At 38.3% G+C, this 63515-nt stretch overlaps 4 protein-coding genes across 5 annotated transcripts; 1 reads left to right on the plus strand and 3 right to left on the minus strand.

Moving 5' to 3' along the window:
* The first annotated feature begins 12613 nt into the window (after window positions 1-12613).
* Window positions 12614-60047, plus strand: LOC111601388 (neuroligin 4-like). Of its 2 annotated transcripts, XM_023317930.2 has the most exons (12): window positions 12614-12848; window positions 20221-20649; window positions 20719-20936; window positions 21093-21242; window positions 21318-21751; window positions 22572-22922; window positions 25436-25863; window positions 26205-26323; window positions 28979-29302; window positions 36585-37718; window positions 50980-51418; window positions 59361-60047. In XM_023317930.2, the coding sequence occupies exons 2-11, from the start codon at window positions 20384-20386 to the stop codon at window positions 51375-51377; spliced, it is 3822 nt and encodes a 1273-aa protein (XP_023173698.2). In that variant the 5' UTR covers window positions 12614-12848; window positions 20221-20383; the 3' UTR covers window positions 51378-51418; window positions 59361-60047. The 2 variants fall into 2 exon arrangements, with proteins under 2 accessions (XP_023173698.2, XP_023173697.2); XM_023317929.2 differs by having other exon boundaries at window positions 21093-21751.
* Window positions 14787-16336, minus strand: LOC111601389 (uncharacterized oxidoreductase YjmC). Its single transcript, XM_023317931.2, has one exon. It carries the CDS (start codon window positions 16219-16221, stop codon window positions 14902-14904), a length of 1320 nt encoding a protein of 439 aa, XP_023173699.2. The 5' UTR covers window positions 16222-16336; the 3' UTR covers window positions 14787-14901.
* Window positions 16627-18276, minus strand: LOC111601425 (chymotrypsin-C-like). Its single transcript, XM_023318001.1, has 3 exons — window positions 17781-18276; window positions 17199-17718; window positions 16627-17125 (listed from the first exon to the last, which is right to left on the minus strand). Exons 1-3 carry the CDS (start codon window positions 18184-18186, stop codon window positions 16627-16629), a joined length of 1425 nt encoding a protein of 474 aa, XP_023173769.1. The 5' UTR covers window positions 18187-18276.
* On the minus strand, window positions 51785-52471 carry LOC111601390. The gene is made up of 2 exons (XM_023317932.2): window positions 52028-52471; window positions 51785-51900 (listed from the first exon to the last, which is right to left on the minus strand). The coding sequence occupies exons 1-2, from the start codon at window positions 52371-52373 to the stop codon at window positions 51800-51802; spliced, it is 447 nt and encodes a 148-aa protein (XP_023173700.2). The 5' UTR covers window positions 52374-52471; the 3' UTR covers window positions 51785-51799.
* Window positions 60048-63515: the final 3468 nt, after the last annotated feature.

Consider the following 63515-nt stretch of genomic DNA (forward strand, 5'->3'; position numbering starts at 1 on the left):
TATGCCCTTGCCTGACATTTGCTTTTAATTTCATTCAGTCTCAAGCCAGGCCAAAGCAAACAGGCGAGCTCCAGCCATGGCCGTGTGGATGGATTCAGAGAGATCCACTTCCCGCTGCATTTAAATCACCACAGCTGCAGCTGTATTTGTTTCTGTTATTGCGCGGTTGGTTTGCTTGATTACCTGGCTACGAGTGCATTTATTCCATCAGTCCTACTCTGATGATTCACTTTTACCACAAATCGAAAACAACTTTCTTGCGCTTCCTGCTTAATAATTTGATTAGCGCACTTGTTTCCATTTCAATTAACGCTAAAACTAATAAATCTGAAATGTTAACTTCGTCCGCAAATGTGTAATGAAACATGCTTCAAAGCCTTAACTTACATTCAATATGGGTAATACAGCAATTGTTAAATATTCTATTTCTTTTACCAAAGTCGAAGCAGTTGTTTTTATCCCAGATTTGCGAAAGACTTTGGATAACATATATAAAAACCCTTTTTACCTTTTATGCCTGAATATGAAAAATTGTTAGCTTTTCAGTACTTTCACTTGATTTTATTTCAGAAAGACTCCATTTACTTGTTTTTTGTGAAAATTGATTCACAATGACCTAAGGCCACTAAAAGAAACTAATATTATAAACTAAAAAATACACGTAACAACATATTTTTATTTAAAATAAATAAAATATCATATTTAAAAATATATTTATTTTCAGCTATCAATATTTAAACATTTTTTTTTAAAATTACTATTGCGAGATTTATTCACAAAGCTTTTCATATGCATGATGATTTAAACTGATTTAAAAATGTGGCCGATTAATGCAAAGAAAAGTGTGATGCCGTCTGCTGATGCAGTTTCACGAATGTGTGTATGGGTGTGTAAGTGTGTGTGCTTGCAATGGAGAGCTGATATGGGCAACTGTTTATATCAAATTCAAACCCTTGTCGATAAATTTGCATACACATAAAGCAGACTCTCTGTGTCTGAATTGAATATGCATTCTGAAAATGCAGCAGGCTCTCTTTCTGCCTCTGTGTGTGTGTGTGTATGTGTGTGAGCCCTTTGTACATTTCAACAATGTGGCACATAGGAGAAATGCATAAATCATCGTCCATATTCGTATGCGGCAGAAAGCATAAATGTTTAAGCTTGTTGTGTTCGGTTAGGTTTTTGCTTTGTTCTGTTTTATATTGTTCAGTTTATTTCTGCGCCAGCTGCAGAGCACATTGTGACCCACAATCATTTATAGCAATAAACAGTTAGATTTATTCGCAACTCAATACAATGTACGGAAGCTGCAGGCCAAATTGTTGCCTAAAGTTTCAATGAGCGAAATCTGTGCAGCATTTTAAAGAAATCAATAAAAGAGACTAATCAATGTAGCTGTAACATTTTTGTGGCTCATGCAAGTCCGTTGAGCACGCCCAGCGTACGACATGACACGCCCTGACCGCCGCCCAGGGCAGGTAACAAAGGACATCATTTAGAAGCCGCATCCGTAAAGTCTTCCGTTCTCGGATTTTGATGTAATACAAGTGCTGGACAGCTCATTGGTATGCAGCAGACCTGTCGTTGTAAAGCTGCTCCGACATTGTGTAAAGCACAAGCTTAGCCCTTTAACAACTACAGGGTGATCCAATGATAACTCAAATAGACTTAAATTCAGTGAATGTTTAAATAACATTAAGGCATTAAGGAACATAAATATTATTTTAATACATTTTTATTATAAGCGTTATTCTAATGTAAGTTTTAACACGTCAAGTTATACCCATTAAAAAGCAGTTATAAATTGTTAAATTAGTGATTTAATAATGCAGTTCTGCTTACTAAAAGTTACCGTAAAAATAAAAAATATTATTTACCACAAAGCTTACAACTTCATCCATAAATGCGGATTTTCCACAGCGCTTGCAACGTTACAAAATGACAGGTTTGGATTAGAAAGTTGATCATGTAATGCAAGCAATTTTCCAACATTTTTCTATAGTTAAAAAACGAATTTTCCTGAGATTAGCTAGAGTTTTCATTTGGAATATTTAAAATTGTAAAGTATAAATGCAATTTATGACACATATTTAGCAGTTGAAGTGAAATAATTTTTAATATTATACACCAAAAAAAGTTCTAAAAGTGCCAGCTTAACCAAAGTTATTTGCTACTAGGTTATGGAGTCAAGCTTCACTTATCTTTGGTCAAACAAATACAAGTTAGGTCTAACACACACACACACACAGAAGTACAAGAAGGTTGTAAGGCGGCACGCGCTTTAAGCATAAATTACCTCTGGCATATGCTGCCATGCTGCTACGTTACTATCTGCAGCTCCATAAAAAGTGGCACAAATATTTCCCCTCGTCAGCCCTTTTTAGCAAAACCTTTGCCGATCCATCGTCGCATGTCAGCAGCTGCCGTGTTTAATTTACGCCCCAACTTAAACACAGGTAAATCCTATACAGCGACCCACAGCGCAACCAACGTCCATACTGCATGCTGCATCAGGATAAATGGGACTCTCTCTCTGCCTTTACGCCTGTCTCTCCCTCTCTCTCTCACACTCGCACACAAAACACACTCTTTGGCATGTTATATGCATCAAATATCAACGCCATTATTTGTGCTGGGCCATAGATTCATGTTAGCTGTTGCCGTTGCTGATGTTGATATTGTTACTGTTATTATACTGTTGTAGCTCAAACGTTTGTGTCCGTAACGGTAAATAAGCGGATAACTGTCGCAATAACTGGGTTAATATACACATATGTGTGTTTGAATTCGCCCATGGTCTATGGAAATTCTCTTAGAGATTTTGATGGATTTTGTTGCGGATGGGAAGTGCGCAAAACTCATATTATTTATAGAAGGTCGTCATAGGCTGTTGCCTGCATCAAATAATCACTCGAGCCTTGAATAAATTATGAATTTTTACCTATCCGTCAAATCATTCATCACTGCTGATATCATTGAGATTTCAGCTCTACTCGAACTGGCTTAAGTTTACAATTTATTAAAATTTGATAAATTCAATTGCTGACAAAATCTAAATAATCGATCGATCTATGTTTTAGAATTGCATTCCTTTCAAAAACCTTAAATTCTCTTAACTTACAAATCAATGGAAAGAAGAAAGAATTGTTCAACATTTCCAAGTTTCCATTTACACTATCGATTTTTATCGATAATAAAGAAATAGGACAATTTATCGATGCGACTAACATTAATAAACTTGTACTGCGTAAGGTATACAAGAATATATATTTAAAACTTCAAGAGAGCGCTGCATTCACACAGACAGATGGACGTACAGACGTATCAAGAATATATATATATATATTATATTTATATTTCTAGCTATATTTATTGGAAGGCTGCAATTTTTCTGCTTTTGATTGATTTAAAATGATTCCGTACTATGCACAAACTATATCACAATGTTGAGGCACAATTGGACCAAGTTGAAATTGCAAATGAAAACAGCCAAAATGTAAGCCATGCAAACACGCAGAGACAGAGAGAGCGAGAGCGAGACAAATGTCAAGTGGTTCAAAATGCATAGCGTGGCCGACTGCCAGCTACACTGTGTGACTGGCACAAGACAAAGCAGACGAGTTCGCACGAAGCAGATGGAAAGATGGGAAAGCTCAGCTCACTTTGTAATAGAAGAAAATGTCAAGTTAGCAGCGGAGAATTGTGCTGAAGAGGCTCCTCCAGGCCCGTTGCAATCTTTAAGAGGGCAATTCCACTGAAGCCGGCAGCCAATAGCCGGGCCAGGCTGACAATGGCTGAACTGAACTAGAGATAAAAAGGGCGTCTTGTCACATTTAGTGCAGCTCTAGTTGCGACAGCCAAGACGCACAGCAAAAGACGCGACGCAAATTGAAAACGAAATTTAGCTCAAGTAAGGAAAAGCGACTGAAATGCAGGGTTTATCTTAGTTTTCTGTTCCTGTTTCAGTTCTGTGCATTTTTTATAAATATTTAAATAGCTTAAAGTGCAGCTTGGCATAAGTGTGTTTGTCTGTCTGCGTCTGCTGCTGGCTTGACCCTGTTTCTGTCGCAATTTGCACAGTTGGCGCAGGCAGCCCCTGCCCATTGAGTTCATTATTTTCATGCAGAGCTATTTCCAGATTTAGCTTCCATTGTCAGTCCCAATCAGTTAGCCTCAGATTCAATTGAAATCAAATTGAAGAGTTTAGCTCCAAACTTCGGTATTCCATTTCAGACCAATCAAATGTTCGACTGCCTCTGCCTCCGAATTAATTCAATGTCAGGCACATTTCACATCTCATTTCACATTGCATTTGCCTTGTCTTGGTTAAACTTACTATTTGAGCTCAAGCTAAGCATTTTACATGTGCCTACTTAAGACATTCGTATTCATACACATTTTATTATTTTTATTCTCATACTAATTCGAAAGACTTTCCAGATATCTAGCCTTTATAGAGTAGGAAATTCTCTAAGCACTCATCTTACTTTTAAATGCAGAACATTTAGTGTGCCTGGAAGCCATGTCTGCATATGAATTGGAATGTTTATGAGCTTAGCTTGTGTGTGTGTGGGGGGGCCTTGTTCACACGCAATGCCGGTTCTACATTTAGCCTGCTATAAATTTGCAGGCATAAAACACGCCCAGAAAATTAGGCGGAGAAAACTAACGAGAAACGCAGCCAAGGGGCAATAACGTAGAGGCGCGGCACAGTCGACTTGAATACCAAGCGATGAAACTGAATGAATGAAAATGATTCGGCAAACAAATTTCTAAAGCAGTCAAAACAATAAAGCTAAACAATAATTTCCGCTGCGCGTTGAAACTTCCGTTTCCTGTCAGGCGCTGGTATTAGTAACAAAACAACAGCTGCAGCAACAACAATAACAACAGCAACAGCAACAGCAACAACAGACATTAAAAGCCTGCTTAAGACAAAACAAAGCACAGTGTGTGTGTGTGTATGTGTTGTGGGTGTGTGCTTTTGACATTGTTTGTGTGTCTTTTTTTTTATTCTTTGACACCCAAAACAAAACCTCTGGGCTCTTAATGCCAAGTGTATTAATGTGTGTGTGTGTGTGTGTATGTGTAACAGAGGAAATTTTGGAGAGCAGTCTACGTATGAAGCAGAGCAAAAAGGTTGGGCAACTGCAGCAGATTGCATTCGGCTCCTTTGGTGTTTGATAATTTATCGCACTTATCTGGCGGCTTTGCTCATAATTTATGCATAAGCTTTTGTTGGCTGCCCCAAACACTCGACAGGCGTCGCCCAGCCACTTGCCATGTGGGCCACGCCTACTGGGCGCGTGCTAATTGTAGTCAGCTAGCGGCCGGAAGCGGAAATAAGTTCAAGTTGTGCATCGTGAACTGGCGCCGCGTTTCAACTGCGAACCTAATCTTGGCACACGCAACGAGGCCCAAACCGCTCAGATATGTTTGTAAGCAAACTGAGTTTCGTTTCAGGCGGAAGTTACAGGCTGCGACAATCATGTTTCCGCTTCGCAAAACTTTTGGCTAAGCTTTGACAGGCTTCAAATAGTAATATTAATATTCACAAGGCAGTTTCGTGGCTACGAATCCAGGCTGCTTACTGATTAAACTAAATTCTCCAATGATCGCCTTCTATGATACAGTCACGACTCGATATAAATCAAAATCTTTTTATTAGCAAAGATATATAATTGTTTAAAGAGCTGAAAAGTAAGCTTACATTCGACTGAAAAAAGTTGCTTGCGTTCAGCTACTTTATTCAGGTCACTACCCAATTTCAAATATATCACCTGAATACTTATGCGCTTTATTGACTTGCAATGCATTTGTTCAGCGAAATTAATTAATATAATAATAAAGTGTGACTTACGGTACAGTGAGTATATACTTAATTTATGTACAAATTAAAATTAATTAATCGATAATAATACTTGGAAATTTTTTATGTGCCTCGAGATTATTTAGTTTATTGGCAATTACGTATAATTGGGAGACTTAAAAGTTAATTACGTCCAATCAATTTTGAATAATAACTTGGGTAACTTTTAAGACACAAAAAAGTGACCAAAACAATTAAATTTATGTGACATCACAAAGTACAAAGCTCTCGAAGTAATTAAACTTTGCTGGAGCAGAAAGCAAACTGCGACGTGCTGCGGGAGCAGCCGATGCTTATGCATATATGTGGGAGAATTTCTGAACATTTTAATGCGATTTCAGGGACACACAGAACCTGCGGAAACATACCGGAAACAGGTAAGTTATGCAAAGATTATGAGCTCAACACACACAACGCCCAGAAAGAAAGAAAGGAAAGATTTTTTAACAAAAAGCCCATTTAAATAAATTGCAGTGCATTTTTTACATGAAAATTAAGAATATGAACAAGGGGCAGGGGTAAATGAGGCAACTGTTGACGGCCAAGTAACGCCGCAAAGACAAAAGAAATTGCAAGGATCAAGGACTACGCACTGAATAATTCATGAGCGTCGCCTCGCCCGGCTTGCCTCGTTGGCCCGAAAACGAAAGTGATGGCGTTCTATGCTAGTGTTAAATTTAATAAGCTATGTTAGGACAGGGCCAGAAATCACAAATTCAAAACTCCCTGTCCTACGTGCCAGTGTTTGTCTGCGACCAAGCAAATTTTGACAAATATCGCTGCCTACTCTCGGGCGGTCGCTTGGCTTAATCATTTAATAAAACTTTTATGCTGACGACGGCACGGCATCGACAGAAGCCCACATGGTCGTTCTTCTTGGCTGCGACTCTCACTCAACGCTACGCGCCACGCCTCATTCACAATTACTTTTGTTGCCATTTGCTTTTTTCCGTTCCGCTTCGGTCTTGTGGCAGGCGGAGGACATTTATTAGCCCCATTCAAACTGGTCCCGACATTGCGCAGCCTATATTCGACATCATCTTCTGTTCCGGCTGCTCTTCCATGTTTTAAATTATGTCAATTCCTTTAAGCATACCGCTGAGCATTTAGCGCAATATTGTATATTGTTTGGCAGCTGAACTGGCCTAAGAGGACTTGGAAAGGCGCCTCTTCGCCGCTGTATCTCATGTTCTGTTTTTCCATCTATCTAAATAAACGGCGCTATTTAAAAAATCAACTTTACTTCAGTTACATTTAACCTATTATAAATATATATAATATGTAGTATATCTTTAAGTAAATGTGGCAAAGGTATATCCTAGTCGGGCACATCCGACTGTAGCATTCTTCCTCCATTGGCATTGTGTGGATATTTGCGATTCTTGGAGTGCAGAAAATATGCAAATGTGACTGCCTTTTGCGGATGGTTGTCCAGGTACGCAGGCAGGACGTCAACTGGCTGGAAAGGGAATCTATCTGGTCATAACCAGAAATCACTCAACAGCAGCCACAAATTTGTATATGTCCCGAAAGCAAGACAGCAGCAAAACGGTTGAACGGCGACTAAGCAAGATATAAGCCGCTGGGCAGCATTCGCATTGCCTGTGCGGATGCAAGAGGGTTGGCAATGCAAACGAATATCTGAAATAGACTGAAAACGCCTTCGGCAGCGAATGGATGGCATGGAACACACGCATACGCACCGTGGTACCCCCGTTTAAGCATATGAAAATCATTCAACTGAAATTTGCATACGAATGCCATGCATATGCCGCCATGTTATTGTGTTAGTTTGCTAGTATATATGTGTGAGTGTGTGCATTTCAGTTGCAATTTCCGGATGCTATAACCGGAAGTGAAAGTACTCAAAAATTCGTGCAACCGTAAAAGAAGCAAAGTGCGCCAATAAGCAAATGCTCCAGCGGAAACGCCAGCCAATATTGGGCCCAGAACTCGTAGCGCTATTTGGTCACAACTACTCACATATTCGCCTATTTCGAGCTCCCACAGCCAAGGCTTGTCGCCTTCCACTTGGCTCCATTTGCATACGCAACATTCGCATTTGCTGCTGCTATAAATATTACACATGTCGGTATGTCGATGTGGCCAGAAGTATATATGTTTGTACACATATATTTATTTATGCTTGTGCGCCATTGCCGCATTATCGCCTGACTGGGGGGCTGAAACTGTTAGCGCTCGGTGCTGCCATCCCGTAAATCACAATTTTTATATTGATTTATTGCATATTTTAATAGTTGGGAAATGATTGTCGATAAATTTGTATATTATCTACAAATTCAATTACTTTTTTTCTAAAATCGGATCGTTTGAATTTACAGCACTCGCTAAGTATGACAATTCGTTTTTTTGCACAGTTTATTCAATTTCAAGCACATTTATTTAGTTTACCATTTGCAAATAATTAAATTGACTTTGCATTGTAATTTTGTACTTTTTCAACTGCGCCCAATAATGAAATTTAGGTGTGCTGTCTTTCACAGTGTGGCTAAGACGCAAAATCTTTCAGATAATATTTTTACAACTCTAAACGAGCTCTAAGCCTGCAACAGAGGAAAACGATCATGAATTGAATTGCATTTTTAGCTGCGCCATATTTATTGAGAGTCCCAAAAAAGTTTAACTGGAATAACTTGAATTTACTTTTAAGTCCTTCAACAACAAAAAGGTCAACAATAATGGTAACAATGGAATATGCATTTTAATAATTTTAAGCGTTTTTATTCAGGGTTCCGCTAGTGGCTCGTGCCAGTTGGCAATCAAATTTGGCCGCTTTGCCCGTCATTGGAAGGGAAAAACGAGCGCATTTTCCTTTCATTCATTAAGAAACAATTCAGTTTGCGACACGCGCTCTTAATTACACTTTTATGTGACAGCGACAACGGCGAAATATGCGTCTGATCCGCTCTTGCCAACAGCCCAGCATCTTTGCAAGCTGCCTCGCAATTGGCACTGGCAAATTCTTCAAGTTAAATATTTTACGAAGCTGCAATGACGCAGCGGGCGAATTGTATTGGCATAATGAACAATTAAAGTGCTGCTCGTGATTTGAGTCGCGGCCGTGCATTAAGTGCGCATTGTCTGTCGGCCGCTTACCAATTTATAGCAAATTGCAAAGTTTCGTGTCTGCCTGGGAGCCAAAAAATCGCTGTAGGCCAGCAAACAATTTGCGGCTGTAAACTTCAATTGCGCGTTAAATTTTCCATGTCGACATTTTGTGGCCGCCTTAGCTCGCAGAGCGCTGCTCATTCTGCCGCCCTGCCGGCTGGCCCATCTTATTAATGGCATTAATTAAAAATTTAATTTGTAGCAAACCCGTTTGGTTGTTAAATTCGCACTCTGATTTTCCCAGCAGTGATTGCTGTCTCGCTAACAGATTTTTGCGACATAAATCAACTGTCTGAGTGAGCTCCAGCTTGTAGTAGATGTGCCATTAAACATTAATCATAATCATTTTGCTATTCACGGCTGACCTTCAAAACTCGATTAACAAAAGAAAAACGGTAAGAAATATCAATCTGGTCTTAAGGTTAAAGAAATATGTGTTCCATGACCAAGTGACGGCAGCCTAGTTATCGTATTACTTATTATATTTAGATATAAGCACATTCAATACGAAAGCAGTTAGATTACAAGGACTAAGGCCAGACATCTATTTTTATTAATAATACTAAATTGTTGAAGTCACAAATGGCTAGGACTAAATTTTTGCATAGTAAATGGGCTGATAATTAAATGCAGAATAATTAAAGAAGCAATACATAATATCAATACAAAAATATCTATAAGGAAAAACTAATAAAATGCATAATAAAATACAACAAAATAAAATATTTAACACGAAAGTTCAATATTTGCAGAAAGTTAATAGAAAAAATGTTTTTGCTTATCTACGACATTACAAACATGCTTATATGAGAGAAAAAAGACTCAATTTCCTTCTAAGAAAAAAAATGTGGAATGGGACAAACATACACATGTATATGGCTCATGTAAGTAAGTAATTAATTATATTTTATTCCTTTGACACGAAAATATTTTGAATAGTATTAAACTGTATAAAATTTTTGTATCCCGCCTTAAGCACAACAGCTTGGAAGACTTTGCCAAATCGTGGTTTTAATCCTTGGTTTGAATAGGCCCATAAATTAAAGAAACACACACTCACACAACTCCATATAACTGTTTGGTAACATATTTATATGTGTCATCAAAAGTGGTTGCCTTTTCGTATGTGACTGTCAAAACATTTGAGGGCTTAAGAAAACCGGAAGGTCTTCGGCTTAGCTCATCCCTAAGTTAAAAAAAAAATAATTTTAATTATGTTTGCGTTTTAGACAGAGTCTTAATCAGTCAACTGAGACACGCAGCCACACATACTCATTTATGTAAGTTGACTTTAGGGTCCGCTTATAATAAAACCAACAGCTTTGTAGCTCAGGCACTGCGTATACGCATTATGGTATACATGACGTATGCGTAACAAATGTGATGCAACTGCGAATGCTGTGGAAATGTCGCATTGATATATTCTATACGATTATCTTCTGATTTTTTTACTTATTTATCTTATTTTCTTCGTGTGCTCTTCTTCTTGTTGTGTTTGGCTTTCAATTATGTGCTGTCCTTGGCAGTCCGCACAGTTTTTTTTCTGCTCACCATGTGCTACGTCTTTGACAGGACTTCAAAATGCCGCAACTGAGAATGCGGTCAAATCACACGCACGCTTAGCCACACTCGATTTGCTGGCATTGATTTAAGCTGCTGACTGACCAGGGGTGCTGGCTGGAAGCCAAGGCGGCTTCAAAGGACAGCCTTGTCTACTTAAATGTGCTTTAAAGTGGTTATTCGCTTGTTGTGCTTACAATTAATATGAACTCATCTACATCTTAATTACATCTTAATTACATATTTATAGTTCATCTTAATTACATATTTATAGTTCTATAAAATATACATTATTCTTGATTTCAAGAGAAAAATCTTAAATTAGCATTAAATTTGTTATAAATAGAGCATGAATGTTTAATATTCCACAGAATGCCATCTCATATAAATAATACCCATTATATAATTTTATATTTGTTATATTTATTGAGCTAATCTGTACGTACATATTTTAAATTTCATTTGTTTAATTAATCAGAAAAAATTCTTTATTTATACAAAGCAACGCAAGTGAGGGTCGTCAACCATTACCTGCCCCAACGGCAAATTTCTCACAATCTGTGACTGGCTGTGGCCAAGCGAGGCAAAGAAATTGTTGAGAGAAGGTCGTGAGGCGAAAGAGGCGATTAAATGAAAGGCGCAGCAGAAGCCGATGGCCGCACAGCTGTTTGACTATTGCTGAGTGGAGTGTAAGAGCAAAAGTTCTCTTTGCTGAATACGTTCCACTTCCAGTTATGCGTGCACTCCCTTGCGCTGCTTCCGATTTGCCGAGGCTTTCTCTCGCTCTCAGTTTCGCTGAAACATAGCCACATAGGAGCAGCTGCTTTTGCTGCTATTTGGCAGGCAACTCTGAAGCCGTTGCTAAAAGAATCCAACTTCAGTCGTTGGAATTCATTCGTGCGTCGTGGACACAACTGAGCCTCTGTGCACGTGGCCCGTTTCTCTGTATGAGTACTATTGCTTGTGAGTGTGCGTGTTGGTGTACGTGTATCTGTGCCTATGTGTAGTTTAAGGGCACAAGACGGCTAATACTAGCAAATCAAAAAAATAAGGCCAGCTACTCAACTAAAGTGTTCAAACGAATGGGCAAAAAGTTTTTCAGGCTTTTAGACTCGTCTGACTGCCGGTGCCATTGCCGTTACCGTTACCGTTACTCTTACCGTTTGCTTTTTCGTAACAAAGCCACAGCTTCCACCTTCTGCCGGCTCGCGATGTCTTCTCGCTGGCGCCCAATATAAATAAATAATCAGCCGATTGTCCACCCCTTCAAAAGTACTTCACACACACTCGCGCACCCCACTTTCCGGTCATTGACGTTTGCGTTTAATTAAAGCAATTGCATGCCCCTTCGTGTGTGTTTCTTTCCTGTGCCTCGCATGCAGCTTTAATCGCTGCTCAGACAATAACTTAACACGCCAACGGCAGCAGAATAGAAACGCGAACGGAGCAACAGCCGAAGCACGTGTTAGCCAAGAAGGCGCACATGTCAGCGCTCACAGACTAGAGATTGCTTTAAAGTTAATTCCTGAGGATATTCGCAACATTATTGAGCTTTTCAGATATCATATATTATATTTAAAATATACCAAAGTCAAATTTTCACATCGCACAACAATTTCAAATATATTTTAATTGATTTTTTTTATAATTTTGGGCTACCTGATATATTATTTAAAACAAAAATTGAATTTAAATTATCCATTCTCTGCTTAGTTTAATTGAAATTCTAATAAAAGCTGAAACAGTTTGTGATGTGTTGTCTAAACTAAAAACGAAGAATGAAAGAACAAATAACTGTTTACCAACAACTCGCCGAAAAGCCAAATAAAAGTTATGAAGAAAACCCTACGCCATAAAATATAATATTTCGTATCTCATCAAAAGCTAAGAAGTGAACGAAACGGTTTCATAATAGAAAACTTTGTTCATACATGTTTGCACAAGTGTGTGTGTGGTTATGTGCGAGTGTAAGAAAATAACTAAAACACAAGAATAAAATTTATATATATATATATTTATATATATAAGTACGAACAATCATAGAGGATACGCGAACTTCAAATCAAAGGATTTCCATCGTTGCTGTTGAAGGACAACGTCTAGTGCACGGACGGAAATTGATAAAATCGACCACGGCAGCTAGTCGAAGAGCTGTGGATTATTATCGAAAAGGCCAACAACGACGCCTGGCAGCAGTCATAAAATAAAAGCACTGGCGTCAGCAATGCCCATCAGGGCCAGAAACCCGATCCTTTCATATGCGTTCGTCTGGAGAAGGCATTAACACAAGGTAAATCAAGCAGACAGAACACAAAGCAAAGCAAACTGAACCCCAAATGCCCATTGGAATGCAAAGAGCTGTCGGAAACATATCGCAATGGATTTATGCTAGGCCCAACAGCGATTTTCCAATTTCCCGGCGAGTTTTGCGAATTTTGAATGCGATTCAAATTAAAAGCAATTTCAAGGTCAGGCCATCACTGTGGCTTTTGGCATAAGGTTTTACCTTTTTTCGTGGGAATATTGGTAATAAAAGCAAGCGTTTTATTATTATTTATTTAAAACAAAATAGAAAAAAGGAAATACAAATACAAATAAAATAAATCAAACAAAAAAAAAACAAAAAAAAAAGAGAGAAAGTAGATGGCAATTAACAAAAAGTTAAATGAATTTAACAAACTAAACACAGATCCCAAGTCATATACACGCAGAGGTATATATGCTAGCTGAAGTCTGCAGTCTATCCGTAGCTGAAGCTATACTCCTTTATTGACCCAAACACAAATGTAACGTAAGGTAGATGACTTTTCGGATATTTTATAAATTTTTGAAGTCTTTTAACATATTTAATTTAAAATCAATCTTCTATTATCACAGGTAATAAATTACGAACTCTCTTCAATATGTTCGCCTGTCAGACTTCACTGTGTGTCTTACTCCAACTTGCAATAAATTTATTTAGTAATAAAACCAATTCGAAAATAGTTCATTGTTGATTTGAATTCATAAGTTCACTTTAAGATCTTATGCACGATAAGCTTAAATTTAGTTTTAACAGTTTTAAATTCTTCTATGCAATTCAACAGCGATTTTTCCTTTTTTTTTATTCTTAAACTAAATATAAATTGACTTTATTAAATATTTTTTGTAATTTTGGAAAAACAAATGATTTTTTATTTTCATTTGGTTCCGCTTCGTTCTTAGCTGCCTTTTGCTGTAAGAGGGTAGAATATGTATTCGTAAAGCGCACGAGATAATCAGTACTTGACCATATCAATCAAGTGTTGTCTTATATCGCTTGCTGTCAACGGGCCAAAAATCAATTCAAGTAAGATAAATTAGTTAAAAGTGAGTGCCTAGGCGCCAAGGCTGTGCCGTGGAGACTCGTCTCGACTTTCACTTGTCATTGCCACAAATATTAAGCGATTATAATGCCATAAATCTAGGCAACGTCGACGGCTACGGCAACGACAGCGACAATAATCGCAGCAATATGAGTAGTCCAAATGCCGTCCTGTCAGACAGCCCAGTCACGTGCACAGCTTCATTGGGTGGGGGATGGAGGAGCGGATGGGCGAAGCCCAGGTGTGGCATCAGTGAGCGACTATCGATGACGCACATAATGCCATCTGTCAAAGGGAAAGTGTCATAATTTGCTGGAATGTCGAGACACGCTTACGCTTATCACTCATACGCCGCGTCAGCTGATGAGGCTGATAAGCTCCGCTTCTGTCGGTATCAAATTATTCATACTGCATATTACTTAGTTAATTTCGGTTATTCCTTTTTTTCTTTTTCGATTACAATTTATTTTTTATCGCCACAGCACATTTAAAGAAGGCAGGTGCTTCGCTTCCCTTGCTTAAAGTAGGCTCACCTGGTTTGGAGTCCCACCATTTCGCAAGTCGTTTTTTCCTTTGCGTGCTAAATTTAGAAGAGCACAAAGCACACTTATTTTTGAAGTATTCTCAATATAAATTGTCATTTCCTAGAATTAAAAGATCTCACAAAATATTTTATTATTATTGGAGTTAGATTCGTTAATAAATATAATAAGTAAAACCAGCACAGAACCCACAGAAAATATTTCATATTTTTAGAGTTTAGTTTTTGAATTCAAATTCAATAAAAATGCAAAATTTAATAAAAATTTTTAATTTATTCTAGTTTTCAATGCATTTAAAATTTAATATTTTACAGCTTCGCGAATTATTAAATGCTTTAAATTTGTATAGTTAAATTATATAATTAAAAAATGGTCCGTTAGAGCTAAACAGGGTAATTTAGTATTTTTCTGCAGTGATTTGATATTATTTCTCAAGCTTTCTGCAGACTTGGAAAATTTATTTAGTTATCGGGTTGAATCTGAGTGGCTCTATTTTAAAATAATCGCTTAGTTCCTGCAGGATGGAGAGTGTGCAAGGCAATAATGCCAGGCCACCTTGATTATCAACAAGTCTCATATGCTGCAATTCTTTATTGCCTGGCAACCAGAACGGCTGTGTAGGATCGCTCGATATGATATTGCGCAGCAGCTGATGAAAATCAGCGAGCCTATCCTCGAAGGACACAGAAAAGCGCATTGGATCAATCGCTATGTAGACCTGGCCCAGATCACTCGATTCGGTGTCCGAACTAAAGAGTCCGCGCCGTCTCAATTGCGTTGCGTATCGGGCCCCTGTCATGACCCCACACAGTATGTCGACCATGGCAGCCAATCCGAAGCCCTTATGCTCGGGCGTAAAGGGCCGCAGACGCTGAGCACGCAACGCTTCTGCGGCACAGTTGGTTGGCATGCCATGGGAATCAAGTGCCACATTGTTGGGTATGTGACGCAAATATCCATTGGAGTACTCCAGCGCCAGTTGCTCAATGGGATAGGCCGGCATGCCCACTTCCATGATGAATTGATCGCTTGTGCTGCCCACTGAACAGGCAATTGAGTTACGACCAAGCAACGGCTCAATTCCGCCGCTCGGCACCAGGACGGCTGGTCCGTTCGACATGCAGATGCCGATCATGCGATGGGTCAGCGCCTGGCAGGCGTACCACGATTCCAACCCAATAGCGTTTGAGCGGTGTGCTGCCACATAGCCTATACCCTGCTTCCGCGCCTTATCTATGGCCAAATTAATACAGAAGTTGGCCACCACCGGGCCGGGCGCATTCTGCCCGTCCACTAAAGCCACTGCATCGCGCTCACTCTGCACCTTTGGCTGCTTGCTTGGGTCTATCGTAAGGTTGAGCAAATCGACTGTAATGGCAGGCAGACTATGAATACCCAAGCTCCTCTTGCCCATATAGTCAGCAGCAATAAGAGCATCCGACATTTCGCTAGCCGCCTCATTTGGCACGCCCAAGGTCGCAAACACGTCATGCACGAAACGCTGCGCCTCCAGCACATCCACCAAGACTTCCTTATTTTCATATTTCACCGTGGATGCCTGCGGCTCCAGGTATCCCCCGCACAAAAGCAGCACATGCCTCAGATTCTCCCAGATATGGCCTGAACCAGCAGTGCTGCTTCCTGCAACAGCTGTCATGTTAGCGTTAGCGTCACTACAAGTTTGTCCACCATTTTGTTTGTTGTTGGCTGAGGCTTCAGGGCTGGGATGTGGCCGCAGTCTCCGCAGTGTACCTAGAAAATGCAGAACTTTACGCATTTCAGACAATTTAATCCAAGTTCGATTTCAATAATGATTAGAGCTGCGCTGTATACTTCAATTTAAGTGTAATGCCTTAAAAGAAATGCAAATATATGTGAATCGAATAATGCTTATATGGAATATTAGAAAATGTCCCTGTCAGTTGGTGCCTTCTTACTTGATCAAATATTTGCAAAGAGCGTCTGGAAACAAGCTTGGTCCTCCACTAGGGCCTACGCACAATGACAAGTCTCTAGCTCTTTTAGAGACTGACTGTAAGACAGGGAATCAATTCAGGGCATAGAATGAGAATCTTTAATGCTTACAAATTGTTTCACAATCGATGTAATTTATTTATTTTGTCAACACTTAAAAGGAGATATACATGGATAGATCAAATAACCTTAACGTTACTAGAGGTAATTAAGGATCCAGACATGTATCTAATACAATTTCGATTTCTTTATTAATAAAATACTTGTAAATGGAAAGGTCTGTGAATTCAACAACATTTGAGCATTCATCTGTATCTAATCCTTGTTTTGAATTGCTCGCCACGCCATACAAACATTTGGTCGAAAGCGCTTCGGAATACCTTCCATAACAGGGACCGACAAAGGCGCTGCCACTGTCACCTAAGCATAGCTTAACACCACGACCGATTTTTACTTTGAACATATCTGAACCCTCGGTGGTATTCTGTTCGATTTTGTTGGCAGTTGTTAAGGTCAGATTAACAGATGATGTGATATCCGAAGTGTTCCACGAGGTGACCTCTCCGGAAAGATTTAGCGGTATGTTTTTCTCATAATTAGCATTATAAGTCCAAGGCAGGCAAATCACTTTGGGCACATACGATCGTTTTTTTCGCCGCAATTTTAGCACAGCTATATCGCCAACAATGGGTTCTCTGTTATATCGTCTAAGAAAAAAATAAATTTAAGAGCCCGATTAGTATATTGAACAAAGCTTGATTCAAAGGAAACTACACATACTCATTGACTATTATAAGATCTACTAAATCCAGATTATAGTCGTTGTCCATTACAGTTTGATCACTTAGTGAATTACCCACTCGTATTAATGCTTCCGAAAGAATCTTATTGTCGACTGTATAAAGGCAATGAGCTGCGGTCAGCACCAAGTTGCTTTTTATGCGAACTCCGCTGCATGTACGCTTGAATATGGTTCCGTTCCGTGTGTAAAGCGGGACAGTCCACGGCGACTTCAGAGGATGAACTGTTGGTGCATTCTTACTTAGTAGGGTTGAATCTGTCTCATCTATGCCGCAAAGCTCTGTACAATAGTCCTTCAAAGCATATATATTAGTCCAAGTTCCATCTGGCTGACATTTCACATTCATTGAGTCCTGCAATCTTTGCGAACCGTATTTGCAATTCAAATTCACAATAGTGCCGACTGGTATCCGATCCTTACATTTAAAGTTCATTTCTGGAAGGGTACATATCGGCAGCACCATGTCGTGACAATCGATTTGGCCACCGTCGCATGTCTCTGTGTCAGCATAATAAGCATTATCAATTCTGCGATTATTCTCCCTACAAAAGCGTACTTACTCAGACAGGTTGGAGCGTGATAGGGGACTTTGTTCCGACTCCATTGCTTATCTTTGCATTCAATTTTTGATAACGTTAAATTACTCGGATACAGTACGGTATTACCCCTGCATGAAAACTGTACTGTCATGGAATTTATGGGCGGGTAGACTTCAGTTGCACAATTATAATGCCGGCACTGCTTGATTATTAGATTTTCGTCATATGTGTCGATGGCGCATCCATTGGTGCCGTTTGTATCCGCATTGAGATTCAATTTCTTTGCGGGACATAGCGTATCACCGATGTTCCATTTACCCGTTCTTAGGCAAACGTCCCATTCGGTACCCTTAATGTGTGTGCTGGTATCCCTGCACGCAAAGCGAACCGGTTGACTTGGATATACGAAACGGTGGGTCCTATTCATATGGAATATAGTATTACCAGCGAATCGCAGTCCCTTCTCTTTCGGTTCCACACACACTTTTGGAGTGTTCCATAACCAACCAACTTGATTTCTGCACATCTTTTCTATTTCATCGGAACCATCAATACAATCAAAGACGTTATCGCAACATTTACTTTTGCTTATATATACACCATTTGCGCATTGATACATGCCACTAATGCCCATGCTCATGCACAGATCTGGAGACTCATCTCGTCCATCCTCACAGTCAATCTTGCCATCGCACATATGTTCGATTGTTAGGCATTTTCCAGAATAACATTGAAAAGAGTCTCTGCAAAAAGATTGTTCACTTTTCTTAAGAGCTAGAATTCATTATAGAAACTTTCCAACAACGTAATTTGATTCATCAGCACTTAAAGGAAAATAATTTTTTTTAATTTTGATATTTGACTTTTTTATTATTGATATTTGATTTGGCTATTAAGCATAGATTAAATCGACAATCTAGAAACCTCAAATTATTTTTATTTACCCGTTGAAAAGGCAAAATCAAGGTATAATGATTTTCGGACGGACACACAGACAGACGGACAGGACTCAATGGAATCGGCTTGTCGTCCTGATCAAGAATATATATTTTTTATGGTGTCTGCCACGCCTCATTCTGCCTGTTACATACCTTTGCACAAAACCAATATGCCCTGATTTGACATTTTTAATGCTATCGGGTTATAATTACTTATATAAGACAATTTATTTTTCTCTGAGATGAATGTACATCCTCATTCCGCCCCAAATTATTATCGAGGGTGTTCAAAAGGTATTTGTACATAGATGTATGTATAAACTTCAAATAATAGTAGCAGTGTTGCGCAGTCCAGCTAAACTGATAAGAGTAATCTTTTTGAGCAGCGAATGCTACTTTTTTGTAAAACACATATTAAGAGCATATCTCGAACTGCACATCAAATGGATTCTACTTTATATCGTGTTGCTGCTATAACTCTCGTACATACTCAGCACAGTGGCCACGTTTTGAGTTCTCATGAATTTCGCAGTTGGCATGCTCATCCGACCGGTCGGCGCAGTCAATGATGTCGTTACACTCCTGGGTATTCATAATCATGGCACCGTATGCGCAGGAGAAATAACCTGTTGGTATATTCAAAGTTTTGCACACCATAAATGATTCGTCGCTGCCGTGTTTGCAATGGCGGGTGCCGTCACAGACCAAACTATTGTCGATTTTCAAACCATCTTCTTCGCATGTGAATTCGAACGAAGAGCAATAATATATTGACTCGATCAAAAGCAATATTACGAATATGCGACCGCACATTTTGATTTCGATGAACTAATTCACGCAACTGCCCGATTTCATCTGGCTTAAGCTCACTCTTATAACGTTATGGAAAGAAATTGCTCACCAAAGTTGCGATAAGGGGCAACTCGGACTTATTGCATTGTGCTAATCTGTGAAATTGTTTACTCGTATAGTGTATATACTGGAGCATGGCAAAGCGTTTTCAAGTTTGTGCCTCAACAGTCGGCTGCGACCTTATATCACTATATCACTCAATGTAGTGACTTATAGAAAGTCTCTTCTAATATAATATTGCCGGAAAGTAGAAATTTTGACTATGTAATCTTTGAGACATGCCATTTTTCGGAATATACTCTGTATGTATAGTGGGATAAAGGCTTCTAAAATTTGAATATTCATTTAATTTCAGTTTCTGTAGACCCCTCTTAAGATTTGCTCAAAGTTGTGTATCGTTATATAAATATAAATAATTTTTTAATTATTAATATTATCTGACGTGGTCCATATACACACAAACACACATTTACATATATATTTATATTATTTCAATTCCTTATATTCTCATCTCATATAGCCCAACCCAACTTATTCAAAGTAATACGTATATAGTGTATGATTGAATAATAAACACAACTTTGGTCAATTTAAATGTTTCAAATCAAATCAAATCAAATGAATATAATAAAATATTATATATATAAACACATATTTAATTAATATTTCAGACCGAGGAGAGCTTTTGAAAAATGAGTACGCTGCTCTTGGAATCAGACTATCAAGGCCACGCCTGTCAAGCACTCGACTATAGATAGTGTATTCCGCGCACAACTTTGAGAGCAGAATTGCAAGATTTTCAAGTTCGTTGAAGAGCAGTTAAACGCGTAGATTATGTGGAATTGCCAACAGCCTATACCGCAGCTGCGGCTGCTGCGGTTGGTGCTGCTGCTCTTGGCTTCATCAATTGGCTGGCTTGATTATGCCACAGCCTCCACGCACGATGTCTACAACGGAGCGCGCCCGGGACATCGCATTGTGCAAACTCGATATGGACGCTTGCATGGAATGATTCTGCCTTTGGATAACTTCCGCTTTCTGCGCTCAGTGGAAGTGTTCCTTGGTGTTCCCTATGCCACGCCTCCGATCAAACAAAACCGGTACGTGCCCTAAAAAGAGTAAATGAATTTTATTTAGGATGAGCTATAGTCGTCTCTTCTGCCTTGTAGCTTTAGTCCAACGCGTGCCCCAGCACCCTGGGATGGAATACGTATCTCAGATAAATACAGCCCCGTGTGTCCACAACGGTTGCCCAATATACAAAATGAAACCGCCGCCTTGGAGAAGATGCCAAAGGGACGCCTGGAGTACTTGAAGAGATTGTTGCCCTTTTTGGAAAATCAATCCGAAGATTGCTTATACCTGAATATATTTTCACCTGTTAATGGTAAGATTGGACGATAAATATCTCTCTTTTTTATACCCTCAACCCACTCTAATTCTAATAAAACTTTAATTTAAGTTTAATTTTAAAGTCAGATTTTAATATTTTTAAAAATTGCCTTTATTGCTATTGTGTGACTTTGTGTTTTTGTCTCAGCAGCTGGCGCTAATGAGAAGAAGCTACCTGTAATTGTGTTCATACACGGCGAGTCGTTTGAGTGGAGCAGCGGCAATCCTTACGATGGCAGTGTGCTGGCCAGCTATGGCGATGTGGTCGTCGTGACGCTTAATTACCGACTTGGAATACTGGGTAAGAAGGTGGCAAGTGGTCTGTGGCCTCGATGCATAATTGTGCGGAACTTCTCTGCTCGCTATCATCCGACAGGCTTCCTCAATGCGAATCCCAGTCCGCATGTTCACGCACGTGTTGCCAATTATGGCCTTATGGATCAGATGGCTGCGCTCCATTGGATACAGCAGAATATACAAAAGTTTGGAGGTGATCCGAATGTTGTTACCCTAGCAGGGCATGGAACGGGCGCCGCATGCATCAACTATCTGATGACCTCGCCCACAATGGTGCGAGGGCTTTTCCATCGCGCCATACTGATGTCTGGATCGGCGTATTCATCGTGGGCTCTCGTAGAGGACCCAGTCCTGTTCGCCATTAAGCTGGCCAAAGAGGTTAACTGCACCATACCCGAGGACTTGAACAGACATCATGAGCAGATCGTCGACTGCCTTCGGGATGTGCCGTTGGAGGATCTATATGGCGCCGATATACAGGCACCAAACTTTCTCACATCGTTTGGCCCATCCGTAAGTTCATCCAGTCAAGCCGTTGTTGCATATGGCAATTCAGAGTATATTGATTTTGTGAAAACATATGGAACAGGCAGAACATTTATATGTATGCTCATCACATTTCTTTATTACCGATAAGAATCGATAGAATTCGTTATCTTAGATTAGCTTGAATACCGTAGAAGATGGAAGCATTCGATTAACTGCTGCAGCAATGAATACAGAGATTTAGCATGTTTCGGATTTTGGATATCATTCTCTCTTAAAGTCTCAAAAATCATAATAGACTTGTTTTTTAGCATTGAGAAGAAAACTTATTCAACTATTAAGTCAACATAGTGAAGTTCATACTGCAACCCAAGCGCAGTCGCTGTACAAGTTACGCACTCCTTGCAAAGTTCAGGTATTTGCTAGTCGAGCAACCAATCAAAATTTTAAGCACTAATAGGTAAATAAAATAGGCTAGCGCTCAGAAAAGAATGGAATTGAAATGATTTTCGATTATCCTCAAGCAGGATAAAAATTCCTGTTTGCTCAGAGGACTCAAACTGCAAGTACTTCCACGTCAACTGCTCAAGTAGTTTCGTTGTTCGCTCCTTTGTGTTGTTTTGTGTGCTCAAGCTGACATTTTTTCACGCTGATTTTCGTTCGTCCATCTATTTCGATCATCTCCTCGCCTAAATGGACTTTATTACTTACTTCAGTAGCTTTGGGCTACTTCTGAAAGGTTTACTAAGTTTGCGTACAACAACAAGTGAATGCTCTCTTCTCTTCACATTTTTGGTTTGTTTCAATTTTTTCATCTATTTCCCTCTGGCTCGCAATTTTAATTTAGGTTGATGGCGTTGTCATACGACCCGGACATTCCAATCTCGATATTGATGATTTAATGACGCGCAACTCGAAGCGCTCTACGGGCGACGCTGGAGCCCAGTCTGGCAGTGGTAATGGCGGTGGATCCGGCGCTGGCTCCGCTTTTGGCGGGGGCTACTTTGGAGGAGGCGCTGCCACGGCCAACATTGGTGGCCATTATGATGTGCTCTTCGGCGTTGTTACGGGCGAATCCATTTGGCGCTTCAGCGCCCACGACATACAAAACGGCTTCGAGGGCGAGAGAAGAGATAAAATAATACGCACTTACGTGCGCAATGCTTACAACTACCATCTCAATGAGATATTCTATACGGTAAGTACGCTCTGCCTATAAATATTCTCGGCAAACTTCACCATTTGCCTTGCCAAAAGTGCCAGACCGGAACCGGCTGTGGCCCTGGGTCTAGGTCTGCGCTGCCCAAAAGCTGCGGTTTGCAGTCCGTCACATAAATCTTGTAATCAGATTGCAGCTTGCCAGTGGTTTTCGCTGCTTCTTGGAATCAGTTAGTGCAGCACCTTATCGCCAGTCTACTTATTTACTGTGTCGCTCTTTCCACTTAGGGTTGTTTCAGTCTTGGTATAACTTAGTTGCGCATTTTACCAAAAACTTTCCAGACTTCAGACTTTAGACCTAAACTTGGGCATGAAAAGTGAGACAAAAAGCAAATATTTCTTAAGCTGCCATTACTTTTTAACTGCTAATAACATTTGACTAACTATAATTTATTAGGAATAGCAAACCACTTACGTACGAGAGAATCATATATATATATATATATATATATATATATTTATTTATATACATATAAAGGTCAACATTATTGTTATTACTTAAGGTAAATACTTTTTATGCGCCAAACAAGGTTTTTATTCAAATTAACATCGCGTTCAATGGCCAACGTTAAAATAACACGAAAAACTCATGATGTTTGCGAAACAAAAACATTTTGCATAAATGGCAGCACCAAAAAAATAGGAAAGCGAAAGATGGAAGCAAACAAAAATAGACCGAAACAAAGAAAAAAAAGTCTATTTAAATGTTCGCTCGCTCGGTGTAACTGTAATTATAAGTGCCCATACGTAACACAGTGCGTATGGGTAACATTCGCAGCAACAAATGAACACAAACGAAGGCTGAATTTTACTTTGTCTAACTGCAGCTTTTCAACATATTATTCTATTTTTTGGTTTTTCTTGTTGTTTTTCGTTTCGCATTTCTCGTTTGTATTTATTTTATACGAGTTTTTGTTTTTTCCTTTTTTTTCTGTTTTGTAATGCGCAAGCGAGCGAAATGGAAGGCAGTTAACACGCCATTGCAGCCGAAACATTAACACGCTTTATTTGGCAAATGTGTAAGGCTGCTATAAATGTGTGTGTGTGTGTGTGTGAGGGTGTGCGCATTTGCAAGGACACTGTTGCTTGTGTACGTACATAGCTATGTATCTATATGTAGATACATATATATGTGCCACGCACACCTACTTAAAAGCATACAGGCTACACTTAACCCAAATCACAGTCGCAGCAAAAGCAGCATCAGTGAAAGCAGCAGCAGCCAACGACAACAGTCAGCTCACCACCTCATCCTTAGGTACATCATCAGCGCCAGTCGACGTTGTCACCATTTGCCATATTAAAACCAAGTATACGTGTGCATCTGTATGTATATGTGTGTGTCTGTTTGTATGTCTGCACTTAAAGCCCACACACACACACACACAGATACACATGCAGACATCAAGGAGCCGTAAATTGCCAACGCATATATCACGATTATAGCACATACCATACATTCGTATTTATTTTACTTCATTATACCCGTGCGCTGCCAACGGCAAATGTCAAGCTCGCTGCAATTCAGCACTGAGGTTTATAATGCATTCAGTAATGGCATATATGCTATGTATAGACCACGTCAAGCACTTCCCTCGAAGGGCTAAGAAACGAATCTACAGAAATTATATACTTTCGCATATGTATTTGTCAGCAAGATGAATTAACAGCAATCGGTGAACAAAATAAATGTGAATGCGAAGCTTTCTGTATCTTATATGCTATATAAAGTGTTCTTAATGCTTTGCTAAAAACTTTAAAATATGATAGAAACAATGAAGTATCTCACTATTGAACTGAAATTTAAACAAATATTTAAAGTTCATTGTTTAATTCTGTTCGTTATTTGAATAATTTTCCATATAAGCGAATGCGAAACGAAACGTAAACAAATGCATAGATTTATTTGAATAAATACGAAATAGTTGTGTCAATTCGAAGCCTTAAATTATACATGACATCGATTTTGCATATGCATTGTGTGATCCATTTTAAAACCCACACACATGGTGGCAAAAACAATAATAGCCACAGAAAACAACAGCAGCAGCAAAAATCCGGCTGTAATCCTGCCAGGATTTCACTTGCTGTACAAGCACAAATATGCATGTATTAAGCCAGCATAGTTTGCAGAAATACTCTAACTGGGGCGTAGTTGTGCCTGCTATAAGATTTTGAGCCACAAATGAAAATGTTCAGAAAACTTCATTGAAAGCAAAAAGCAAATTGCTCGAATTACGTTACATTACATCATGTCAATTATTCTTTTTTTTTTATATTTTTAAATATACTAATTGTCAGAAGACAATCGCCTACAAAAAACAAAGTCTAAAGAAAACTAAAAAAAAAAAAAAACAATTTAAAAAAGAAGTCAAAATAAAATGAACTGAGTAACTGTGGCAATTGAGTTGAGCAAATGGTGATTGAGTTGTTTCAATAGCTTGCACTTATTTTATAATAATAATAACTCATAAATTGTTACACTGCGCACAGATTGTCAACGAGTACACGGACTGGGATCGCACTTCGCAGCATCCGATTAACACGCGCGATACGGCTGTTGCCGCGTTATCCGATGCCCAGTTCGTGGCGCCCATAGTGCGCACTGGAGACATATTGGCGGCCAATTCGCCACCGCCAGTGAGCTCGGCGGCGCCCAGCGGAGCGGCGAGTGCGGGCGCTGCGACCTTGGCGGCCTCCACGCAGCCCGCGGGCCGCTGTTACTTCTATGTCTTCGACTATCAGACCAAAGACGGCGACTATCCCCAGCGCATGGGCACAGTGCATGGCGAAGACTTGCCTTACATATTTGGTGCACCGCTCGTCGATGGCTTCAGCCACTTTCCGCAAAACTACACCAAGTCGGAGACGGCGCTGTCAGAGGCCGTCATGATATACTGGACGAATTTCGCGCGCACCGGGTAAGCTAAGTAGTTGCAGTTGCCTTCCCCATTACCTTCCCTAGCCCCAAGTACTTGGCCACTTACCGTAATTCAAGTCATCCAAGCGACAGAGCTGCTGCTATTCTAAACACTTCTTCTTCGTGTGCATCACTTAGTACTGATTGTCAGTGAGAAAGGAAAGGAAAGTGCTTCCTTGGACAGCTGAGCAACAGCTTTCCGGCACCTGCTGCCTGACTACATACCTGGCTTAAACACTTTTCCCCTAGACAACCCAATGCCCGGAATGAGCAAAGAAAATTCTTTGCCAAATATTCAACTAAATTGTGCTTCATTTTCCTGTTTCTCTTTTCCCCTTTCAGCAACCCGAACGAACATCATCGGCAGGACTCTGTGCTGCCCGTTTCCAAGGAACGCAATCGTTTTCGCAGCATCACATGGGAGAACTATGATCCTTTGCATCAAAAGTATTTGGAAATAGGTGAGGCAACAAATATTTTTTCTGCCTAGAAATCGTTTCGAGAAAATTGAAAAGCATATTTCTTAGGCAAAAAAATTGAATTTGATAGCTTTTCTACAATTTTATGTTTATTTGAATTTGTTACGTTATATATAATTTATATAATTTTTGTATTCAATTTATACAAAAGTTAATTAAATATATAAAAAAGAGACTAGTGAAGGTGGACAACTATGCAGAGAGTTTGCAGATTTTCATATATATAACTTAATTGATCGAGGTGTGAGCAGGCTGCAAGCATATAGCATAAGTCGTGTAAAGTGTTGCACTTTTCAAAGACTATATAAAGCTGACAAATATACTACGCCATCAAAGACTTGAGACTACAACAAGTCTCACGTCACATATAGCATGTCTTGTAATTTGTTTCACTTTTCAAAGACTATATAAAGCTGACAAATATACTACGCCATCAAAGACTTGAGACTACAAGTCTCACGTCTCATCTGGCTTGCCTTTTCATAAACTCAATCCACCCTTTATTGTTTCTTTATGGTGATAGGGTATTAAAGTGACGCAAACAACATACAATGTATGAGTAGCATAAAAAATTATTTAACAGTAAAATGGAATTCTCGGAATGGCTTGATAAAAGCGACAAATTGCAAGATACTTTAAAATGTTCGTTTCGGCAACGCGAATCAAATTTAATTTAAATTTTAAAAAAGCCAAAAACAGCTCGCACATACAAACAAGCTGCAGGGTCTGTTGCGACATGAGAGTGGTGTCAAGAGTGGCTAAAATTCAGCATCACAATTGCGTGGGACGGAACACAGCTAAGCAAGGCTATATGGGAGTGGCAGTTGAACGTCACCTGCTCGAGATAACACAAGCATAGAAGCTGCTATCGGATCAAATGACAGCCGTGAGCACTACCTGTCGTCTGCCATGCGCCCTACTATTTTTATAAAATTTGCTTTTAGCTCATATATAGAAATATGACTAACTACAAGCATTTTCCTGAAGTTTTTAATAAAATTAATCAAAGCGGATTTTCTACACCGTTGATATGCCCGTTTGGCTCTTTTGTAGGGCGCCAGAGATTGTCGAGCAGACAAGGCTTTACGTATGCTAAAAAATGTTGCCATCGCGTCATATTAAATGTGCGCAAGTGTTATTTAGTTCACATTTCTCACACCGCTGGCGTGTCCATCAACACCAACAGCCCAGACAGCCATTCAAATTTTATGAACGTGTAGAGGAATCGTAATGAAATTTGAAAGCCCTTTATCCAGATGCTATCTGTATTACTGCGGGAAGAGAGAGCAGAAAATAAGACTTCGATTTTAGCTGAAATGAAATTTATATGGAAATCAGTTGCAGAGACACGTGTATTTTAGCTCATATAAAATGCTCTTTGATTGCGTCATAAGTCTGCCTGCTCGTCACCTGTATACACGCCCTGCTGCGTCTGCGAAAATTTAACTTGATTTCTGTTTGGTTTTAATTGAAAGCGCAAGACGAAAGCGGCATCTCAAGCACTCACTCATATCTACTCCCACGCCCACGCTCACGCCCATGCTCTGGAGCGTTCTTCACAAATTTGTTTTGAACGCTCTGCAATTCTGGCACACACAATAAGCACAAAGGATGTAGTGGCGAGAGATTTGAGAAAACCCACGCATCATTGTGAATTTTGATTTGAAATATTAAAAAACCGACATCGCAATCGAAATCGAAATCGAATTATGTGAATACGCAGCGAACAGCTGCACGAGCACAAAATGTTACGCACACAGCAGCGGCAGCAGCAGCAGCTCACACACACACACAAATCATTGAAGTCAAAGTTGAAAGTTCTGTTGCGTAAATTATGCATTCTCCAAGTGTATGCAGCATTTATTCAAAGACTTCTATAGGCGACACGTCAACTGCAGTGAAGCGAATCGATTTGTGAGAGTTGTTATGTTTCTTAACCTTTTTGCACATACAGAAAGTGGTACAAATATCCTTTCAATATCTTTTGTATGATAACACATTTTACTTTGCTCGTTTAACATTAGACATCAATGTAGGACAAAGTTTATACATTTTTATAAATATATACAACGATAGCAAGTGAGTTTCTTAAAGTGTTGCCGTTGCTCTCTGAAGTTCCAGTTGAATAGCACGCTTTTCGGCTTTTAAGTAGTTTTATCAAAGAGCTAAGCCTTGTAAATAGGCAAGACCCTAGAAGTATTTCATATCATTTGATTGCTTAATAAACAAACTGGCACGGAAGCCATAGAACAGACCCAGCAAAAAGAAAATCGAAAGGCGAATAGGTAAGACAACCCCAAACAAACGCCAGCGTGTGACCCAACTGAAGGCATCAAAAATTAAGCAGCTCAGTCAGTTAAATAAACAAGACATCAAACTAGACAAGCAGGTGAATGCGGATGAGAGGTGTCCTCAATACCGAAGTGGCTCAGCTTGTTGGCATGCAAATGTCTTGAAAGTGCCCTCAGCTCAGCAACAGTTGCTGAGGGGACGAAGTAGTTGACGCCGACTGGAATTTGTATGCATGAATGCCGCCCATGACATAGAAATAAAAATGTGTTTATTAACGCTTTTGTTTCCGCTTGTTCTTTTCTTTTTCTATTTATGGCCAACACGCAAATCGCAACCATCTTGAAGGCATGAAGCCACGCATTAAGAATCACTTTCGGGCTCACCAACTCTCGATTTGGCTGCGTCTGATACCCGAGCTGCATCGTGCTGGAATGGAAGATGTTATAGCCAGGCACAATCTATTTCGCAATCACGACGATATGGAATTGTACGAGGGACCCGTTAAGCCAGATCCATTTGGTCTCTCAGCGGGCGCAGGCACTGGCACATCATCATCCTCCGCCTCCTCCTCGTCCTCCTCGTCGCGCCTGCTACTTATCGATGAGCAATTGATGATGAAGAAAGGACGCGGCCTGAATGCCTCGACCTATTTGAATGGCATATTGGGGGGTAAGTAACAATGTCCTCTGCAATACAAATAACCATGACATCTGCTGCGTAACTTCAGCCTTTTGTAATTGTCAATGGCAAGTAAACGGCCAAACGGTCGGATAGGTTATCTCAGCAGCTCCAGACAATCAGTCAGACAGACTTGAAGAGAGAGCGCTGTGCTTGCCAGACGCCTTTAAGCAGCGAATTATATTCAAGTCAAGTCTGGCATGTGAAAGCTTGTAGCCGGAGGCGCTATTCGTTAGCCAGGGTATCTGGACAGAATTTATATTTCTTTTGACTTTGAGAGCTCCTGATCCAGGCTTTAAGCTCACAGATTGTAAAATCAAAATGAAAATTCTTAGCGCAAAAAGTTCATCTAGTCTTAATTTTTTTTGGATTTCTTCAAATTAATTTTTTAGAATTTAAGCTAAAATTTGTTTTGAATTTCGCACAGGGTATTTCTCAATCCATCACAATTATCCTGACTCAGACTATTGCTGATTGCTTTGTATTTGCTGTAGTTGGCATTTAATAAGTAAATTTGACAAAGGTTTGCAAGGAAAACAGCCTAAAGGCCTGCATCAGTTGATGTTTCAATATATTTTTTCAGTTTGCTACCTGACATAACCAAAGTCCGCAGAATATTGCGTAGCTCAAATGAAATCAGTTGAAGCAACGTGAAATAATTGAACTTTGATCTCCGAAACTTCAATTTGATGATTTTCAATTTAGCTATTTATTGAAAATTATCAAATCAAACCCATGTATTCTCTGGAACTCAGTGTTAACTACATATTAAAGTAAAGATAATATATCAGATATTAAAACGTAAGTTTATCTATTATTGGCGCAGCAAGTAGAGTTATGAAATCTAAGTAGGGCTGCGGTTGGAAAAATACTTTTAAAAATTTTACTTATTTTTTTTAGATATAAACGTAAATTTGTAACTGAATAAAGGCTTTATTAAGTATTAAAATTCCATAAATAAATTCGAAATACTTGAATCAAGTCATGCATTTAAAGCTTTGACGTTTGCTTATCGGATATTGCTTTTGCTTAGGGATTCAATTTGTTTTAGCAATATTATTATCTGCCTGAACTGTAGCATTTACGTAAATAAAATGGCAATGCTAGAGATGTACGCACATATGAGAGCCTAATAACTAGTAGAGGAAACAAATCAAATATTACGTATACGCCATGTGAGACCTGGCAAAGGGTTGTGGGAAGTCGTGTCAAAGGCGAAATTCAAGGGAAAATCGTTGGCTAAAATGCTTGGTATTTTCTTTTTCGGGCATTCACTCTGACTTAAGCACACTGAGTGCGTTCAAAATCAACACTTTCCTCGAGGCCGGGGAGAGTTGAGAGGCTTGGGGATTTGTTTACTTGAAGGGAGTTTGGGACAAGTGAGGCAGTGTTTACTTCAGTTTTGTGGTCCCTCAAGTTAAATTGCAAATTGCAAAGTTGGCATTTTGTGTATGTGAGCCTGAACCATGACGTTTTCATTTGTGTGACCAACTGACCCAGCGCTCGACCCCCAGCTGTGCCTTTGCTTATTGAAATTGCGCCCGGACGGGCTGCTTTCGGCTTTTGAATTTATATTGTGTCGAGTGCTGACTTTTGAAAATGCACTCAACTGTAATCTGTATTAAGTATGTGAATACTCGAGCCTCGCTCTGTTTATGTCCTAGCCGAGTATCTCAATGCTCATATGTGCTATTGTGCGAATCGCACTCAACAAAGGCTCAACAACTTTCTGGCTTACACTGCTTTTGGGGTTTGGTCTTTGTGCTGGTCTGATGATGCGTCTGCGACAAACTCAAACTACTTATGCATAATTTTTATTTACTTTCCGCCCAAGCTAAGCTCGTTGAAAGTGCTTAGCTAAAAGATACCCTGAGCCCGACTCCAAGCTACGGTTACGTCCATTCTAGTCAACAACATACATTTATAAAGATCGGAACGGAATAAATTATTTAGCTCTATTTTAGTGCATTTCAGTGGGTTCAGGGTATAAAAACTCATTAAGCCAGTTTATATAAAACTCGTTGGGAAACTTATTCAACACTTACCCTAAATTAACAGCAAACTTTGTTGATGGTCTTTGCGTTTTTCATATACTGGCTGTCCATACAGCAGCTCGAGCAGCCGTGGTGCTTGGAGATGCAAGTCGAATGCAACTCAAACAAGCTTCCCATGTTGCAAGTAGCCGGGAACGACTTCGGCTCTGGCTCCGGCCCGGGCTCTGATTTCTGCCTCGCCTTCGTCTCTGACCGTCGCTCGCTTATCATAAAGCTAAGACTAAAGACAGTCAATTTTAAGTGAAATTCTTGCTGCTCGCTGTTCGCTTAAGTCGGTTAATGCAATATGCATTAGTTGACAGAGTTGTTGGCATGGGGCGTGGCAACTGTGTGGGTTCGCTCGGGAGCTCACTTGCCATCAAGTTGTGTAAATTAAAAGTTATTGGAGTGTTGGCTTAGCTGCTGTACAAATTACTTGTGGGTACCTTGGGAAGTGCATGAGCTCTTTGACGTCAATAAAAACATAGCAATCAGAGTAACAGCTCGCAAACGAAATATATAATTACTTTCTTAATGCCTTTTCTTTCTTAATCTGACTTTATTGCAAAAGAACTCAAAAGTCAGCTCTTCCAAATATATATAAGAATGCTCATCAAATCGAGAAAAAAGAATTTCAACTCCTTATTTCTAGTCTTCATTCAAATTTAATTTTAAGAACTCTCTGTTTAGAACTCTCTAAAGCCTTATACTTTTGTCTTAAAGTCAAGGCAGCACCCATATAGACAAAATATCTACACAGAACAAACAGCCGAGACGCACACAAATGACTTGTGGCTAGCGGCTGACGTGGGTGCGGCTGCATGAGCTGTGGGGATGTGCGAGGAACAGTTAGAATACACAAAATGTTCTTTTCAATTAGTGCGAGAGGAAGAAATACTGCAAAACTAAATCCACCCCATCAAAATAAACTCACCAAAAACCATTGAGAGGGTTGAGGAAAACTGTTTGCGAACGTAGCAGTAAAAGATGATAAAATGCCTGAAATGCGACAAACAGCTGTCAGCTTGACAGCGGAGGACGCAGCGCCTGGCGGCCAGGCTAAAAGCCAGCCTAGGCCACAGAGCACGACTGCACCAATGCTATAGATAAAGAATAAGAGAGGGAGAGAGAGGGAGATAGGGCGTGTGGGGAATAACGATAGTGACAGTGTCCTGGTGTCATATGGACTCGGCACACTATGACATGGCTTTCATTTGCGCTGAGCTTGCCAACTGTGCGCCTTGGTTCCTCACTGCCTTTGTCGTTATCATTGTTTTTGTTTTTGTCACCTCGACGTCGTGACTTTGGCCCAGAGACAAATGCAAACGAGCTAAAGTTGAAGCGAAAATGAAAAACCGAAATGGAAATAAAAACACGCGCAGCAGAATGCAACTAAAAACCAAAATAATCACAAAGAAAACTCTTTGTAAACAAAAAGAAAAGCGGCAATTCACTGCAGCAAAAACAGTTCCACAGCTGAAGTTGAAGTCTGACGTTAAAGCATGAAAAATGTGTTGAATTGCCCAGCTGGACGTTTTCTTTTCACTTCCTCTTAATACTCTGCACTCATTGATAATGGATTTCAATTCTATAAGCCATGGCCAAAATGAAAATAAACGAAATATGGATGAAGAACAAGATATATAATAAATCTTTTGTTAGAGCAACATTTTGTTTTTGATCATAATCTATGTTTGGGAAGACTTCATTTATTAACCTCCAATCAATTGAGACTATATCAAACTATCGTTAGCTTCTCATTTTGCCTTAGAGTCTATAAAGCTCGACATTCATAATTTATTTTTAGAATTTCTAGCATATGTCAATGACAGCGGGGCGCTGTGTATAGAGTATTTCCTAGTCGTGTCCTGCTCACTTCAGCACCGTTGCAGGTTTTCTACTTGAAATATTTTTACTTTTTCTCATTGTTATCTTTGTGCTATTCAAGTTGTTCACGTGGGCGTGGCTTTAAAAAAATTGCTTGCAATTGTTTATTACATGACTTCTGACAGGCGTACGTGTTGCATCCATTCAAAATTACAAATATTTAGATGTAGCTGAATCATTTTCCTTAATTTCCCTTTAATTTCCTAATCTGCATTCTCTCCTCTAAGCATATCAAATAACTATGGAATATGGAACACGTGAAAAGCTTATCTGTAAAAGTTTCCTGCAAAGCTGGCCAAAAAAACAAGCAATGCCGTAGGTTGTTTGGCTTTACATTTGCATACGAGCTGATATATTGTCTTAGCCAACTTTCAGCTGGCGTCCGGTGATGAAATGCCAAACTATAAGCTAGATTAGGTTGACACAAATTGAAATAACGGCTCGCAGCTGGATGCCTGTTTCTTAAGGTAATCGCTTCTTAAGTGTTTGGATATTTGTGGCCCCTTTTGTGGGGCTGCGCAGGGGCGGGCCTCAGCTGCCAACGCAGATATTTAATTTAAGCAAGGTCATTTAATTGAGGCTACGAAGCATTGCAAACATTTTGCATGCCAAGCATTTCATTTAACAGGGTTGGGATTGCGAATAGGAGAAGGTAACCGTAGGGCCACTTGCAGCCTAAGTTGATTTTATGGTTGGTTTTTTGTCATTTCACTAATTAAAGGCACATTAGACACTGGCACTGGCACTGGCACTGGTACTGGCTCTCGACCGGGCCAAGGCAATCTCTATTTGGGGCTTCGGGCTTTTGGTTATCTGACTCAAGCTGCGTCGACCGTGCGTCCTCGTACATAATTATCTAGGGTCCTTGAGAGCATGCGGGCGCCGGTTGTTGTCCTCTGTGCGACTTTAACTCAAGCCCTCAGCCCCTGCCATAAAACGAAAGCTAAAATTAAAATAAAAATTAAAATTAAAAGGAATTAAAATAGAAAATTTTGCCATGGCAGAAAGAACGTATTTCAACTTGAAAATAAATGCAAAATGGAGCGTTTGATAAAAAGCTTAGTTAAGGACCGTTTAGAAATGCTCAACCAAGTTACGATAGGTCGGCTGTGCTCTGGTTATTTTTTTATTTTTGTTTTTTTTTCCCATGGCTTTCTGGCAGGGGCCGCAACTTATCTGGTTAGGCCATTTAGTCATGGAACTCATGCAGGGGCCGAAAGTGTTTACTCCTTAAGTCTGTCAAGTGACAGGTTGAGTGTCCACAAATTGCCATTGGCGCTGCGAATAGACCAGTTAGGGTTAGAATTGCCGTTCGGCAAACTAACAGAATGCCTATAAACGGCATTTGCAAGAATCTGTGGCTATCGCGTCGCAAACTGTGTGTATTTAAATATATGTACTATTTATATTCATTTACATATATACTAATTAGGAATTGTCGCAAATTTTTTGATGACGAGGTTTGGACACATGCCTCTAAATTTTGTTTCTCACCTAATATAGAAGACCAAAACATCTTAATGGTCAAACGGCTGCTTTTTGATGTATATGTGATATATATATATATTTATATATTTATTTTCACTGAATTCAATTAAGGATTAATTAGTTTACCACTGAACACGCGGCCATTCGATACATGTTCATTTTTATTTTCAAGAATATCGTGCCTTTATATATTATTTTAATATAATAGTAATTGTGTTATTTATATTATTATTTTAAATGATAATGAAATAATAAATTGTATTGCATTAAGCTTCGCCTTCTTCAGTTCAAATTAAATTCCCAAAAATATAATTTCAATTAAATTTAAAAAATAATCAAAATGTTAAAAGAGATAAGTTAAAAGGTATGAAATAAATTCACAGATGCTGACTTTTCTGATTGGTTGCAAAATCGGATTAGTTGATTTTACGAAATCTCGACCACAGAAATTTATTGAATTGAATAGCATTGTGAAATGGAAATTCAAAAGCTCTTGAAAAGCCACTTGGCAGCTGTGAAGAATCACATGAAATATTGAGAAAGTGAACAGCAATATGACAATGCTTATTATGCCACTTTGGTTTGTTGCCTAAATATTTATGCAAATACGTGCTCAAGTCTTTAATCTCGTGCAGAACTTTGCCGAATTGTTTGATATGCAGAAAATTGAAGAGCAAAACTTTTCAGACAGACGACATCTCGACACTCACTCATACACTCACAGCGACGACAATGTATGTCGTCTTGGCTTAAAACAATGCCAAGCACTTGAGGCACATCAAGAAGACAATCAGACACAAAGCAACAAAGAAATCAACAAAGCGACAGAGACTCGAGCACATTGTCAAATAGATTTTGAAGGAAGTGAACTTCAAAAGCATTGAAGCACATCTCTTTTATCTCAGGTGTTTGCATTTCAATTTAAAACTTACCTGCCTGCCATAAAAGTAACACGAGCGTGCTAGCAGCAAATGAAGATCCAAAAGTTTGTTCTGCATACAAAAAACTACAAATAAAATATTTACTTAAAGAAACATAGCTTGAGATTGCTGTTGTGCTGCTGAGGGGCAGACTAGTAGATACCCTGCACAAAAAGCATTATGCAGCTCAGACAAAAGATTAACAACTGAGAGAGCTCTAGTCGAGACAGCTTGACGGTGATATTCGTTCTACTCTTATTTTATACATTAACTGCATTAGCTCTGTTAATGGGTTTTAGCATGAGAAATTAGTTGTTGAATAGCTCATCTTCTAAACGGACTTTCATAAGCTAATTTATATGTTTGCCAAAGCACAAGAGTCTAGTGCTTGAAATACGTTTTAATAAAAGTGCAAAAACATGAAATAATCGGGGATATATATACTTTATGGGCTCTGTTTATAAATTTTTGTTATATAAATTTTCTCAAAACAATTTACCTTGAGTTTTCATTTAAAAGAAAAAGTAATTAGTCAGATGGCAGATGGATATACAGATAAGACTATAAATATATTAAAACACAATGCATAAAAAGTGCAGACATCTAGCTTCAGGGCCAATTCCAAAGAACATTGTAAGTCTCTTAAGTTAGTTTGTAGCGCATAGTTGGATAAGCATCAAATTTCAATATGCAGCTACGCATAATGCGGGCTATGTACTTTGATTCACATTTGATAGAAACAAGCATACGCACTGTATGCGTAATATGCCAAGGGAACTAGATTTCGTGTACGCTGCGCGCCATAGTCTGGCTAATTTGTAATTGTCTTTCTGCATGCGACAAACAAGAAGCAAGAGCAACATATTAATATGCAACAATGGTACGCAATTACTCATGCCTTCTCTCTCTCTCTCTTTCTGGCGCTTGCCATCTCTCTTTCTGCAGTTACGACCGTGGAGCCGAACAATATGTATACAACGTGTATACCAATTGGCGGCAACTATACTGGCAATGGAGGTGGCGTGTATGCTCCGACAACACTGGCAAACGGGTCGACGGAGACCGTGGCTTCCGGCTTCGAGGCAGCCGGCTATGCGGCATATTCCACGGCGCTGAGCGTAACGATTGCCATCGGATGCAGCCTGCTCATATTGAATGTGCTGATATTTGCGGGCGTGTACTATCAGCGGGACAAGACGCGGCTGGAGGTGAAGACACTGCAGAAGCAGTATCAGCAGCGCAGCATGCATCAGCAGGTACCATATCCGCCGGAGCCCATAAAGCATGCTCATTACCACTTGGGCCACTCGCAGAGCGCCAATGTGATTGTTGACGTCGAGAGCCACGGTCAGGATCAGACCGGTCAGGCGGCCATGCTGCTACAGGCAGCCGCCGCCGCTGCCGCAGCAGCTAACGAGGCATCGAAGCCACCACCGCCACATATATGCGCCAACACGGGCTTGCAAGCGCAGCAGCAGCAGCAGCAGCAACAGCAAACACAGCAAGCGGGCGGCAGTGGAAGTATGCTTAATAATATGGCCATGGATGGCACTAAGCCCACGGATAACTTGGCCAATGTCACCTATAGCACCAGCACCAAACAGCAACAGCAACAACAACAGCAACATCAACAGCAACAGCAACAGCAGCAGCAGCAGCAACAGCATCAACAGCAGCGCGAGCATATGCAAATCAAGAGCATGGGCAGCGGAGGCACACAGACATTTGGACGTGGCAATGGCACAGTTGGCGGTGCAGGTGGCGGCGGTGGTGGTGCTGCTGGCAACAATAGCAGTGTGCCTGCCACAGCAGTGGGTGTCGGTGGTGGCGCCTCTGTTGTTGTGTCAGGCAGCAGCGTTAGCTACAATCCCGGCCTAATGACTTTGCCCAAGGCAAGCCAATTGCATCATTCCGGAGCTCTCAATTATGCACGCAGCAACACGGCCGCCTTGAATTTGGCAGGCGGCGGCACCGCCCTGGTGGATAGCCGCGGCAACGTCCTCCTAACCAGCGCCGGTGGCGCCAATAGCGATTGCATGACACTGCCACGCAATCTCAATCGTCACAATCCAACGACAGGTGAGTTAAGCACAAAACATTCTTGAAGCCAGCAACGAATTTAAGCCGCAAATGCAATTGGACGAATTGGTTTCTGATGCAGTCAAGCCAGAAGATGAAAGTGTTTCGTCGTTTTTCTCATTTTTGTTCTTCTTCTCGAATGCTACGTGCAGCATTCACTGCGAAAATGCAAACAGCAACAAGAGTGCACGAGGTGAGAGCATATGGCATCCAAACAATATTGCACCAAGGTAGCAATCAGTATATAATACGATAAAACTTCATTACATAATGAAGTGCTTTTCATTTTTATTTCATTTGCCCTGCTCTCCGCGTCTTCTTGCTGTTGGCTGAAAAGCGCACAGCTTGCATTTTGTTTTCGATTAAAAAACCACATCCTTAAATTGAATGAAAGCACAAAATGTATGTGAGAGAGAGATTGAGGATGGGAGGGAGGTAGGGAAAGATGAGTGTGTTCTGAACTAAATGATTGAATAAGCTTAAGGTTTCAAGGAAGAACTGGAACATTTCATGTGTGTAACAGCATTAAACGCATTTTCGAAATCAAATATAAATAATTGAAACCAAAATTATAAAAGCAGATTAAGTTCGTTTACAGACAAATGGCTGAGAGTAAAGCAACGAAATGAATAGTATAAAAATTAAGTTTATAATACGAGTTTGTTTGAGAGATCAAAATTATTCAGCTTACAGACTAAAGGCTGGTCCATAAAAAATATAATGATAAAATCTTGCGAATGGGACATATATATATTTTGAAGAGTTCAGATACAAGATTTTCTATCTTTGTCACTCATTTATAGATAGATATAGTATATTTATGGCGCATCGTTAATATTATATGACAAGATACTGCAGAACAGAGTCTACTTTCCTAGTTTCCCAATTCAACATCGTCTCGTCTGCTGCAGGCTCATTTCTCGTATTGAGTGCTAAAAATATTAGCCGAGTGGGTTTGCGTCTTATCTACAGGATTTTCATTTCTGGCTTGTATTCTCTAATGCTTACTGCTTGAGAAAGTGAAACAAAGATAGCTGCTGCGCAAGATACTCTCGCATGTTGCTAAGTGCGAGCGAGATGGCTATTGAGGCCACTTTGACTGAGTCTTTGTGATTGCCAGTCGACAAAGAGATTGTTCGTCAGGAAAAGCACATTGTGAAAGACAGTTCGAATTCATGTTTGGGTACAAAATACAAAAAAGAACAAAATTATAATGAATGAACTTAACACTAGTATATATATATCTTATATATATATCTTACATATTTCAAGTCAATACGCAGTCTTTAGAATTGGAATTTCCTGTCTCTTTCGCACAGCATATTCCAGCTTTTGCATTAGAAATAGCGATAAGTTTAAGAATCAGTCTTTAAGGAAAAAGGCAACCTCAGCGCTCAATCTAACACTTAGAAATGACTCGCATAATAAATATGAATGTATTTCTGTTACATATACCTACGTTTATAAATATGCTATTGGAAACACAGCTGGTAGTCTGCTGGCTGCTTGTTAGGTTGCTCAACAAAACAAAAAAGGAAGATATATTTGAAAAATGAATGACGGGGCAACATTGCCAAGGAACGCCAGCTACACATAAATTTCCTGCAAAATCACCCCAAGCAAACAAAAAAATATTGCTCAATCAAACCAAAAATGACCTTCGTGCTGGGTCTGACAAGACCATAAACTGAACCCCTGGCTATGCACAAATATGTCCGCGCGAAAATTGAAATTGTACTAATCAGCCACAGAGCTCACTCCGAGAGGCTGAAGCCAAAGATATTCTTGCGTTCTTCATGGGTAGCCAAATATCAAACGGCGCAAAAAGCAAAACTACAGCCAAAAAGCCAAAAAAGAGAAGAAGCCCAAGGCAGAAAAAACATTTACGCATCGCTGAAGTTCAACGCACTTGCGACTTTTGACCACAGTTTTGCTGGCAGACAGCAAACGAGCCGTTCAAAGACCATAGCCCATCCGTATGTCCGGCTTTGGCTCTGGTCGTGGAACCAGCTTTAGTTTGGCATCCGTTCAGTCCAATCCAATTCCCTGCTTAGTTGTTGGCCACGACGAAAATTGTTGTACAAATTATGCTCCACTGATTGCCAAGGCTTTCACGGAAATTATACTCTGTAGTGTTAGCAGGCTAACGGGTATATTAGCTCATCATAACATCTTTTATTATTTGCTATGAAGTCTTAGCAATACAGAACGACTTTTAGCATCATTTGAATGGTGCCCACAAAAGTATGCTATAAAAATGTTTACAATTTTTTAAACTGGAACATCTATTTTCTTATTTTTTATCGTTATTTTTTTTTTTCTAATAGCAGTTAGCAAGATTTTCAAAGAAATTATACTCTGTATTGCGAGCAGGCTAACTGGTATATTAGCTCATCATAATATCTTTTATCATTTGCTATTAGAACGACTTTTTACTATTGCCCACAAAAGTATGCTATAAAAATTTATTTTAAAAATTCTTAAATAGGAAAATCTGTTTTCGTTTCTTATAACCATCGGAAATCAAGGGAATTAGAATAGCATAAAAAGTTATTGAAACAAGGCAAATAATATATAGAAATATTATTAAGGTTAGGTCTACCGTAGAAACTCAACTGAGGAGCAGATCGTAAACAAATTTTACTTTAAATTTATGCATATTTGAGATGCACTTTTCATTATTTAAATATCAGCTCTGCCTTACTTACAAATATAAAACTGAAATAACACAAATATTTATGGCTATCATGATACAGCTTACAGGTAAACAAACAGCCGACAGTCGACAGACGATAGCTGCTGTGTCTTTGTTTGATGGCCTGTTAAATGAAGAATGGTGGATTGCAGTTGCGGCAACTTATTGACGGTTTTGCTCAGAGGCAACACGCCATGGCGGTCGTGACGGCACTTCAAAAAATATGCCCGCAACAATAAATTTCCAGCTGAGCTGTCGTGACATCTGATAAATTTGATTGGTCCGATAAATGGCTAGGTCTGCATTCCACTATCGCAGCTTGGCATGAGCTTACGTTTAGATTTTCAATTTCGATCGAGCGCCCATTTGCTGATATGCTTTTTATATAGTTTTCTCCCAGATATCGAGTCATGAAACGTTTACAGTTCAAGTTATTACTGTGCGCATAAAAAACAATAAAAAGCCGCATAAAACGGTTGTAAGTTTAATGCGCGGCCCTTGCATAATAAAATTGAAGCCAGCAATAAGGCCATGGCCCCAAGGGGCCAGCGGGGTCAAGGGGCCCAGCTCTGTGCAGCGTATTATGTTGTTTTTATTGTGGCACCCGCAGAGGACGACCCGCCCAGAAGTCGGACGGCGCGCTGGGCATCTGCCGTTGACATTTTTAGTCATAAATAAAATTCCAGCAATCGATTGCAACAAATAACAAAAACGTAGCACAGGTGAGGGCCAAGCAGGCAATTCGCAATTCTTTTTATCGACTGTTTATGAAATGCTCATGCGATAAGCAAAACAACACATTTTTTACAGCGGGCGAACTAACACGCGCGCGTGTGTGTCTGTGTAGTGGCTTGCTGTGACTGTGTCTGCTTCACGGTAATCAAATTACCGCCAACAGGGGCGAGATTCCGTGCACTGTGGCAGAAAATGTTATTAAATCCACACAGAGATTGAATCGTTTAAGTGCGAATCAAAAAACAGAGCAAATAGAAATGATTCGTTTTTCCGCTGGCTTGCGCACAATTTAAATAACAGATAAGTGCAAAAAAGCCAATTCATTTCTGTTTGTGACAAACCTATATATAGTCTAAATGTGAAAACACGGAAATAATAGTTTTGTTTAAGTGTAAACAATAGGCAGAAAAAGGCGGAGCATACATCATTAAGTTATATATATTAGTGATCAAGGCGTCTAGTCGCTCTAGCAATGTCCGTCTGTCTGCCTGTCTTTCTGGCCCCCAGCCTCTTTCTGGTTGTAGTTTGAATACTCTAAATGCTGAAAGTTTCCAGTTTACTGAGTTGGCTTCTATATTAAATACACAAATTTTGGCTACCTGCCCCTTTGGGCACAAACTTTAAATAGTAGAGACTTTGGTTAGTACACAAATATGTATACTAATTTTAAGCTGAAAATGTAATTAGGAAAGTTTATTTTGAACAAATGTTGTACAAAAATTAATTTCCCACAGAAATGCAGCTGCTTCATTGAGCGCGCAGTAAGCGAGGCGTAGAATAAGCAGAACTCAAGCAATCTCCAGGCAAGAGTTGTCTTGCTTGAACCCATTGAAATGAGAATTTAGGAAATAAAAGCTTCGTTAAAAATACAACAGCCAGAAGCCAGGATACGTGGCATAGCCCACAATGTGTATATATTCTTGGTCTGGATCAACAGTCAAGTCGATGTAAGACTTCAAATGTTACACATAAATCCATCAATTGCACGCGCTTATCAAGTTTGATTTAAAAATCGATAACTATTTCCCCTCCAATATAATCTATTAAAATCGTTATTGAATTTCAGCTGTCAAATTCTTCTACCTTGTACATCTTAGCAGCTTTAGTCTATTTTATACAATTTTTATTTTATTTCAATATTGTTTAAGCTTCTAAAATTGATGAAATGAAATTGCCAATATAGACAATAGTTGAAAAAGTTTTATTCTAAAAAGCAACGCATTCAATAGAGTCTCTAACTTATTGCTTGAAATGTCACTGAAATCCTTTAAATCTCACAGAAATTTTTTAATATAAAAGTGTGCTCTCCATGAGTAAGAAGCCTGCCTGGATACACATAAATCAAAATACATCATAAAATAAATCACAATTGCTAATGAATTGTGTTGGAATGTCAGCCTCTACTTTAGCTAAGATATGCCACCTCACGAACAATCAATGAAGTGGCAAGACAATGCCTTTAGTCGAGGATGCTCAGCTGTGATTCCTAGCGAAGGCAACAAACGTGACATTTGAATGTGTTTAAGCACATATACATATATTTTATATATATATATATATATATATATATATATATATATATTATATATATATATGAATGGTATCTCCTAACTACGGATTTCTTATGCGATAAACCTATAAGAATATATTGAGTCAAAAAATTATATATTTTATTATATATTATAAGTTTTTTATATTCAAGTTTAGCAAAATGATTCGAAAAGTAAAAGTAGCCAACAAATTTCATTTGAAATGATATCGATATTTTTATATTCAAATTTTAATTGTCAGCAGATAAAATCGGGCAATCTAGATCATAGTTTATATACTTGAATTTATAATATATTAATAATTATAATGTAATGTATTATTTATATATATTTAAAACTTCTTTAAAATCAATGCGATACGATAATATGTATATAGTATTTTCAGTAATTTTGTATTTAAATTCTTCTGATTTCTCTGATTTCTGTGATTTCTCTGATTTACATTGCCTGCTTACAACTGCTGACGCAGTCGAGTACCCTCATCTTTCCAGCATTTCCAGTTGTGTAAAAATGCAGAAATTTGCGTATTGCGTACAGGGCAAAGGGCAAAGAATTTGTCGCTTTTCAGCTACTTGAGCAGGTTTATGCACTTCGATCTTCTGCTCTAATTGCTGTTCAATGAGCGCTGGGAAAGCGTAAAAATGTCAAAAGGCACTGCGACAACCTGAGCTAAATTGCAAAGAAACATAATCAGCAGGTTTTCCACTCGTGTTCACTTGTTGTTGTCGCTGTCAAAGCTGATTTAATTTTACGCGCCTCTGCCAAAGAGCGTTGCGCCTTAGCGGAAGCGGAAGTGTTTTATAGTGGTTGAGTGGTTGGGTGGGTACAGATTTCAGGCGGTGGTGCTGCTGTTAGCCGATGCTGAGCAGTAGATGGTGCCTATAGCCAGTGCCACTGCCATTATCGTTGGCGTTGGCACAAGGCATCAGGTGCTGGCGTTGTCGGATGTGGCGAGTGCCACTCGCACTGCGTTAACATTTTCAGCGCGCTCTGCATTATTTATAATTATTGCGAATTTTCATATAATTATGCGTGGGCGCATGCCGCGGCAATGCCCGCCAGCTGTTCGCCATCGGCATGGCTCGGCATTCCAGTCAGTTATTTATTTAAGCAGCACATTTTTCTTCTCTGCGCAGACCATAAATATTAAACTCAACTACAGCTTGTGTCTGCGTGAAAATCCTCGCGTAATTAATGCTTGTCCCGAGATTTCGGCCCGTCTTGACTCGATTGGATTTTTTTTGTTTGTTTTTTTTTTTTTGACTCTGTGCACTCAAGTGGCGCATTAATATTTGTTGTCGTCGTTGCTATCTAAAGCCCTTGGATTATATAAAACGCTTACGTTGTTTAACGCCAGTTTAATGCCTCATTAGGCTTAGTGGCTTGACTTAAACTAGCCCGTTTCAAACCATCTTTCAAGCGTAAAGCATTTATACAGATTATATCTATAATTTTGCAACTCTGCCTTTATAATTGCGTTGCCATATCACAAATATTAATCTCTCTCTTCTCTCACTCTCTCTCTCACATCAGTAATTCCTTGATCAACTACCATAGAGCAGCATTATATTTCAGTCTTATAATAAACCATAACAGCATACCTTTTCTCCGAGATATATCTATGGTCTAGAGTAGAGTATTCAAACTGCTCAGATTGTAAATGAATTTTTTTAATATTTTTATAAAATAAATATGACGACTACCAAAAATGTCTAAGTCACAAACTTAAATCGTAAAAATTTAATATATTTTAGTAAAGACAGCTAAATGTTTTTTTCTGCAAGCAATTGGTATTCACGAAAGAAAGTTGATTACAGACTTAAAACTAAGCCAAAAAGTTGATTTCAGCCGTCAGCTATCTGTCTATAAATCAATCGATGAAATAGCACAGCCTGTCATTCGGTCTATAATCATTTCGGAGCAAAGCCATCTCATATTTTGTACGCATTTTTGCAACACTTTTCAATTGATATGTTGGAGACGTGGTCGTCAAATGGCCAAAACTTTGCATACAATTCGCAGTAAATTCAAAAGAGCCCGTCAAACGAGAAGCCGCAAAAAAAGCCGCTAGCAAAAATCAAGCAAATTGAGTAAAACAATGAAGCGTAAACGATTTTTGCTGACATGTGTGGGCAGACAGACGGATGTGTGTGTGTGTGTGTGTGTGGGACCAAAAGCGTGTGGAGGTGCGGAACGAATGAATATAATAAAAATAAAGCAGCAAACAAAAGGCAAACGCGACTCGCCTACTAAGCCCGACACGAGTAAGTACAAGCAAGTGCACAAGCATACGAAAGAGAGCGAGAGAGAAAGACAGAGTGACAGAAAGGGAGACGACGAGAGACCCAGATGTGACGTGATTGTCATCCACATTGTCAACCACCACCAGCATCGCCAGCATGAGGACATAAACAGCTTCATACAAATGTTATTATTGAAATTTCAACAGACGATACACAGCACGCATACATAGAAAGCATTTATCACGCATACGCAGCGTGCGCCATGCAGAAAGACAAAAATAAATGATGAAAAATCTATTTGCAAGCCAGCCGCATGTCGCATAGTCAGAGCCCGCAGCCTCTCTTCCAGCCGCGCTCAGCCTTACATTTATGCCACCGCCGTCAACATATGCTTGCCCTCTGTCTCAGCCTAAAAGCAAAGACGACCCTAGCGCTCAGCCCCCAGCTACACAGCGCATTATTCGATCTGTTCGCCGCATTGTGGCTTCTGATTCCGCAGTTTTGTGTTTTCCTTTCGCTTTCCTTAGTTTTACTATTTGGTCTTCGCTTTGATGATTTTAGCAAAAACGACTGACGGAGCTGCGGGCATACAAATGTCACTCTGCCTACATGTAGTTACGCCACTCGTTTGCTGAGGGATGTTAGTTTTGGGCCCCATTTCTTGGCGGCCCCGCTTCATTGTCTCGTTGCCTACCCGTCGCATTGCCTTTGTTACTGTGCATTGCGCAGCTAGTTAGATAAAACAATATTATTTTACTGCCTCGACACAAGAAATGCTCACACTGCGTTGCCGCATCCTTAGTGGTCAACTGTGGCTCTGCTGGCTTGTCCATTGTCGAGTAAGACGGACAATTTGATGTAATAAAGGGCCTGGCTTTAGGGATGTGCCTGGTTGGGCAGCACAGACTTGTTCGTTTCAAATGCTTGAATTTAATTTTCCATTCCCAACTTTACTACTCTAATTTGCTATACAAACAGTATCGTGCACCATTGTAGGCATACCAAAATAGCTTGGCTTGAAATTGAAGAAAAGGTTTTTACTTTGACTCTGATCTTTGTTGAATTGCTTAATATTGAAGAAGAGTTTATAGATTTTAAATTTATCCACAGAACTTTTAAAAGTATTCAAAATCTAAAATATACAAAAAAATACCTGTGAATTACAGAAATCCATTCAATATATTAAAGGTTTCGTGCTGTTGCTAGTTTTCAGCTTTTGTGGCTTAAGTAATCGCTGCATTCACAAAGGGTCCTGATCAGTAGTACATAAATTTTAAGGGATCTGTCCCTCCGCCTATTGCCTGTTACATGCATAAAACCATAATATCTATTAAAAAAATAGAACTAATTAATAAGAGAGTTTAAAATAAAAACTTTAAGCAAAATGAGAGCGAATTTTATTTCAATTTAAACTTTTTTAAATTTGAACAATTTAATAAAAACAAATTACTTCAATAACAAAGCTAATATTACTCAAAAAACATATATCTCTACTTATATATTAATGATAAAAACTATTCCAGCTTGCTCATTAAATCCGAACTGATCCAATGGTTATTTTTACAAAAGTTAACCGTTTTTGGTTATATTTAAGGGAAGCTGATTAAAAACTTATGCAGCTGTCGACGCATCAAATATTCCATAAAACTCAAACGGCAAGTAGGCTTAAACAACTTTAACCCAAGTGGAGCAACGTAGCCCGGCGGCTAATCCAGCTAATGAATTTTTCAATTCGCTCTCCGTTCGGACACTCAGGCAGCATATACATACATAAATCTACATGGGCCACTCATAAATATTTCATTGATGCGCTTCGCTGCTCGGTTTGTTGATTGTGTTGCTGCTGCTGCTGCTGTTGTTGTTGTTGTTGTTGTTGTTGTTGTTGTTGTTGTTGTTGTAGTTGTTGTCGCTGCTACTTATAAGTGAAATATGTCCAGTTGGGCGTGCAGACTTCCATTTCCTTCGCACTTCCTTGCAAAAATGTTCTCGTATATTACTTTTCCTTTTATTTTTAATATGCTCATTCAATTTGCTCTCGCCTGTGTATCTGTCGGTTGCTGGCTTGGCTGGCTCATCGTGTAGTTTATTGATGACATGACAAACAAGGTACGATTTCCGTGCACTCAAAAAGTTCGAGAGCCATTTTTCTTCGCTTGACGCCCAGCTCTCAAACTTTGTTCTTTGGCGTTTGTGTTTGTATGCACATTAACTTCATTTTGTAATCACGCGCACCATAAATCCAATTTAATTGTGCTGCTTACTTGCTTGCACACACGTACACACACAGACAGAAAGTTGCCAGATACATGCGCTTGGCTTGACAAGGTTCACGCTGCGTATACTTAATATTTGTTCGCTCGTGCGCTCAATGCCCAGCTCACAGCTAAATAGACGCACATAAATTTTCCACGTTATCCGTTTGATTTCTTCGAATTGCATTTTGAAAAATAGATTTCTTATACTGCTCTCGTTTGCTGCCGTCGAGCTGCTCGTGCCACCGGGCCCATCTTCAAGCTTCACCTTCTCTGACTGATTTACTACGCACAATTTTCTGCCCACTGGCAGCAAGTTTCTAAGCGTATGTTGTGCGCTGTGTTCGGTTGCTGTATCTCTGCACGGCAGGTCCAGCAGTCACTTGCTGTGATTTATGTTTGATTGAGCAGCTTTAAATTGTATGCTAATCGGGCCTGACACAGAGCCATTTGTATAGCTGGCGCTCCAATTGAATTTAAATGGTCCGCTCATTCGGCACTTTGACTGAACGATTGATAACCTGAATGTCATTAGCCGTTTATGTGTGCGGTCTAAATAACTGCATATCATCTATCAACAATCAAGTCAACCTATAATGGCACTCAACAATCGATTAACGCTCTCAATTTACTTTCAATTTGATTTAAGGTCAATATTTTCATTGCATACGCATTTAGTCTTTAATTCTAAAGTAAGGTTCGGCATTTTTGGATGTAAATAACGGTGTATGTGGTTGTAATTTGAGCCTCCTATGTGAAACCTGCAGAACATTTTCATTTGTTTAAGTCGTGCCACTTTTGTAGACATTTCCTTTTGGCTCGATGCCAAGCCTGGGTATGTGAGAGAGGCAGAAATATCAATAGTAATAAAAAATAATAGCAGCACTATTGTCTATTAAAGTAATAATTAAATAGCAATATTTAATTATATGAGTCTACGAACATGAACACTTACTAAACAAACTATTTATTTGAAAAAAAAAAAAATTTTAAATTCGATAAAAATGTATTTAATTCAGACAAAATCCAGTGCTTTCACTTTAAAAAGATGTTTATTTTTAATTGAATGGAAAATACTTCACTTAAGGGGACAAATATAGTGCCCTCACACATGGTTGATTGCCGATCTAACTGAAAATATTTTCTTTCTGAACCACTTAATTTGCTCATGCTGCTCAGGCGACACAAAGCCTGTGAGCTCGAGTGCTGTTGGTCATTAAGCGCAGCTGTTCGGAGTCCTCTTCACTATAGTTAGCCATAAATTGCAGGACCTGGCCCCCTCTGCTAAGCATTGCGTGTACTTTTTTGATAACTCCAACAGAGTTAAAAGGCAAAAAAAGATATAAGCGAATTCACTGGGGACAGCTCATTAATGCGAAACACACACTCGCATGCGTTCCTCTGAGCACTCACAATGCACAATTGGCTGCACTTGTGCTGGGCCACTTAGTCGTGGGCAGAGCTGGAAGGCCGCTGTGCGTCTGGTTAATGTCCCGTGGTCCACGGCTTCAAATCCCTGCGCAGTGGTCAAGTGAGTCGGCAGCGTCACGTCACACAAATTGAAGTTGAGCGTTGCGTGCAGCCCTGTTTTTGTCGCGTTATGAATGCGGTGTATCCGGCCTTGTCATTTCATACTAATCAACATCCGTTGAATGGTTTTTGCCAAAATTTGAGTACATTATTTCGGACGGGGCAGCTGTCAAATTCGAATTTTTGCTGGGCCAGCCGAAAGCGCAATATATTTTCAATTCTATTATAGCCATTTGTTACAGCATTTGCATTCTAATTGCATGCGGGTCGAGCTCTGTGCACTGGTACAACAATGCGTGTAAGTGACGCGCATGTAAATTATATTTGCTTCGCTGCGGATCGCTTTTTGGGCAACAAAATGTAACAAAATGCAGGGAAATTGTAAATTTATTGCATGCCACGCATACGTACAGACACACACACACACTTCCACAAACAATCACTCACACGCACGCATGTTAGGCCTTCATTGCGCATATTACGCATACGCACCGTTGTTAATTTCATATTCTGAATTGATGGCAACTCCCGCCGGGCCCCAAAATGAAATTGTGCTCGTGCCCGCACTCCGCACACGAGTACTTCCTTTGACCATCCACTCTATTATGCATTTTAGGCAGCAGCACGTGTTTCTGCTTTAGTGTACTCGTGTGTGTGTGGGCGTAGATTTTGCAAAATGGCCACTGCTTAAAATAAGCCGCTGCCAGCTTTGATCTCAGCCTAAGCTACCATCCACTTTGGCCACCTTTTCTAGCCTCAGCTTAAGTATCCATTGGCTTTAATTGAACTGCTCCCTAAGGCACGCCCATTGAGGCTTTATTCGTCCTTGGAGAGACACGCAAAAATATGTTTGAAACTAAACAGCTCACTGAGATGCATAATGTAAGCAAGCCCACAGTGTTCTAAATTTTACTGTGTGTCAACTGGCAGTGATAGCCTTAACATTTTATTTGTAGTCAGTCAGTTCTAAAATACCCCAAATCAAAGAATTTATTGACTTTGATATAATTGAGGGACAAGAATATTTTCAGATAATAATATGAAATTCAAGCTATAAACATGTCACCTAATGCACAGTTATTATAAATTAAATACATAGTACATGTATGTGTATATATAATATATATTAAAGTTAGTCTAAAGTAACTCTTAAATTGAATTAGAACCTACTTTAGTCGATTCTGAAACTTAGGTATAAAGAATTGATATGTGTGCTTGAAAAATATTAAAAATTTCTTATTAAATTTAAAAAAATAAAACAAAAAATATATAAAATTCGAAACAAAGACTTAATTCAGAAATGTCTTTAAAATATTAAAAAAAATATATATAATAATTTAACACCAAGCTGAGCTGAAAGGAAATGATTTTGAACTTATTTAAAAGCAAAAGTAAATATATTGTAAGTAAAGATAGAGGTAGAGATACCCAAGTATAATTATATAAGTGGAAATATATAAATATATAAATGAAGCCAACAAATTTGAGTTTTACATTAAATTATTATTATTTTATAAGCAGCTTAAGCACACTTTAAATGAAGAGTCATTTAATTACTTATCCATGACAACTAATTAGTTCAGTAATTTAGCTTCAGCAAATTCATGCAGCAACATGACTGTCTGTCGTTTATGATTATTAATCGACAGGGCGTTTCATATTGCTAGACATTTTCGCAAGCACAGCAATAAAACTGCATTCTATTTACAGTGCAAGCAAACAAATTAACTAACACACACACACACACCCACACACACAGACAATTCATATTGTGTAGGAGCATGCATGGCTGATGGAAGGGGAAGGGGGAAGGCGACGGTTTAGTGTCACATTATTTGACATGCGGTCGCAGGGCAGGAGCGAACATCAAAATATTAGCAGCGTCAATAACTGCAGACATTTGCCATTTTTGAGCGATGAGTGGAACGACGGAGACGGCGGAGGCGAGCAACTGGCTGGCAATTGAATAGCATAAAAAGCGCAGCAGAGCCAATGATGATGTCGATGGCAATGAGGCAATGATGACAACGATGACGATGTGTGTTTAATGTTTAACGTTGTTTTTGTTGCTCTTGCTGTTGTTGTTTACAATTTGACTCGCGTTGTGGTGCGGGCGCTACCGCTGCTGCTCTTGCTGTTGCTGTTGCCGTTGCTGGTAGCTTCGCTGCTCGTCAACAAACATTTGCTCGATAATATGCCGACATATGCATAACGACATAAGTAGCTTACAAGTTCCCTGCTCTATCTTCATTCCAGAACTACAACAATATCAACAACAACAGCAGCAGCAGGTTGGTAAACATCAGCCAAATGGGGCTGTGCTAACGGGCATGCAGCCGCACTATATACGTGGTCCACGCCCACCGATGCGTACTGCCTCCTCATCGACAACTACCACCACCAACAGCAGCATCAACTCTGGCATGGGCGCAACCGGGCCCGGGGGCAATATGCTGCTCGATCAGACGCCGTCAGGCGGCAGCAGCAGCAGCGGCGTCAGCAGCGCGCCCAGCTCCTCCAAGGGGCACATACACGCCCACTCGCATGGCCACATGTCGAACGCCCATGCTGAAAGCTTAGCCATGACTGCGTCCCAGCAGCAACAGCAGCAGCAGCAAGTGCCACAGGCAGCCATTGATGAGATGCGCGTCTGATAGGTGTCGGTCTTTGAGTTGGACTTATAGTCATCAACGGGGTAAGTTGAGCTTAGGCAACAGCTGGCCTAATTACCACAACTAGCGCCAGGCCAGTACACACGAAGCCTTTAGGCTGACCAGCTTAAATAACTTACATAAGATTATGGTTATTCTGAGAGGTCTAGAGTAGAAATTAAACTAAAAGGCTTCTAGAAGGTTTCTTGCATTCAAAACAGATTGAAAATAATTTTTGATAGATATAAATTAAATACTAAAAAAACGTTTATTTACTTATACCAAAGGCTTAAAATTTTGCAAATAGAAGTTGATAAGAATTCACTATTTATCAGAAAAGAACCATGAATAAATTTCATTCCACATTCCATATACTAGCTGAACTGCGCGTCTCTCCGAGGAGCGATAGTATATCTAAAATTCTTCTATAATAACTTAAGTCTATTCTCATGGAATCCCACTCCCACTCTCGATCGTGTCATCGTTACGATCATCCGTAAATTCCAGGGCGTTACCATATTTATGTCTGCAGAAAAGCCAGCAAACGTTTTTGTACATTTAATAATTTAGTTTCGTAATTTAATTTCATGAATCGAAAACATTATTCTTTATGCGATTTCAATTAAGCTTCTGCTTTTTAAAGTTCAATTTACCATCATCTTCGCACTTTCGTTTCATTGGAAATTTAAGTGGCTCGTCGTCGCTGTCATATTGGATGTCCTTTGGATCAAATTCATTTTGCTTAAAGTCATACGAGATTTCACCTGTCGAACGCACTCGCCCGTACTCGTAGAGGTAATACCTGTCGCAAGCCTCACATATGATGCCAAAACGTAGCCCAACGTCCAGAGCTTTGCGCAGCTGAAGTTCGTTGTATTTGCGCCTCCAATTGCAATTCATATTTCTGAGCGCCCTTGCCACTATATGATGCCAAGCAGTGGGTGGACTTAGCTCCTTCATTGCTTGGACCAAATAATACCCATATGTGAAATTGTTCATGTTTGACTTTGATTTCTAACCAAATATAAAGACTTAAAAAGCCAACTTTTCTTCAGTGTGAATATTTTCAGATTTCACTTCAGTTCAGAGTACAATGATTTTGTGAAAATGTATGTATTAGGCAGAGGAAGGTGTATCAGTAGACGAGTATATATATTCATGATCAAGACGACGAGTTGTGTCAATCTAGCCTCGATCTCGTTGCTTGCAGCGCTTCGCAAAGTTCAGGGTATCTCCTAGTCAAGCAGTCCTCACAAGAACATTCTTGTTATTTTCCATATTTCTCATCATTTAAAATTTTTTTTAATATATATTTTTTAAATATATTTTATGTATATATTCAGTTCGAAACAATAGAATTCTTTAAGTATTTATTTAAGTATGCCCAAGCTGCGTTTCATAGTCATTTATATAATTCCTTAAAATACCAACTTGCACCGAGAAATGTGACAAAAATGTTAAGCCCTTATGGTTGGCAAATTGACAAGGTTGACATGAAGGTGAAATAATAAAATGTCGACAGTGCTGATTAAATATAACAAACGGCATGGCATAAATGTGGCTGTATGAAATGCTGTTGATATTTATTTAATAAAAATGAAAGTAAAAATAAAATAAAAATAAAAGAGACGAATTGAAATTCCCGAAGAGTTCCCTTGCTCAAATGTCACAGCTGCTGACATGGAAAAATTTGCACAGCGACAAAAATAAAAAAAAAAAAATAGAAACAAGCAGGAAATTCGCAATAAAGCCGTGAGAATGAAAGACAAGTTGACAGCCTAGTCGCATGAACTTTGACATTTCAACAAAACAACCAAAGCAAGGACCAATGTTTTTTTCAGTTCCTTATTTTTAATATACAACTGGGCGAGAAATTAATTATGCAAAGCGAAGCAAAATAAACTTTAAAATAATTTGTAGCTGGACTTCTATGTTAATATGTCAATTTTTGACATGCATTCAAAAGTCATCAACATCCACCTGCCATAAAATGGATATTAAATTTATGGTTGGCGGAGTCTTATAATTATCTGAAAGATGTATTTCGCTCAAGCTTCAAATTGCTGAAGACCTTAACAAAAGCTGACTTTAAATAGCTAAATAAAGTCAATTTATTTGAATGCAAGACGTTCAAAATGTCAAGACTGCATTAGTTTTTACGTGAAAAGTAAAATTTTTAAAAATATAGCTTTCTATGTAGCTTATTAGCTATTTTGTCTAAAGGGTTTGACGAGTTCATGAAAAAAAACTTGAATGCTGAATAAATGAATAAAAATTACTTTGAAATTTGATTGCCGACGGTAAAGAAGACATTCGACCGATCAAATCAGCCAGATGTACAGTAGTCTATAGGCATTTGTCAACCCAGCTACCCAGATACCCTAACCGCATGCCGCGCTGTCCACTTAAGTTTAGCATAGTCAGGAAAAGTGGTTGTTGGGCATGCGGATGCTCAAGTTTGTGCGCTGCCCATTAATTCAGCTGGCATACAATTAAATTTGCATTTCATTCAGCACTTTTTCCCCACATTTTACTTACACCTGGCCAAAAGTAGCTGGTCCACGCGGCAGCAGCAGCAACTCCACCTTCCTAACTTTTAGCTGATTAACATTTGCGCTCTTCTCTCTTGCTCTTGTGCTCGGGGAAATGCAATTTTCGTGCCAAAGAAAAAAGCAACAGCAGCAAGTGGCAACCTTTATGTAAATTTACACCCACCATATATGGCGGGTACACACACACGCACACACTGGTTGTGCACACTTGTGTACGAGCAGCGGAAACTTTGGAGCGCCTCTGCCGAAGTGTATATGTGCTAAGAGCACAATAAACATTAATTTTCCTTATTTCTTACACTTTGTTTCAGCTCTTCCTGCTGCCAGCTGTGCATATTTTGGCACTTGTTTAAATAATGGTCGCTACACAAAGAGCTGCTTGCCCGATAAACAAAGAAACAAAGCAAAAATAAGCAAAATAGTTGGAAAATCATTTTTTTTAGCGAACTGCAAAGATTTCAAATTGAGTGAAGAAAAAAAGGGATTTTAAATTGAGAATAGAAGTTAAATTTAAGTGTTTTCGTCGAATCTGGTTATATTCTTCTTAAATCCTTGGCACTCCATAAAGTTCATTTATCCCCACATCAATGACCGAATTGATTTAAGTATCTAAATATCTATCTATTTTTAGGAAATAATGTTGGAGTCCTTAAAACGTATGGCATATAGTAGCTGAAGCCTTTGGGCTTATTTTTTATCACAATATTTATTTAAGAAAAACTCTTTAAACTCTATAAGAACAAAATCCTTTATAAATTATAAATTAACTATACCTAAATATGAAATAATTTTTACTTTGAGCTTGTTGTTGATGAAACCATTCAAAATTTATCAGGAAGAAATTCTATTTACTTTTAATTATTCTTTCAATAACCTTAGTTTTATAGTTAGTTAGTTTTATTCTTAGTTTTATATAGAAAATACATAATAAAAATCAAATTTCAATTAGGTCGCACCATTTTTTTCATTTGATACTGAAATTTTAAGTTTACTCTTATACCTCGCATATAGAGACATTTGCACCAAAGCCAAGCTATACTTTTTATATATAATATACTATGAAAGAGTGTATTTCTTAAGTTCCTTTAATGTAGCTTTTTAACTAGGCACCTTACAGAATCTTTTCAATATCAAAATAAATCAATTAAAACTTACGTTTATTTGGTCATATTTTTATATATTATTTATAATATATTTACTATTCCAAGTCAGAATATTTTTGTTTTAATTTATAGCAGCCAAAACTTTTGCCCAACAATTCCTTTTTCCGTTTTCCTACAATTAGAATTATATTACCATAAAAATCATTCACACTTAAAGTCACACTCAAGACAATGAAATTAAACTAAACTTCAATTGATTTATCTTTGACATATAACTTACACCTGATAGCTCTTTCCACATCATATTCAATTTAGTAGACTATTTTCAATATTTGCAATCAATTTAAAGCAAATTTGGAAGTAAATATCAAATAACATGAAATTCATACTTCAGCCTTCAGCTTTGCTGATTGAGCTGAGTGTCGCCATTAGCTGAAATTTCTCATTCGACTTGCTGTACTTACGTACATTTACTTAAATGAAATGAATAGTTAATATATATATATATATATATTTATATATGAGTAGAAGTGTGCAGAATTCATGATTAGAATGAGAATTTAAATATCTTTAAACTAAAATTTATAGCTTTACACAATCCAATTAATTATCTAACTGCATAGATTATCGTCTTCAAAGAATGTCGATACACTAAGTCATACAAATGGCACTGCTCTAATACTTTAGCTAAATTTAAATTGATGTGCATAAGTTATTATTCTATAGCACATAAATCATTTATTCTCATTCATATCGTTGGGCAGAAGTTACTAAATTATATATTTAATAACACACAGAGGTTTCGGCCAAAGTTTATTCGATACTTGCAGAATTGTGGTGAAAACTTTGAGTAATTAAATTAAATATATATGTATACATAGATATATATATACATACATATACCTATGTGTGAGATGAACGAATTTTGTAATTAGTGCAAAAGTTTGCAAAGCCTGTTACCAACACGCTAGGCATTAAGAGAGTTAAGCGAAACACTTTAGACATTACATATAACTGGACTTACCTTAACTGCTATTCACAGTAGAAACTACATAAATAACTGTTTATTAAATAATTGTAATTGAAACACAATATAGTAAAGCATATTAAATGTGTTCATATATTTCTACTACAAATATAAATATATATTAGATTTTAAATACAAAAAATTTTAATATATAGAAATATACTGTATAATAATATTTTTTGGTATTTATGCATATTTGTTATTATATTATGCATATAATTCTACTACTCTACATTCTTTGGATATTCTGCTTGAGTGTGACAACGATTGATATACACAGAGTTATATCTGTCAGTATGTCAGACTCTCTTATACTATAAAATAGTATAAATTTATTGTCGATTTATTGCCTTCCTTAACTCCTCCCCTCTAGAATTTTCACAATAATTCGCAAATAGTAATATAAATTTGATCAAAAAAATGTTGAAACATTGTAAATTTCTACAATTTCCTTTAATTTATTTGGGCTACGGTGTTTTCATTCACTCTTTTGCAGCAGTACTAAATGATTGCATCAGCTCCAAGCTATACCATCTATGGTAATCAAACATAATTAATTTGATTTACCAATTTGGTTTCAATTAATCTAATTCCTTGACAACTGCAAAAGCGTGACATGATTTAGCCAAAGAGTTTATTATGTTTCACACTTGGAACAGCTTTAAGCTGTGCCCATGTTTCTTAGTCTATGCTCATTATTCTTTTCACAAGATATGCAAAGTGGCTGCAAACACGCGTGTAATACGTTAATGATGGTCCACACACTCTCGCACACACGCTCGCACAAATGCATACCCTGAATATTTTCTTTCGCGTTCCTCAACAATGCACACATTGTAGCTAAGATTTGCATTACGGGCATTGCTCAGTTTTGCTGAGTCTGAAGTCAAGTCTGAGCGCACCAACGAACGCCTACATAGTTTAGTACCACCCCTCATTCCTCCCTCTCCACTACCCCTGCTGGCAATCTGCGGCAAATTGTGCGCTCAGCTATACGGCAGCAGGCCACACCCCAAGGGAGTTGGGGATATCTAAAAGATGCGAGGAGCAGTCGGCAAATGCCATCCAGTAGCAGCAGCGGCAACAGCAGCAACAGCATGCGGACAAAACAAAAGGCATCCGCGCGCGTTCTGTAGCTGCACTTTACTTTGCACTTTTCGCTTTCTTTGCATAAATTCTCGCGACCAGGCACAAACTGAGTTTACTGTAGTGCAAAAATGAGCACGCACAAAAAAATTGGCGAGCGAAGGAAAGGTGGGAGCAGGGAGAGTGGTTAGGAATGGGCGTTGGGGGACAAACTAGATAGATGCATTGCTGTACAAGATTTTCCGTTGAATTTTAAACCAAACACAAAAGCATAATGGAAAACGCCAACAGAGCGCAATGAAGTATGCGATGCAAAGCAGCGCCAAATGGACTAGTTTGCAGATACAGATACACAGACACACACACTCACACACGCGTACATACATACAGATACAAATGCAAGAACAAAGAGTTTCAGGGCCAGGCACAAATGAACAGAGTGATGTGATGCTGACTGCGACTGTGGTTCAGCGGCCGCATCTATGCGTGGGTGTGGGTGTGGTTGTGGGTATGGGCGTGGCAATGGCAGCTCTCAAGGCAACTTGTTCATAAACATAGCTCGTAAACTTTGATGGTTAGCTAACAACAACAGCAGCAGCAACAGCCACACACATAACTGATTCTGCAGCTAAAAAGAAACTAAAGGTCATCGCAGATAGCGCTCCAAGAGCTGTGCTTATTTAGTAGCTACTTTGCATACGACCGTGCTAAGTGGCCCCAGCGTTTCATAACTTGCAAATAGTTGATTTCGAGTTAAAATTTTGGACCAGAAATTTGCTTGACACGAATTGAGCTTCGTAGATAAATAAATGAGTTGATTCTGATCCCTCCTCAGTTGGCATTTGAAGCTACATTTCACTTTCTACTACTTAATTCTATTATTCATTTGTTTGCCAACAAAAACTAGAACCAAAATATATATGTCAAGCGATATTTTTATTTTATGCCTAAATAAAATTCATTTGGTGCAAGCCCAATTCCTAAATTTCTATTGCACTTTAATGTACTGCCAAGCCATATTTAATAGAAGCCAATAGAAACCGAATATTATTGGTATTTAAATAATACAGAATAAACATAAATAAAAGTAAATAAACAAAAAATATAAAAATAAACAATAGTATTAATAATAATAATAACTAAATTGAATCAAATTGAAAAATAAATATAAAATTACAGAAAATAAATTACATAATTAAACCATAAAGCAATAGCTAAAGGGCAACAGTATTCAATTAAAATAATACTAAAATAATAGAGAGAGAGAGGGTGGGAAAGAAAGAGAACGCGAAAAAGGTGGTGTCAGCAATACAGATTTATGTGATTTACTTTTTAAATCTATCCTCTAAGACGAGATAATTTCCGAATTCAAATGATTTTAGATTTATAAAAACTTAAACAATAATTAAGTCTCATTGTTGGCTACAAAATATCACAAATTTAACTAATTTTTCAACTGTGAGTGACCTTCATTCATTGATTATCTATTTATTAAAACATAAATTTTGAAGTTCAATTGCATATCGATCAAATTGCAATAATTTTTATTATTTTTATAATAGTCAATATAAGTATAGTTAAAGTCATAAATTACACAATATTTAGTATTTTAATTATTGAGAAAAATTAAAAAATATTTTGGCTTTAGCTTTCTACGATTGTATAATTATTTCGCCATGTAGTTTTTATTTTGTTATGCAAATATAATTAATTAGCCGCAGTTTTGATGACCCTTATCAAAATTCATTTGCCCGAGCTGCAATCGTAATACATAAATATTTTTTGTTTTTTTTTTTGCTTAACTCGTTCGTAATTAACTTTTTCATGGAGCCAAACAGAATATGAAGAGCTGCTGAAGGGTTCTCAATTTTACTGTGAGCATGCAAATATACAAAGGCAAAGTCGTTTTCGAGCCTTTGCACATTGCAAATTAGGGAAAAGGGTATACTAGCTTGGCTCTCTTGTTGAACTTGAGCTGTGTGAGAACAAAAAATATTTGTGCTCTAACTTCAAAGACATCGCAAAATTATTATATTCTTAAAATTATCTATTTTATTTGCCTTATGCAGGAGGCTGTCCACTCAAGTGTATAGATAAAACATAGCCATTTAGATACTTTAAACAGTATTTGCCAGGGCATGTGCTAGTCAGGCACTGGCACACTTCAACTCTTACTGATTTATATTTTTCAACTTTTTTCGGTCTTTGCCACTTACAGGTCCATAGAGACGTTACGTGTCGAAACGCCTGAGGAGTTCTATGCCCTCAAAGAGGCGCAAAAAGTGAGCGGCCCCGATGACAGCCAACTCAATGCAGCACATGGAACAACAGCGGTTTTAGCAAGGCAACGTGGAAAAGGCGGCGGCGGTGGTGCAGTGAATAGTACGGAGCATAAGCTGCAGCTGAGGAAACTCAAGTTCAAGCGAGAGATTCACGCTCTGGCGCTCGAGGGCGGGGATGTTGCGCGCGGTTACTGCTCCTGCGATGAACAGTGGACCAACTTGTCCTCGCCCACATCCACGACCACATCGGCGACCATGTCGCCCACGTTAGCGGCTGGAAGTGGCAACGCTAAAGCCAGCGGCGGCGTCGGCGGCCTCAGCCTTAGCGGCAATGGCAACGTCAACGGCAACAGCAACGGAAACGGAATCGGAAACGGAAACGGGATTGTGAAAATGGCGACATTGAAAAAGCGCGGATCGGGCGCAAACGCTGCCGGCGTCCGCCTCAAGCAGCAGCATCACGTGCGCTTCTCCGACGAAAAAAACTTCTCGGACTAAGCCGAAAAGAACTCGTAAACTACTAGACTGCACCTAAGCTCTGTTTAATCTTAAGAGAACATTTTCATAGCCTAAGCAACAGTTGAGAATTACGAAATAAGCAAAACAAAAAACCGGAAAAGTAAAAGGAAAAAATAAAAAATATATCAAATCATTGTTAAGTGAACCATAAGATTGCAGTAGAAAATTTAGTTAAAATATGTTAGCTGAAAAGGTATTGTAAATATATAGTCGAATAGCAGAAGATGTTAGTCAATGTTTAGTTTAGTCAACACTTAGATCCGTTGTGAATTTAATGAATATAAATATATATGTATTTGAATATAACAATCTAGCGTGTCTATAAGCTGCAAACGTATAGAAATTTGAATATTTTATCGTTAAGTGTAGCACACGATTTTTTCTACCATTCAGCAAGAGTAATTAGCTAATATATATGCAAATATATATATATATATAAATACAAACAATAAAAGATTAATGATTGCAAATTTGAAAAGCACATGAAAAAGTTGACTAAGAAATCAAATTGGTATTTAACAATGTATATATATAAAGCAAAGATGAAAAAGATCCGAAATAATTAAAACTTAAACTAAAATGTGGTATTATTTACTTAAAGTAAAAAAAAAATAAACAAAAAGATAAAATTAATATTGAAACAAATTCAAGTATTAAAAAAGCTCAGTGCAAACTGCATTCAATTTAAATAATTACATATTTATAATAAATCAAATGGTTCATTATTTAATGGGCAGAAAAAACGGACTCATTCAACAGCATAAAAAGAAAAACATTTTAACACTTTCAAGTTGCGTTTAATTGATTTATGATTCGTTTTAAATTGCATTTCAAAAGCAGGCAATAAATTGAGCTTAAAACAAAGCCTTGGTAAAAAAATTAATAATAATTTTGAAAATAAAAGAAGCACGGTTTAAATGAAATTAATTACATTCATGTGCTTAAAACACTTTTCAAGTACTAACTTTGCATAATCAATTTATTTATTATTATTTGTTAATATTCTTGTATGACTAAACAAATTTTGTGCTCAACTACATATATTTCACTAGCATTAACCCAAACGAGCTTAATTTTAATCACTCAGAGTTAATGTTTTAATTGAAATTTAATTTGATTGTTCTATTACTTTTAATTATAATTATATAAAATGAAAAAAATATATAAAATGTATTTATGGCAAAATTTATAATCGTCTAGTTACAAATATAAAAAATTATAAAGCTAAGTCGTCATAATGAAACGTAAACACAAAACAACAAATTTAATAAAAAAAAAACAAAGTGCGTAAAATAAACAAATAAAACAAAAACAAATATTTATTATTAATTAAAATACTCAAATTCAGTTTTTTAATTATTTTCAGGCATAAAAAATAAATCAGTTTAACAGTAGCCGACGGGTGTAGTAAAAGCCAGCAATATAGTATCAAGATTCAGCTGACTTCAAATTCCACCAAGTTAGCAAAATATTAACTTTCATTAAATATGACCAAAGTTTTTAAACGAATGTATTAAAATCAAAAGAAGACAAACAAATTACACTACCTTCTCACGGATACATAGTTGTGTGTAGTCGTCGCTTAGCTAGTTTGGAGCTAGATTTGTTCTGTTATTTAATATTAATTCTATGTGCCTTGAGCAAACTTCAAACTATAAAATTTTTAGGGAATCCAAAACGCAATTTGACAGAATCAATTTATTTATTACGAGCAGCAAGTTTTAATGATCTTCGAGTTGTTCATCTTATCGATATTCAGATAGTATATATATATATATTTTAATATATATTATATTTTGTTGTTATTTTAAGTCTGCATTCAAGCGGATGGACGAACCGACTAACTGGGCTAAGATGACTAAGATGACTGCTTGCCTCTAAATTTTTCTAAAAGAATACTAGAATAAAGTCTTGTGTCTGCCAATTAGTTGAGAAAGATTTAAAGAATTTTACAGTTTTCGCTGTCGAAAACAAGTCTATAAATCAATGGGTTTATAGTCCAAATGAAAATATCATAACAATAATCCTTTCAATCAAAATCCTTACGTCATTCTCAGCCAGGCGATGTCCTCATTGACACATCACAGCCGGAAGGGCCAAGACGTGGGAGGGGAAAGAATGAGTGCATAAAGCCTGTAGGAAGATAAATTTCGACCATTGCCACGCCCAGCAAAAAAGGGCTCAGGCATGATTTTATTTTAAATGTTTTCGTTGATTCATTCTCTGTTTTTTGTTCTGTTTTGCAATTTTAATAGCCGCTTTTTATGGCCAGCTCGCAGCTCGCAGCATGCAGCGGTTATTAAATAAAGTTTTATGTGCCCAATAAAACAATGGCAAGCAGCAAGCGTGGCAGAGGGAGCGAGAGGGGTACTAGATAGCTGCATGTGTTGCATGTCTTTCAAGGTTGCCAAGGGCATGGCAGCCATTATTGAGCCGAGTTCAGTTGGCCATTGCAAACATGCCTTAAAAGTCGAGTCTCAGCTAGCTCCAGCCAGCAAATCCCTTTGCATTAGCTCTCAAAGCCACCATGGCCCGTCCACATTGCTCTGTTGATGTTTGTCCAAAACTATTCCAATTAAATTGCCAGTTAACAAAAAATGCAGCAAATATATAGATATATATATATATATATATATATATATATATATATATATATATATATATATATATATATATATATATATATATATATATGTAGATATGTATTATGTATATATATACATATTTATATATAACACTTTAAACTGCCCACTGGTTATGGCTGCTGCTGCTGTCTCTCTGTCTCCCACTACCCAAAGGCTTTGCTGTTTAGTTTGTTGTTGTTGCTGCATGCAACATGACCAAAGAGACTACGAACATTATTATGTTAGCTCTCTTCTTTTTCTCTGTTTGCATGCATATACCCTGAAGCATTAAGAGAAGCAATATAACAGGGTATTGTGAAATTTAAGAAATGTATGCAACAGACGTTGAGCTCGAAGAGCCACAAGATTATAGAGATATATTTAGATATGTATAGTTATAGCTATAGATATATATCTATGTATCTAAATATATATATATTTATATATTTATATATTTATATATTTATATATTTATATATTTATATATTTATATATTTATATATTTATATATTTATATATTTATATCTATATATTAAAGCTTATAGTGAGACATGAAAACTCAATAATTTGCTACTGAAAACTCGTATTATTTGAAGACTATCAAAACCACTTTACGTCAGTGGAAACACCCGAGCACAGTAATATTAGGATACAGGGTATTAGCTAGTCACACACTCTCGACGGCGCCTGGCTTACATGTTTTTTGTTGCTTAATTTTTTTGTTGAAAGTTGGGCTCTGGCAAAGCTAAAGTTTTATGCGCAAATTTCATTACATATTTAAATTGTGTTGATGTAAGAGTGTGTATGTTACACACACACATGAACACACACACACAAACACTCACACACACACACATGCTTGCAGGCATAATTAATTTAAAATTAAACACACTTGAAATATGTTGAGCCATTTTAATGGATGTCCCGCATCTAAAATAAAGTTGCAAT

The sequence above is a fragment of the Drosophila hydei genome, unplaced genomic scaffold, assembly GCF_003285905.1.
Source record: "Drosophila hydei strain 15085-1641.00,03,60 unplaced genomic scaffold, DhydRS2 tig00000063-arrow-pilon, whole genome shotgun sequence".
Taxonomy (NCBI): Eukaryota; Metazoa; Arthropoda; class Insecta; order Diptera; family Drosophilidae; genus Drosophila; species Drosophila hydei.

Coding starts and splice junctions, on each gene's coding strand:
- LOC111601389 (XM_023317931.2), bottom strand. CDS start 16,221: ATGCGTAAAGTTCTGCATTTTCTAGGTACACTGCGGAGACTGCGGCCA.
- LOC111601425 (XM_023318001.1), bottom strand. CDS start 18,186: ATGAATAGGACCCACCGTTTCGTATATCCAAGTCAACCGGTTCGCTTT. Junction 17,719..17,780: donor TCACGCTCCAACCTGTCTGA/GTAAGTACGCTT, acceptor ATGCTGACACAG/AGACATGCGACGGTGGCCAA. Junction 17,126..17,198: donor GATCTTATAATAGTCAATGA/GTATGTGTAGTT, acceptor TTTTTTTCTTAG/ACGATATAACAGAGAACCCA.
- LOC111601388 (XM_023317929.2), top strand. CDS start 20,384: ATGTGGAATTGCCAACAGCCTATACCGCAGCTGCGGCTGCTGCGGTTG. Junction 20,650..20,718: donor CCTCCGATCAAACAAAACCG/GTACGTGCCCTA, acceptor TCTGCCTTGTAG/CTTTAGTCCAACGCGTGCCC. Junction 25,864..26,204: donor ACGAATTTCGCGCGCACCGG/GTAAGCTAAGTA, acceptor TTCCCCTTTCAG/CAACCCGAACGAACATCATC.
- LOC111601390 (XM_023317932.2), bottom strand. CDS start 52,373: ATGAACAATTTCACATATGGGTATTATTTGGTCCAAGCAATGAAGGAG. Junction 51,901..52,027: donor ACGAAAGTGCGAAGATGATG/GTAAATTGAACT, acceptor GCTTTTCTGCAG/ACATAAATATGGTAACGCCC.